Source organism: Podarcis cretensis (genome assembly GCF_951804945.1).
Source record: "Podarcis cretensis genome assembly, chromosome: 4".
Lineage (NCBI taxonomy): Eukaryota > Metazoa > Chordata > Lepidosauria > Squamata > Lacertidae > Podarcis > Podarcis cretensis.
The window spans coordinates 58,194,838-58,251,825 of record NC_137173.1 but is presented as its reverse complement, the minus strand read 5'-3'; the positions used below and the strand labels follow the sequence as shown (position 1 = coordinate 58,251,825).

The window sequence follows — 56,988 nt, the reverse complement described above, 5'->3', positions numbered from 1 at the left end:
CTCAACTTACCGGTAACCACAGCTTACCTTTCCAAATCAGATGGAAGCTGATTTGAGGAGAAACACTGGAAATGGGGAAATTTCTCAAGGAGCTACAAGAGACCTATGGATTGTGGTTAATGTAGTGTGTGTTCAGCTCAAACACCTGTGCTAGGGGCACACTGGAGCCACCATAAATGTTAATGTATACTACAGCTGTAGTGTCAGTTATTTGAATTAATAATTATATTCCAAAGCACAGTGCTGGGTTGAAAATGTGTATATCAAAACAGAGAGGTAATTCAAAAATGTATGTTTCTATAAAGGTTTCTGTTTACCAGAATTTTAATTTCCTGGAGGACCAAGCTGATCAACAACATCTTCATACCAGAATAATGTGTTCAGGGTTTTAATGTGCCACCACAGTGAGACACTGTGCAGATTTTTGTAGCATGGGGTGGGGCAGGGGGCAGAAATCTGACCAGCACTGTCTGTCTATGTTTGGAGCAATTTCAAAACTTTTCTAAAAATTATTTATAATAATAATAATAATAATAATAATAATAATAATAATAATAATTTATTATTTGTACCCCGCCCATCTGGCTGGGTTTCCCCAGCCACTCTGGGCGGCTTCCATAAAAACCAAAAATACACTAAAATATCACAGATTAAAAACCTCCCTGAACAGGGCTGCCTTAAGATGTCTTCTGAATGTCAGGTAGTTATTTATCGCTTTGACATCTGATGGGAGGGCATTCCACAGGGCAGGCGCCACTACCGAGAAGGCCCTCTGCCTGGTTCCCTGTAGCTTTGCTTCTTGCAATGAGGGAACCTCCAGAAGGCCCTCGGCGCTGGACCTCAGCGTCCGGGCAGAACGATGGGGGTGGAGACGCTCCTTCAGGTATACTGGGCCGAGGCCGTTTAGGGCTTTAAAGGTCAACACCAGCACTTTGAATTGTGCTCGGAAACGTACTGGGAGCCAATGTAGGTCTTTCAAGACCGGTGTTATGTGGTCTCGGCGGCCGCCCCCAGTCACCAGTCTAGCTGCCGCATTCTGGATTAGTTGTAGTTTCCGAGTCACCTTCAAAGGTAGCCCCACGTAGAGCGCATTACAGTAGTCCAAGCGGGAGATAACCAGAGCATGCACTCTTTGATATGTAATAGGGTGGATACACATGCACTCATGCAGTTTGTTAGTTTTTTTTAATTGTGAAATTTCCTTTGTGGGATAAAATTAAACTCAATTCTACTGAAATCTGCCTAGATTCTAGATTATAAATCTATTCTGTACATTCCAGGGCTCTGAGAAAAGGTTTCAGGGTTGGTGAGTCATTTTCACAGGTTTTTAAGTATTTTATTGAATGCTATCCCAGACAAAGGAAAGGCCTAGGGCAACTTTACCAGGAAATTGAAATATTAACAAGACTCTGGACTCTGACCAGGTATGTCTCAGGAGACCTACACAGTTCAAAAACTCATTCACAGATACCTTAGTCAAGTTAAAAGGAACTCAAGAGACATTATCCCACTCAAATCCAAATGCCAAAAATCTCTTCATGTTATCATTTAGTCATTCATATTGATATGTATAGAATTAGGGAATGCAACTGGAATGAAGACAATTATGGAATCTTGTTTTCCCCCGCCTCAGTGATACCCCTCCCATCCTTTTGTACAATTATCCAGCTGTAAACCTTTAAATACCAGAACAAGAGCACAGCTATGGAAGCAGTAAGGGGGAAGAGTCTCCACAATAACTATTATATTACTCTTTTTGTTGCTGTTCCACCATAAATATAGTTGTGGTGAGATCAGAACTGAGCCCCATTTGCTATCATAAGAAAATGTCTAAAAACTAAAATAACATTCTTCACCCTGTAATGGCCTGTTGGGAACAAATAAACATTGACACAAGCACTCTCTCTACTTCTGCCAATGTGGGAACAACTTACAAGAGCTAGGTAATTTGTTAACTCTGTATCTGTGTTTAGTGATGGATATGCAGTTCGAAAGCATGTCAAAGTGGAAGTAGATAAATAGGTACCGCTCTGGCGGGAAGGTAAACGGCGTTTCCGTGCGCTGCTCTGGTTTGCCAGAAGTGGCTTAGTCATGCTGGCCACATAACCCGGAAGCTGTACGCTGGCTCCCCCAGCCAATAAAGCGAGATGAGCGCTGCAACCCCAGAGTTGGTCACGACTGCACCTAATGGTCAGGGGTCCCTTTACCCTTTAACTTTATGGGTCAATAAATTGAAGCTGAATCCTTTTTTTATATAAGATGTTATTAAAGGTTTTTCATAATACAATAAGATAAAAGAAACTAATCTAAATAAAAGCAAAAACAGAGAGAGATAAAACAGTGTCCTTTCTCAAAGGTAGTTCTTAACCCTTGTATAACTAACACAGATTCAGCTTCAATCAATAAATTGAAGCTGAATCCTGATAAGACAGAGGTATTGTTTTTCTCAAGTTCTCCAATCTGGGGATAGTTTGTTGTGGTATCATGATTAAAATGAATTGTGTTTCTCTTGTATGTAAGCATAATAATAATAATAATAATAATAATTTTGACAATATGTAGCAAAAACCATTAAATAAACTGGCTTGTTTTGAGTACCTTCTTATCTGCAGTATTGGGTTACTTCTTAAAACAATTGAATATGATGAAACTTTTTTTGTTTATTTTAAGGGATCTAAGGTTCCTTATATATTTTTAGCAGGCCTTCTCACTCCAATGTTAATGGTTCTAATGCATTTAAAATTCAGGACTTCTTTACTTAAGATTCAATTTGGTTTCCCTCAAGGCTAGCCACTTGTTTATTAGGAAAGTCCCCATTTGATGTCTTTAGGGGTTAATTTTTTGGGGAAATCAAATCTGAGCAGCAGCTGCATAATCTGTGAACATGCCAAAAAGCCTGGCAGGGGTTGTTTTTGTTGCTTAGCCTGTTTATAAGTTAAAATGTGAAATTTAAACAACTGGTGAAAGCTGAGAACACTAAAGTAGGAATCTGCATTTCTTAAGGATCGCTCAGTTGGTTAGACTGTGGTGCTGATAATGCCAAGGTTACAGGTTTGATCCCTGTACGGGACAGCTGCATATTCAAGTTGGACTAGATGATCCTCAAGGTCCCTTCTAGGGACAACAGAATGCCTAAATCTATTTTGTCATATGCTGGGCCAATAGCAAAATAGCCACACACATCCTCTGAATTCCATAGCTATGTTTCTGTTTTAACAAGGGCAACAGAAAGAATACACTTTTGTGTATTCTATATATTATGCTCAGGGTGTTTTAGAATGGAGGTTTTGAGATTTAGCAAACACAGCACAGCTGTGATATTAAGGGTACCAAACACAGACACTTCCTTTCCAGTTTCCTGTGTTTGTGCTATGACTGAAGTTTGAAGAAGTTGCTTTCGGGAAGTACCCTGTATATTGTAATAATGCCATTAAAAATATACAATTATATAAAATATACATTGTACAAGTGACATGTCTAATGGTGTGGGTTGTTAGTCCATATCTTATCTTCTAGAACCTAAATTCTCTTATAGCCTTTTGCGGAGAAATCCTGCTTATTTGAACTGTACTGTATTTTAATGAGTACTGCAAATGTATCCTGTCAGTTTGATAGGGGAAGTCTTCTGTCTTGTCAGGTGAAACTTTGTTTAACTGTCACGGGGGAATCTTAGCTGACAGCTGAGAAGCGGTAGGAAACAGAACTCTCAGTTTACAAAAGAAAGACTGTCTAGCTGGTGGTTGCAGGTATAGAATTCCTAAGTTGATGAAATAGCTGAGTCTGGGCTAGAGAACCCTGAAGAAGTGAATATACAGTACAGTGGTACCTCAGGTTACATACACTTCAGGTTACATACGCTTCAGGTTACAGACTCCGCTGACCCAGAAATAGTACCTTGGGTTAAGAACTTTGCTTCAGGATGAGAACAGAAATCATGCTGCGGTGGTGCAGCAGCAGGAGGAGGCCCCATTAGCTAAAGTGGTGCTTCAGGTTAAGAGCAGTTTCAGGTTAAGTACGGACCTCCGGAACGAATTAAGTACTTAACCTGAGGTACCACTGTATATGGCTAGTCTGTTGTGAGACAGTAACTGTTGGTTGGAGAGAGTCTGTGCTGGTTGGTGCTTTGTTTTCATGGTGGACAGTGGGAAAAGGTTCAAAGAAGGAGGAAGAAGATCTGAGAGGAAGGCAGAGTGGCTTGCGAACCAAAGACTTTCTGGGGTTGCCAAATTACTTGGCTCAGGCTTAAGAGAGCCCAGAGAAGGAGTGGGAAGCAGTTTGGAATGCTAGGCAGAAAAGCCAGAGGAAGATTCCAGGACCAGCAGGACAGCAAAAACTGGCCTAACCTTCAGTAGGGATTGAAAAAGGCTTCAACAAGAGTCCTCAGTGAAATGTTGGCGAGGCTTAACTGGGGCGGAGTAAATACAACAGCAATCTAGAAAAATGCTTTTAATAAGGTTCCTCAAATCTGCCTTGATTTTGTAAGAAGTGTACTGTAACATAAGCTGTATTTAAGGGACAAGTTATAGTGTATATCCGTTTAAGGAGACAGTACTAAGCTATATTGCAATGGCTTTACACCACACCTACATCCCACAGTTTGCAGGGTTATTGTTAAGTTTAGGATGCGAAGCATGTCAGTGATATTAAATGGTGGCAGTGGTAAGGACTGAGGAAAGCTGAAGTTGGGGTTTGTTAATAAAACAAGTAAGGAAATAACATCACCCCTTTTCCTTCACACTTTTAAGGTCATATTCTTTTAAATACTACAAAGTACATGTTTTAAAAAGAAGAAGAAAGGAACATACAGAATTACTGACTGAATTATCCGAGAGTGGGGGGAGATTCTGTTAAAACAATACACACCTCAACACCAAGTAGCTCTCTAATGTGAATTCCCCTTGTGACTGCACCATTCATGGAGGAATAGTTGTTGGTTTGAAAGCTTATTTGGGAGCATGATTTTCACCTACAGAAAGTAACTCACAATGTTCTTACTTTATTATGAGCTTTCTTTGTACAAAATGATCATGTACACACCCAGAGACACACTCCCAAAAGGACCAATAAAGTTTCTGTATTTGTTTATATGTTAGGGGTGAGTTGACTGAATCATTACAATGAGAAATCCAGGGATCAGTAGGTTCTATGGCTTATAGTTTAAAAATGATTTACTGGACTGATTTGAAACTTGACAGTGTAAGAGAGGCACATTTGTAGATGGCCTATGCTGAATTTGGGGCAGGAAAAAAAAAACTTACATGAATAAAACATTCTGCGAGTGACAGGTAGTATCTATTTTTCTTTCATAGACCATGTCTGGATGATTTTTCTGGAAAGATTTATCTGATTGTACCATTTCTTTTGGGAAACAGGTTGTTGACATAGATCGAGGGAAATGTCTGGTGTGTGCTTGTGAAAAATGTTTGCAGTTTTGATTAAAAAGGCATTGTTGTGGCCAGTGTTAACCAATGGGAATTCATAAGGGTGTTGTGTACACATGCTCTATATGAACCTGCTGCAAGGGAAGGTTCAGTAGAGGTTTAACTGAACCCAGTGACTGAGTTGTAGTCTTTCAGTTGGATGGAATGCCAGCATCAGCAACTCCCTGCTCAGTGAGCAAAGGTGGCCAAGAGTTGGGGGAAGGCCAGAGAATGAAAATTAGAATCGGTATTTTTGGCAACCACCATCTTCCCCACTAAAGGCATTTTTGCTAGTTTTTCGATATATCTATGATGTGTACTCAGCATGGCGTTGAGTGTTGGACTATGTCCTGAGAGGTCAGGGTTCAAATCTCCACAGGACCAGCCACTGCCTGCTAGTCTCAACCTTTACCTCACAGCGTTCCATACCCTTCAACATTTCTCCGATGAAAATAGGGACGTCCTAAGGAAAAGCAGGACATTCCAGGATCAAATGTGAAACCAGGGCAGCTTCTATAAATCTGGGACTGTCCCTGGAAAATAGGGACACTTAGAGGCATTGTTGTGATGATGGGGAAAGGGTCATATACAGTGGAACCTTGGTTCTCGAACAGCTTAGTTGACAAACAAATTGGTTCCTGAACACCGAAAACCTGGAATCCCTTGAGCTCCTGGGAGGAAACGTGGGGTACAAATGTCATAATAAATAAAACAGTAATACTCTCCCTTTTGAACGCATTTTGTTTTCACCCAACGATGATTATTCGCATTTACTGAAAGGCTGGATACAAATCCCTCACAATGCAACCCTGCATGTAAAGTAAAAGGTAAGTCTACTGATAGCTGGGTCTGTAGAGAATGAGACTCTTTAATATCAGCTTGGTTGCGTTCAAGCCCCACGTTGGGCAAGAAGATTCCTCGTGCTTCCTTCGCACTCTTCAATTCTGCTGTCCCGGGTGTCCCACTGAATATACGGAACTGGCTCCTATCAGGCAGATGGGAGCGAAGGGACCGAGGCCTCAAGGCTGAGCCAATGGCGCGCCCACAGTAGTAGTATAGGAAGGCGCGGCGTCACGGCACGTCACGCGCCGCCTGAGCGCCTATTTCAAGCGGGCGAGAGGGACGGAGGCGCCTCCGCCTGGGTGCCAGGCCTCGGGAATCCCCGCTTTCTTCCCTTCCTTTCCCTCCGCGGGAGGGAGAAGCCTCGGCGAGCTGCGGCGCGAGCTTTGCGGCCGGGAGTTTCCTCAAGGAAGCGGCTGCTCCGGAGAGCCACTGTGCCGCGCCCCTCGGGAGGCGTAGGCGGCCAGCCGCAGCGCGCCACCACCACCGGCTCTCCATTTGCGGCTGCAAGGCGTCTCCGCGGGGGAATTTCGGGGTCCGGAGATGGCGGCGCGAGGGGCGCCCCGCCGGCGGGTTTAGTTGCCCTCGCGCACTTTGCAGCTGAGGCCGCCGCCGCCGCCGCCGCCGCCACGATGGTGCCGAAAAGGTGAGTGGAGTCTCTAAGCAAAGTCTCGCACTTTGCACGCTCCTTCTTGGAGCTTCTCTCTCAGCTAGTTGTTGCTTTGCTTGCAGGCCAGGTGGAATAAATTTGCTTGCATACGATATTTAAACGCCGAGGCGATTTCCTACACTTGGATGTTGCGCTATTTTGTATGCGGATCGCTGCTGCTGCTATTGTTATTATTAAAATGTTGCTTGCATTGATATGCTTTTTAACAGCAATCAGGCACCTTTGCTGAAACTTAAGTATTACTAAATTGGATGGAAACAACCCTAGTGCAAGCTGGGGTGATCCAGGCTTTATTGATTAAATTGTTTTCGTCTCGAAGGAGCCTAGGGTAGCAAACGCATCAAGAGTAATGCAACCAAAAGTAAAGGCATGTTAACATTACTTTCTGGATATTTGTATTGAATGGCTGCTAGTCAGGACAGGGAAATAAAGCTGATATGCTAGTAGACAGAACTGATTTTTGTAAGCCAGGCTTTTTTTTGAGAGACGGGTCCTGCTCAACTATCAGCTTAAACAACTGAAAAACATAACACAAATGGCTCATCTTTATTGATACTATGGCGTTTTTGTAATATAGTTACAGTTAGCTTGTTGGGATTCTTCTTTGTAAGTTTTGAAAGGTGACAAATAGAAACGTCACAATTGAATTTGTGACTCAAAACACTCTGGCGGTGTTAGCCCAGTGTTATGGAAGTGGTTAGTGAAACTAACCACAACACAAGCAAACCTGAGTACCAAGAGAATGAGACAGGAATAAATAGAACATGAATTGAGTAAACAAACACTTTGAAACAAATTCTGAAGGCTTTTATTTCTCAGTGGTTGGAAACCAGCTGTTCCTCACCATTGTTTGTGAAAGAGCAGGTATACTTCCTGATTCAGAACCATTGCTTCAAATAAATATAATGCAATCGTGTTAGAAACAATTGAATAATCTTGATTATCTTGGCAAAATAAGTGCTTAGGGTGGTGCTTTCTTGGCTAAATCTGCTTAACATATGCTTCTGGACACATTAATTTTGCAACAGCATTGTCCCAGCATCACAATGCTGAAACAAATGTTTAGGATCACACACTAACAATAATCTATACAGTGGTACCTCGGGTTGCATACGCTTCAGGTTACATATGCTTCAGGTTACAGACTCCGCTAACCCAGAAATAGTGCTTCAGGTTAAGAACTTTGCTTCAGGATGAGAACAGAAATTGTGGTCCAGCGGCGCAGCAGCAGCAGGAGGCCCCATTAGCTAAAGCGGTGCTTCAGGTTAAGAACAGTTTCAGGTTAAGTACAGACCTCCGGAACGAATTAAGTACTTAATCCGAGCTACCACTGTACTTCATTGTAGCTATGGCAGGGATGTTTTTGATACTGATTGACTTGAGTTGGTGTGAATTGGTTGACTGCAGCTCCCCACATGACTAATTGTCTGTCAGGGATTGAGGTGTGTAACCCCCAGGGAAAGGCACCCTGGATAGTTAGTTATTTTATTTTAAAAAAATAAATCTGTACAACTATTTCATAAAATATATCAAAGTGGTAATTTTTTTAAAAAAAGATGAACGTGAGACATCAATTAACCATTGTGGAAAGGTGTATTCTTAATTGCCTGCATAGAAAAGTTTCCATCAGGCATTTAAAAGTTGAAACAGAAGTCAATTACTGAATCTCTATTGGCAGAGTCTTCCACAATGCTGGGATATAAGGACTATTGCCTCATTTGTAATGAAAAAGATGGAGCTATTTTGATAGTAGGCTTATTTTGAATGAAGTTTAGCAGGCACATCTATTAATACTGAAGAATCTGTGCATGCACACAAAAGCTCATACCAGTAACAAACTTAGTTGGTCTCTAAGGTGCTACTGGGAGGAATTTTTTAAATTTTGTTTCAACTGCGGCAGACCAACACAGCTACCAACCTGTAGCTAGATCTATTAATACTGCTATGTATATAGGTCTGTGTCACATGTTAAAAAACGAGGTTCCAGCATTCATATATTAAAAGTGCCATGGGCAGCAAGGAATAGAGGTGATGCTGCTCCATACCAGTGAGTAAAATCACACAAAAAGCATTGGTTCTAAAATGGATTAATTTCTCCCCCCGAACCTTCAAGTCGTAGGCGGAGCTAGCTGCTCCAGCACCCAGAGCGGCATACATGTTGTGCACCCAGGGCGTCCAAGGCGGGGGGTGTGTGTGCCGCGGCGAGCATCCCAGGGGGTGAGCCGCCCATGGCGGGCTGCTTCCTGGGCGGGGGGGGGGGGGGAGCTGCACCGCTTTGCCAACAGCCTTCCTCCCTTCCCTCTTTCTTTGACAGCTCAAGGGAGGCTTCCCTCCCCCCAGGAAGCAGCCCGGGAGCGGGGGGGGGGGAACGGCTCACCATCTGCCCATGACTCCCAAGCCTCCCCCAAGCTGTCAAAAACAAAGGGGGGAAAGGGGAAGGCCGTCGGCAAGGCAGTGCAGCTCCGCCCCTTCCCCCGACGGCTTGGGGTAGGCTTGGGGGTTGCAGGCAGGTGGCATGCCGAATGTCACCCCCCCCCCCAATAATGACACCCGGGGTGGACCACCCCCTTCCTCTGCCCCTGCTTCAAGGACAGCAAATTAATAAATATAAATACAGTCACAAAAGCACAAGCACACATGAGAGTTGGTGTAATGATTCAAAACATAGTCTGGACTGAAGTGAAACCATGGTCTGAACTGAAGAGAGCCACAATCTCCTGGCTTCAGGCCTTTCCTATAAGCAACACAGAGATAAAAATATTGATCTGCCTTATTAGATTCATACAGTTGGAAGGGAAGTCAAAATGTTGTCTAGTTCATCCCCCAGGCACTAGCAAATGTGCCAAAAGAAAAAAAGTACAAAGGAGTCTTTCACCATCTAAGCAGCCTGTTCCACTGTCCCAACAGCTCATACCAACAGAGAATCCTTGCTGATGTTCAGTTAGCATTCCTTTTCTTGTAACTTGAACCTTTTGGTTCTGGTCCTATCCTTTAGAGTAACATAAAACAAATTTCCATCACAGTTATTGGGTTGTTGTGTACAAAAAGAAGAAATTCTGAAATAATATGGGAATACCTGTGAGGACTGCAGAGAAAAATTCTAAAGTTGCTATTATACAGTCTTTGTATCAATATTTGTTGTTTAGTTGTGTCTTACAAATTCTGAAAATGTATTTAGTACAGTCATACCTCGGGTTGAATATGCTTCGAGTTGAGCGCATTCGAGTTGCGCTCCGCGGCAACCCAGAAGTAACAGAGTGTGTTACTTCTGGGGTTCGCCACTTGCGCATGCGCAGACGCTCAAAATGACGTCATGCACAGAAGCGACGAAAAGCGACGCGCACAGACGTGCCATCACTAGTTACGTTTGCTTCCAGATGCGAACGGGGCTCCGGAACAGATCCCATTCATATCTAGAGGTACCACTGTAGTTTATAAAATTCTTGCCTCATAATCTGTTTTTATTTTGTTTCAGCTTTGGATTTATGATGTTCCTTTGGGTTCAGACAGCTGGTAAGTTATGAATGCATTGTTTGCTATGCTCAAATATAAAGCAAACCTTTAAATATGCTGATAATGCGGATGATCTGTCCTGTCTTTCCCTAAAGTTCAGGGTGGACTGCAGAAATGCAAAGCCACTTTAAAATATACAGATAACTAAATTAACATTTCAGGTAATAATCATAGTCTTAATACAATTCTCATAACGCTTTCTCTTACCCAGGAGAGCTGCCATGCTAGAATCTCCTGTTGATGTTTCCCCCTCAGAGAGGTTCTGTGTCTTTAGTATGTGCACTGCTGGAAGATAATCAACATACGCATTGCCATATTTGCATGTTAGGAAGAGCTGTATCTGTTCAATGCCTTGTGGCATGGAAGATGTGGCCATGGACTCTTGGAGAAGAGTCTGAGAAGACCCTGAGATTCAGTTAAGTTTCACTTGGACTCAGTTGCTATGACATAGGTAGAAGGTAATCAACAAGAAATCAGTAATAATAAAGAGAAGTAGATGCCATGAGGGCGTTCCCCATTAGGCCATGGTCACCTTTCCATTAGAGTGTATAACATCAAGTGAACTCAAACTAGTGAATTAAGTTATTCTCTCCAGTGGGAATGAAAAGAAATGTGGCCCCAGTAAAACTGGATTTTAAGGAGACATTCGTAAAAAGCATGTGTTTAATTTCCCATTTTGTCTTTATAGCTAACATATCTGTCACTGGCATAATAGGAAGTACTGTTGAACTGAGATGCGATGAGTTAAATGGCACGTTCATCTTAAATAACTTTCGAGTAACATGGCGAAAAGAAGGGGAAATAACGTGCTTTGTAGAAACCTATGATTCTGATGAAGATCTGACTTCATACCGCGAGAAAAACCAGTGTGCAGACTTCAGAGATAGGACTCGGTTTAAGGAGGAACTGAAGGAGGGCAAATTTACTCTGCAACTGTTAAGGATCAGTCCTAAAGATGAGTTCACATATACCTGTGTGGTATTGAAGAAGAATGAAGAACGAAAATTTGAAGTACATAGAGAAGTAAAAACAAACCTCAAAGTGGCAGGTAAAGCAAATGTTTATAAACCATCAGTGATAAATTCCTGTTCTTTTGCCAAACTTTGTGTACGTCAGAGAGTGCCATAGAAGAAAGGCGTGTTCAAGTGTGTTTCTGAGTTAACACGGGGAACGGAGGAGCAATGGTGTTTTAAACAAGAAAATGTGCTTGGCACACCAGGGGCAATCCAGTCCATTGCCATGTCCTTTTTCTCCCACTCTGCATGGCTCCCTGAGCAAGGGTCATAGGAAACTGCCTTGGTCCATCTAGCTCAGTGCTGCCTACACTGGCTGGCAGCAGCTCTCCAGGGTTTCAAATAGGAATCTGTCACAACCCTACCTTGGAGATGCCTAGGACCTTCTGCATGCTGCAAAGCAGATGCTCTACCATGGAAGTAGGGCCTTTCCCCTGGCACTGCTGTGTCAGCACCCCTCCTGTTCATGGAGAGCTTTTCGCAGAGAAGAGCTGAAGGTGTGTAGACTGAAACCTCATTCACCCCAACAACCCATGAGGTCACAGTCTATACTACAACGCTACTTCCAATATTTCTGGTTCAACAGGCATCAACCTGGCAGTACAAGTTACTTGTGTGTGCAAACAGGACCCTACTCCCACTGCATGTGTTAGTGTAATCCGAGGACTGAAAATCCTTCTCTCAGCCTTTTATAGTGACAACAGCTCCAGACTGTGTTAAAATATGTCACCCTTACTTTCCCCCCCCAGCAAATTACAGTGCACCAGTTCTAACCCACATGCTATCTGGAGAAGAAACGACATTTAATTGCACTTCTAGCCACGGGTACCCACAACCAAAAGTTTACTGGGTAAATCATACTGACACCAGCCTCTTGAACTCAACTCAACAGTATACTAGAGCGCCTGACGGGACGATCAGTGTTTTCAGTACGTTAACAGTTAAAGCAGCTACTGCTATCAAGTTAGAGTGTACAATTGAGAATGAGCAGCTGCACCAAAATCTAACTGCCAGCAGTAAGTTGATGTTCTTCATTTTATCTCCTCTCAAATATTTTTCATGCATGGTGAAATATTTATAGTGAAGAACAAATTTGTCAAGTAAGCTAAAAAAACAACAACTACAGTGTAATTCATGTCCAGAACCCAAAAAAACTTGACTTTCTGATCATTTGTCAGCTAGAACAAAAGCCTTTGGCCTCTTAAATAGAGACGAAAGCTTCAAATTTAAATTCAGATGCAATAAGAAACCATATAGGTTCCAGGGCAGGCTACTTAAAGCCTTCGAATAAATTATTGGCAGGTTAGCTCATATCAGAAGGTGACATTTGGCCCACCTACTCCTGCTGCATCTTTGCTATTAAACAGACCTACCTTAAATCATAACAACTTTTGTTTCAATTCTGCTAGCTGGAATGCCGTTTTTAAAACTCAGCAGTTGTGAAGTCTGTTATCTGGCTGACCTTGAGGGAAATGGGAGCTGGGAGTGTATGTAACCTATTGACTTAGATATGCTTAAGGAAAGTCTCTGGGTTATGACCAAAGTTTTCCATCCTTTTACATGCAGTGTGCAAATTATTAGGATAAAAGTTCCTTTTGCTAAAAGGTGATTCTTAAGTTTCATTGTATTTTAATAAAATTCAGTTTTTGTGCATGTGTTGTAAAGCATAAAAACACTTAAGATGTGCAGTTTATGTTGTTTGCAGACCTGTTCTGTCTGAGCCTTTTTAAAAAACCTCTCCTTCTCCCCTTGGTGTTGTTTCTATTTAGTTGACACGAGCAGTCCTGAAAATAGCCCCTCGGTTGATAACAGCCCAAGTAAGACAAAAGGTGTGGTTCTGGCTTCTGTTGCAGCTGTCTCAATAGTCATTCTACTTATTTTGTACATCGGGTGGAAGAAAAGGAGGACTTCTGTTCTAATGACTTACACTGGTAAGTGAACAGTACACCCAGTTTAACAAGGGACGCAGGTGGCGCTGTGGGTTAAAGCCTCAGCGCCTAGGACTTGCCGATCGAAAGGTCGGCGGTTCGAATCCCTGCGGCGGGGTGCGCTCCCGCTGCTCGGTCCCAGCGCCTGCCAACCTAGCAGTTCGAAAGCACCTCCGGGTGCAAGTAGATAAATAGGGACCGCTTACCAGCGGGAAGGTAAACGGCGTTTCCGTGTGCGGCTCTGGCTCGCCAGAGCAGCGATGTCACGCTGGCCACGTGACCCGGAAGTGTCTCCGGACAGCGCTGGCCCCTTAAGTGAGATGGGCGCACAACCCCAGAGTCTGTCAAGACTGGCCCGTACGGGCAGGGGTACCTTTACCTTTACCTTTAAGGAGTAGGAGTAGAGAAGCAGTGGTTCATCCCCCCGCCCCAAGACTTCTAGAATGGTTAAACGAGCATTTCTGAGGCAGCAATACAGTTGATACTTTGTGTAGACAACCAGAGTAGGTTGTCATGTAGAGTATACATCTTCACCCAAGGGTGCTGCCTGGGGAATCTCTTCCCATGATTACCAGTAAGGTTTGCCACAGTCCACATTTCAAGCACACACCAGGTTTAGCAAGGCTGAGTTGAGATCACTGGAAGGGTATGTAGCATTATCTCCTTGAGTGGAGGAAGACCGCTAGTTGATGGTGTTAGACTTTCTAATGAAGCAGGATCTATTTTAAGGTCTGTTAGCAGGCACCCTAGGCCTCAAACCACTTTCCACTTTCACTCCCACCTACTCTCCATTTGCATGCCTGCTTGTGAAAACTGAATTGCTGTAGTGGCCCATCCTACAGCCACAAACTTAGGAAAACAGGCATGTGGAAGGGGAAACTGGAGAGATTAAAAGAAAGACATGTTGTGCTGCACTTATTGTAGTCCATTCTCAAAATATGGGGTTACTTCAGAGCGGCCTTCTCAAAGGAAGCCTTCAACATCTTATTTATTGTCTCGGTTCATCCTGGCTTCCTCTGGTTGCTAGAACATGTAGGTTTCCTTTTTACAAATAGCCCTTGCTACAGTAGGAGCTGAAGAACAAAGTTCTAACTTTGGACAACCTGTGGACAACGTATGGCAAATCTCCCAAGAAGAGGGCCAGTTGTGTAATATGCACTTATCATGAAAAGCTACTGGCTAGAAATGCCTTTAGGCTTCCTTCTGTAAACTTTGTTGCTGGTGTAGAGCAGAGGTTGGGGAAACTAATGTCTTCCAGATGGTGATGGACTCCCATCAGCTCGAGCCAACGTGACCAGTGGTTAAGGATGTTGTAGTCCAACAACCACTGGGGGGCTCATGGCCCTCATCCCTGGTGTAGTCACTCTGCTTCTAACTCAGGATTCTACTAATGTATAATTCAGGGTTCCCATTGGGTCAAAGACAATATTCTCCCCTCCTAAAAAGACTCTAGCCACACTTCTACTAAAGAGAACTAATAATGTCAATAAACAGCCAATAATGTCACCATGGCCAAGTATTCTTGGCTCCCATGCCATTCTTATTGATGTTTATGGCTCAGCTGTATTTATTTGTTTCACTGGAAGAATGGCTTCTGCCTCCAAAACATCATCTGGGTCTACCATATGCTAATTGTTACTTAAAACAATGTTGTCATATCAAAGCAATCAGAACAACATTGGCCACAGCAACTTACTCAAATAAGAAAACCACAAAATAAGCGAAGCATAGAATCAGTCCCACATCTGCAGAGCATCTGATTAATCATAGATGCCTTCCAGGTCATATCCATCCGTAAATTCCTAAGCTTGCCTGCCAACAAATGTTGGCAAGGGTAATGAGACACTCAGTGTTTGTAGACAGTAAACCTTCTATTCATCATGTTCGGGTTTTTCGTCTTGTGCACTTTCATGTAATCCTGGCTCAACAGACAGTTCCTTCTCTTGGTGTCAACTCAGATTAGACTAACTGTCTCTCTGTAATTCCTATTTAAAATATGCCATTGAACTTCCTTCCCTTTGTGATGTCTTGAGTCTTTGTGTGCCATCTTGAAAGCAGTTTCAGTGGTCCTCATTCTATTTAGAATACACAACCACGTTTAATACACCTCAGTCCAAAAGTTCTACAAATCCTTTTTTCCTATCAATTGGTGTTCATAAAAATGAAGAATCAAATAACACAGTAGTCAGTAGAAAATGGTTCACTTGGCCCAGTAGTGTTTTCCTGAAAAATGCATACATATTTCAGACCCCTAAACTGAAATTTTGTACTGATAAGAACATACATTTTAGCTTGATGCAGAGCTCTGAGCATCTTGTAGCTCCCTTTACAATATTTTTGACATAACAACTTGCATACTTTTCTGGGTTTGCTCATTTATTTCTCTTGCAAATAAATGTTGGTCAGTGCTGTCACTGGGCTGTATGTAGCTAATGATTCCTCTTATAAGGATATTGTGGTCCCTTGGCTTCCCACATTTTGGGAGCGCCATTGCGCTGAACATTCAGAGTGCTTGGATGCTGTCATGTCCCAAAGGAAAGAAATTTAGGGTGGGTCCTAACCAGGGCTATTTTCAGCCAGAACTCAGTTCCGGCACCTCTCAGGTGGACGCCCTTGCCATTATAAGAGAACAAGGGTGTTCATGGTGCGTTCCAGCACCTTCTTTTCTTTTAAAAAATAAAATAGCACTGGTCCTAACAAACCAGACACCATTACCTTGATTTGTTAGCCCTTGTTGCTGTGACAGCTGTAGATGGGCAAGACAAGAGGCCTTGGGGGGGGGGGCGGAAATGGAAATTCTCTGGCAGCACCAGGGTTTGATGTTTTAATCCTGTCCTACTACATAACATTTCTGTAATCTGACTCATATAACATTTGTATATTCTGTTGTGTGTGTTTTTTTAAAGCTCCTGCTGAAATAGGAAACAGAAATTTTGGACTACCAGAATAATGTTGCCTGGAAATATTCCCACAGAGACTGATGGTTGTGAGTTATCTGTCTGCAGCAGAGCATGGACTGGAGCAGAACACTTATGTACTGCCAGCAGCTTGCCGTGTTTACCCTTCTACTGGTGAAAGGCAGAATGCTACCTGGCCCACATCTGATAGATAAAGGCTATGCTATAAAGTTAGTCCACCAAATGAAACCCAGAAGGGGCACACTTCTTGGGCACAGCTCAGAACTGATTCTGTGGGGGGAGTCAACATACACCTTTGAGCTTTCAAAGGACTGCTTCACATGTTAATGACATTTTGGTACTGAAGAAATTCACGGAGGAGCATTTTGTCAATGGCTTAATGGAGCATCTTTGTTCTACAGCAACATATGCCACTGACTAGTACTTTCATGCCTTGTTTTTCGGCCTCCTCAAAGCCAATGATTGGCCTCTTTTGGAAGTAGACTGCCGGACTAGATGGACCTGATCCAGCAAAGGTGGTCATCTTCTGAAGTGTGGCGGCACTTCTGAGCCCAGTCTTCCAGTGGTGGTGTAGAACGGAAGATTGACATAGAATCAGTCCCCCAACATTAGACCCAGAGGTCTGGTTGTATAGGACAGACACATGAGGACAGCTGTCTTTTTTTTGGGGGGGGGTATATGCCATGGACACCACCTCCAGGTAGGTGGGCAGGTCTGTTAAATCTGTTGGGAATATGATCCTCTACACCAGACATCACTTTGGGACCAAGTTAGGCCAGAGTTCTTATCTCAGTTTAATGGCTTCATCACAATCTGAACATATATGTCTTACGTACGTGGGAACCATATTAATTGCAAGCTCTGCCACTGTTGAAGGCGAAGCAATCTTGGGCAAAAAATGAAAAGGCCTTGGGCTAATTATGATTGCTTTTCCCTATTAGATACTTCAGCCAGTTAACAGTCAGCCCAGTTGTGTAACAATAGCAAATGGAATGTTTCAAATGCTGGCATGTGAATGTATTACCATTTGCCAGAGCTGCTTCAAGAGCAGCTTTAGTGGACAGACATCTCATTTCAGTACAGCTGCAAAATCTAAACAAACCGAAGACATGCAAGATTGCAAAGACAGGAACTTGTAAATCCTAGTTGTAATATTTCATCCAAAGTATTCTATGCATCTGCAGGGGAAGTGTCATGTGCATTTACAGGTTGAACATTGAAGGAGTACAGACAGCTCTGCTCTGTTCATGCTTCCTCGTGAACAGTGTATGCAGCAGAAGGAATGCAGGGCTCTGGATTTGTGCAAGTGTTCGTATGATTTACTGAGTTGTTGGCTTCATGTTGCCAGTGTGCTAAGTCCGAACTGGAAGATATGATGGCAAGGTAGGCATGTGGAGATAGCAGCACACAGCGAATGGTGATACATGCATTAATATGGGGTTTTGGCGTGCTAAATCAAAATCTGTTTAGTTCCGTGACATCTGTGTTGATTGGCATGATAAAGTAGACAAATCTTGGGGCACATACTTTAAACAACATACTTTAACAATTCAATCATCATAGACACCAGAAAAGCAATGTAAATTACAGCCTTGATCAAACCAGAAGACTTGAATTGTTTATTAGAGAGCCAGTGGAATTCTTTTGATGGTCTTGTTACAACTCAGTCCTAAATACTTGGGAAAGTATTCAATTATTTCCTAAGTAAGCATTGTTGAAAAACCTGCCTTAAAAGCACCATTCTGCATTTTTACTCTGCAAATATTGTACAATAAAGGTAAAGGTAAAGGTACCCCTGCCCGTACGGGCCAGTCTTGACAGACTCTGGGGTTGTGCGCCCATCTCACTTAAGAGGCCAGGGGCCAGCGCTGTCCGGAGACACTTCCGGGTCACGTGGCCAGCGTGACATCGCTGCTCTGGCGAGCCAGAGCCGCACACGGAAACGCCGTTTACCTTCCCGCTGGTAAGCGGTCCCTATTTATCTACTTGCACCCGGAGGTGCTTTCGAACTGCTAGGTTGGCAGGCGCTGGGACCGAGCAGCGGGAGCGCACCCCGCCGCAGGGATTCGAACCGCCGACCTTTCGATCGGCAAGTCCTAGGCGCTGAGGCTTTAACCCACAGCGCCACCTGCGTTCCATTGTACAATAGATGAGCTGAAAATTCTTATGAAGCTAATACTTCACTTAGTTAATCTCACAGGGATATCATCTATTTGACTTTACAAAAATATATATTTTTATTTCTTTGTTTATAAATTCTGCAATGTGAATGTGAAACTTTGGTCTGTTTCTTCCCAAACAAATCATGTCCTGGTTGTTTTGCTCTAGTGCACTGTGATAAAATGGGTTTTCACACTGTTCAACACATTGGTGGAAACCAAGTTTTACTTATCTCAATGCAGATAACTCATTTTTCTCTCATCCCACTCTTCACCTCCTATTCCCTCACTGACAAAAGTCAGATACTTCCACTGCTACCAGTAAAGGAAAAACAAATTGGAATTTTCTAGTTATAAACACTTGTGCCCTGCATGAAGCATTATCTTTCATTTCTTTAGAAGTTTACTGAAGACTGATCTTTTAGTGCAGGATCTACCTGATGTATATGATTGGACCTTGTACACAGTATTTTTGCATGGCATTTTAATTGTTTTATCACATTGTTTCAGTGTTTGTATGTTTTTTACTGTTGTACACTGCTTGGAGATCAAGCATGCACCTTCAATGTACTCTTTTTGGCGCCTACTAAAAACATTCTTGTTTAGACAACCCTACTCAGTTCCTTAGAAAGTTGAGGTAACTTTAATCTGTTTTAGTATTTAAACTTTTGTATGTTTTGAAGTATGGCTGTGAATTTTTCTTGAACTTAATTGCTTTATCTTTTTGCAAGCTGCTTTGAGGCTTTTTACAATCGTGGTGTGTAAATTTTATTAAATAAATGAATACATATTTTTTGAAAATGTTTTTAAACCAATGTAAGCTCAGTTTTCCTTTGAACAAAGAGCCAGTTCCTAGATGATGATTAAATTTTATTATCCATCCTCCTACAGATGGTCTCAGGGTGGATTGCAACATTATACAGTGGTACCTCGGGTTAAGTACTTAAATTCGTTCCGGAGGTCCGTTCTTAACATGAAACTGTTCTTAACCTAAAGCACCACTTTAGCTAATGGGGCCTCCTCCTGCTGCTGCGCTGCCAGAGCACGATTTCTGTTCTCATCCTGAAGCAAAGTTCTTAACCCGAGGTACTATTTCTGGGTTAGCGGAGTCTGTAACCTGAAGCGTATGTAACCCAAGGTACCACTGTATAGCAATATAAAATGCAGCATTAAAAGCAGACAAAACACTACAATCACAACTAGCACAAGTTATACAGGGTTTTGGATTTGCAGTTCCTCTGTATTCAATGCCCCTACCCCCAGTTCATTAAAAACCCATCAAATGTTTAAATGAATTACACCTGGCAACCACCTCCATCCAGTTGCAGCCTGTGCCATGGGTTACAACAGTGAAAACACAATCTTTAAAAAGCAGTTTAGAACAACTTAAAATTGCAGAAATAGGGTGGGTCCTAAAAAACAATAACTATAAAATGTCAAACTATAGAAGTCCTCCTTTTGCCCCCCAGGCAAACCAAGTGGCTATATCAGGAGTGGGGAATTATTTTCCGCCTGAGGGCTGTGCTAGAGGCCGGAGTAGATGGAGCAAATGGGTGTGTCTTATTGCTCCATACAGCCAGCAGGCAGGAGGTTTCTACACACATATACCCTGACTCTCTCCATATTTTTTCATTCAGCAAATGAAGGGGCCTGACCACAGTTCAAAGACACATTCCAAGAGAGCATGAGCAAGCCAGATAGAGGTTGTGGCCATGGAAGAGAGTCCCCAGAGCTTGTCAGAGAGGACTAGAGGGTTCACGGACAGAAAGTTTGATATTCCTGAGTTACTTGCATACCATGGTAAGTTGCATTTTAACCAACGATCATCTGTATTCCCTTGATTTTATATTCTAATTCAGTCAACCACTTCTTTTACTGTGTTCCACCCTCGGTGGTCAGAGATTCACTGGACTTCAGGTTTAGGAGGAGATTTTATAGCCACTTGCTCAGTTTATTTCCTAGTTAAATGACAAAGAACTATTCACATTTTGGATCTTTAAGTCAATGATCTCAGAATATCCTCCCTCACCCCCAACATCCCCTCAAATTCTAGGTTTATGGGCTTCCCATAGACATTTGGATGTCCCCTTTGGGAACAGAATGAACCTTGGGCCTGATGTTGTGATCTTACCAGTACAGTTAAGGAAAGGAAAGGTTTCTCAAAAGTGTTTATTTTAATATTCTGTATCTCAAACGCTTTAAACACATTTCAGCTCCATTACTCTTAGGTGTCTGATGAATGCTAAACCTGGTACCAAGCCATTAGGTTTATAAACATTGGGGAACAAAGCAATATTAAGAAAGAGGAGGCTCTGTCCATATTTCCTTAACACATATATGGTACATTTGCATATGCTGTTGACTGGGCTGAAAAATTGTACTTAAAACTTTTTAGGCAGATCAGAAAGGGGCTGGTTTTATTTTCAAACACTAGTCTCTTTTACAATCACCACTTGTCCTGTTTTCTTCATAGTTCATGTAAAGTTTAATGTTGAATTCAACTAAATTTGAAGGCAAGTTCACGCAATCCACTGAAGTTGCCACACTTGAGGTTTTCTAAATGTCAATTCTTTCATCATGTGCTAATGGGTCTGCTCTCATTATTGCACATTTGTTTCACTCATGTCCAAGCCCACTTCTTCTTTTGTAGGTAACATGCTGACACAAGCAAAATAAGTACATTACATGATGGTTTCACACACAAATGCCAAACTGTTGGTCCATTGCTTATCAGGTTTGCCCATTGATTCAGGCTATCACTTGCCTGAAACTCAATCTAGTACACGCAGCAGATTCTTGAATCTAAAGTACACATCAATAACATGAGCAATGTGGATGTTGATTATAACAGAGTGCAATTATGAGAGTCACTGTAGTCTTTGATAAACACCCTTGGAATGTTTTGTGAATAGTTGCCTCCCATTTTTCTTTCTTGATACTTCATGAAGCCTTAGCCAGTGTGACCTTGCATATTATGCTTCACTTTGGAAATGTTTAGAGAAGAGAAGCTATAGTGAGGAATGAATGCTAGAAGTACTAGGTGGATTTTGCACTGGCAGTGCAATTGCCTGTCCTCATGCAGTGGATAAGGGGCATAGGTAAGCTTGCTGTTAATGAAGGACAGGCTGTTAATGTTCTACCCCCTCTCTTTTAAAAACCGATCAGGATTGCACCTATGTACAAGAGGCAGGGATCACATAGCTCTGTTCCACTAGTCCTAGTTCTCATTTTCATAATATATTTTTAAAGGTAGTGTGTTCTTGAATACATGCCTGTAACCACTGGATGAGGATGAATCAACCTGACTCAGTCCAGATAAGACAGAGGTTAGAGGGGCCTGCTGAAAATTGGCAAACTCTTACAATGTGTTGCGGTGTGAGACAGGCACTCATAGTTTGGCCTTGCTTGGCTTGCACTGCATGTGAGTTCATAATTTCTTCAGATAGCAGTCTAAGAGGAGATGGTTTGCCTCAATCTGGAAACTGTGTGAAACAAAGGTTCATACTTAAGAGCTAAAAAATTATCACATGGAGTGCAGTACTGAAAGATGTTAATCAAGTTTCCATTTACCCTCCTAGGAAAGTCCCACCATGTTTCCCTACTCCCACTCTTTTGGCCCTGGTCTAAGAAGATATGAAACTATATTGTGCTATGACTGATCCTCTGTTTTAAAACTGACAGTATGTTGAGAAAATTTGAAGCAGTTGCAAACTTTGGTTTCTGGAGCGTTAGCCATGTTAGTTTGTTATACTGAAAGCAACAGAGTCTCTTGGCACCTTAAAGACTAACAAATCTACTGTGGCCCAACCTTTCATGTGAAACCTAATCAAATACAGTGGTACCTCAGGTTACAGACGCTTCAGGTTACAGACTCCACTAACCCAGAAATAGTACCTCGGGTTAAGAACTTTGCTTCAGGATGAGAACAGAAATCGTGCGGCGGTGGCAGGAGGCCCCATTAGCTAAAGTGGTGCTTCAGGTTAAGAACAGTATCAGTTTAAGAACAGACCTCCAGAATCAATTAAGTTCTTAACCCGAGGTACCACTGTACACAAAAAAAGGTTAAATTAAATTCTGTCTTCTGCAGAATAATTTGCTATCAAATTTCTTAAATGCTAAAGTTAATAAATCAATGAGACATTTCTTCCCTGTTCTTTTAAAGAAAGATACCATACCATTTGAGGTAGATGGTCTTATTTTTATGCAAAAGGGGAATCTTTGCAATAGTGAGAAGGAAACTCCGAGGGGGAAGCAAAGGGAATTTGGAGTGGGGTGCCAAGAGAGGAACTGGTTTTACTCCCACCAGTGTAAATGACATTAAGGAAACAGAATTTGATTTCCCTTTGTAAAAGGGAACTATCATATTCCTCAGCAGAGAGGAAATCTGTGTTTAAAAAATTAGGTCATGAGATACCAGGAGTAACCTATTATTAGCACATACGTTTAACAAAAATGTTCTGAAAATTCCACTTGCAAGTTGCAACTTGGGGAGTTCTGGTGGCGCACCAGATGATATCCTTCATAGTTTAGAGTACCAGAAGCGTTTTCAATATAAAGACATTTTACAGCCCCCTCACCATCTTTTTTGCACAGACCCTAAATGGTTGATGGGTTGTAAAGTGTACAATCAAGCGTGCAGCTTCAGTTATTTGCAGGTACTAGTGGGCATCATTTTACCTGTCATATTTCTTGGGCGCCATAACTTTCCCACAGGTCCTAATGAGGAAACATCTTTAGTATTAGTATTTAACAGTACAACGTGCCCTTACAGCTATGCTCCCATGCACTGACTTTACAATATTTTAGCTGTTATGGGGAGATATTTGTGTTTAGTAGTGTAGTGTTCTGTGCACTTAACCTGAGAAAAAACATAACAGACTGAACATAGTGGGACTAATTTCCAAATAAGCATGCAGAGGAGTACACAATTATTACCACAATACAAGGATGGGGAGAACCTACTGTCTTTCAGATATTGTTAGACTCCCATCAGCCCCATCCCCAATGATGGGAGTCCAACTTCATCTGGAAGGTCTTGACTCAGCCAACCCTGCGGTAACAGGGTTACATATTTAGCAAAGATCTTTAAAGTTAGATCTAAAGTTGCCCAATTTATTCAATGGTGACTAGCTAGTCTTTTATGTATTGTATGTGTATGGATTATTAATGTATTTGGATGACTTTCTTTGATTTTGTTTAAGCTTTTGCCAACAAAGGCTAATAACAATAACAACATAAAACTCTTGATTCGTAAGCTCTATAGTATTTTTGGCTTTTTGCCAATTCTAATCTATAATGTTATTAAGTAGGAGTAGACTCTATTGTCGTGTGGTTTGAGCTAATCAGTATGTGCTATCAAAAATGAAGCAATTGTTGTTGAAAATGAATTACAGTAAGAAAATGGCTTTGGCTTCACCCACCACCACCATGTAGAACCTCAGTGACATTACTTACTTGACTATGTCCAGATAATATGGAATAAGATACATTTGACTACTTACTTGTGGTGACAGGTTGTCAAGACCCTTAAACAACATCTTCGGAGAGAGGCTACTTGACAGTGCATCCCAACAGGGCAGAGTAACCCAATTTCTGAGTAAGTAAGCACCAACCTTTGGTTTTGACTTTGTAGCTAAAGATACTGTGAGTTTGGGGCAGTGGTGATTGCAGAAGAATTCTGAGTACATTTTGCTGCGGATGGTTTGGTTCATGAGAGGTTCAATCACTGGTCTGCACACAGCCTTTAGCCTTCAGACTCTCCAGGTACTTTCCCAATACCAAACTTTAATAATTTCAGGGCACTTACCGCACACCCAATCATGTTATGTTACACTGAATGAGACCATGCCTATATCTGATTTCTCAAGAGTTATACAGTGGAACCTTGGTTCCCAAACTTAATCCATTCCGAGAGTCTGTTCGATTCCTGAAACAGTTCGGGAACCAAGGCATGGCTTCTGATTGGCTGCAGCAGCTTCCTGCAGGCAACCAGAAGCCATGGAAGCAGTGCCAGGCGTTCGGCTTCCAAAGAACATTAAAAAACCGGAACAACTGCTTCTGGTTTTTGTTCGTCTGGGAGCCAGAGCATTCAGCTCCCAAGGCGTTTGGTTGCTGAGGTTCCACTGTAACTGGTTTGAGGAAAGAGAAATTGACCCCAGCAAGTTATGTTTTTTTAAAAAAGCTGTGTAAGCTGCTCAGCATCAGTGAGAATCATATATAACCAGAGCTGATTGCATTCATGTTCTTAAGATTCATAGAACAAAAGGAAGCTGTTTATCCATCTAGCCCAGTATTGCCTGTTCCGACTGGCAACAGTTGCTCTAGGGTCTCAGGTTTTCCCCACCACCTGCTACCTGAGCCTTTTAAGTGGAGATGCCATGGGTGGAACTTTTCTGCCTAAGTAGCATGTATGTAATGGTGTACATGTATGTAATGGTAACTGAAAAGCCCGTTCTAACTAGGTCATGATGTAGCTGCTGCAGCCACCAACTATTTTCTAAGGTGCATCACATACGTGTATGTAAAAGGAGTTTAAACATGATATTCTACTTTGGAGATACTGGTCTCCCTGATTTGGACTCTGTCCATGTGTATATACAGTGGCAAAATGTGCAAGGTCTACCTGTTCGCCAGCCAGTATCTGACTTTAAAGCTTGGAAATCCCCAGAAAATTCCCTTAAGCCAGTTTGCCAAAAGTTCCTCCATGCAATACACATGGGCAAGTCCCATTCTGTAAAAAATTCCTTTCCAGACAAATTATAATATCCTATATGGGAACAGTGCCAAGTTGTGGCATAAGCAGCTGAACTAGTGAAGAGTTTATCCACATAAAACCAATAAATTGCTGTGTCTTGAGTGCTTTCACTTGATTGTGGATATTTCAGAAGTATAGGATCAGGTGCCTCAGTGCAGTAAATTCCTCTATGCCACAGTGGGACTCTAGAAATCCATCCCTAGTCTAGTAAGTATCATTTTCTTAGAATGGAGCCATTTGACCATCTTGTGGATATAATTATTGAGGGCAACTTCGCATTTTATGCAAAACTGTTTGCATACCAGTGTTATCCACAACAAACCTGTCAAGTGTGGACTTGTTCATGTCTACCATATGCACAAGACACACAACCTGAGTGGGCAACGCTCCCTAGATACATGAAGAAACGGAGATGTTGCCCACACATACGTTTAATACAGGAGTGGGGTAATACAGTATACAAACTTAGAGCACATTTATGCAACAATGTGTGGAACTGCTTTGACAAGTGCTTGAACTGGATATTAACAAAGGAAAGTGAGCTCACTATTTCCTGTGACATGTTTAACTATTACCTAGTTAACACACAGCAACAAATGTCGCTTACTTCTTCTGTAGAGGAAAGATGCCAATTTGTTGAAAACACATAAAACTTGGGAGTCCTTTCCCAGCAGAGCTGCTGCTATCTTGAAATGATAGCTGGAACCTCTCCCAAATAGGAGGCTGGGACTTAACTTACTCATGAGTAAGGATAATGACCTGCCACAGAAAACAACGGTGGAATGCTTATTTAATTGTGATCAGGGCATCATGTTTGGAATGGGAATATTAATTGTTAATGGAACTTTATGATCAGCAAACTGATGGCTCCCAGTGGTTGCTGAACTTGTGAGTGGAAATACAAGAAAGCTAAACAAATCAGAGAAATTTAAAACCATGATGTGACTGAAATCAGCTGGAAAAAAATGTTTCCTTCAAGGAGGAAAAAAAAAATTAAGGCAGTAGTACCACACCAGATTCGATTGAACGAGATGTTGGTTATGGCAGGGTAAAAACAAAATGTACAATAGGAGACATCTTCTGTTTCCACAATAATCAGTCCAATTAATCATTAGACAAGATATTTGGCTGTCACATTATAATTTACAGGTAACATACTTGTTAACTTCATCTAGCTGTGATAAAATAAACCATGGATTCATTCCAACAAAACTGTGAGGACATTTCCTTTATTTATTTATTTATTTTATATTATATAACTTAAACAAATCCTTTTTATTTTGTGGTTTCTTTAGTAGTTTCTCCCCCAGTTTCAGAACTCAATGTTCAGGTATACATTTTCAGAAGGTAGGAATTTATTTGGAAACATATTTTATGCAATTAGAATAGTCTCTGAAAAGGCTTGATAAGCGATTGGAAAGATTTGGAGAGATTATGATGTAATTGTTTTTATTATTCCATTATCAATTCAGATTTGTTAAGCAGTGACCATCTCCAGAGTAAGTTGTCAAATATACTGTAGGACAATGTGAAGACTGCTGCTGAAATACGGAGGGGATTCATGATTCAACCGGCCTGAGCTTCTTCAGTGCTGAAAATTACACACGCCATTCCAATACAATCGTAAGCATTCTTAGAGGCAACTCCTGTGCTAGGTCGGCGTTATAAGGACCATACTTCCTAAAGTTATTGTCAATGCTATTATGGGTATCCACTTCATTTGCCTGTAAGCTTCAACACACTTTTTACCATGGCTCCAATGCCATCATAAATGTGATGCAATTCTGTTTCACACATAAAGGCTGGGGTAGTTACAACCTTGTGGTTTGCGTCCACATGGGCCTCGTAGAAGACAGTTAAGGAAAACACAGGGACTAAGCCAAGTGACAGAATAAACAGGAATATGCCTTTCTGCCTCACAAACCTTTATATAATTATACGTAATGAGAGCCACCTAAATGTTAGGTGCCTGTCAAGAAACTAACTACACTGTTAGCAAACACCTAAAGTCAAGGAAGCAATCTCTCAACCTTGTGTGTCACTCTGATCCCACTTAATAACCTGGCAGCTAAGATGGGAGTCCTGCATGCCATTTGGGAATCCCTGAGCTTATGATCAATTTCTGCATGAAATTCAACTACAAAGTGGCACTTTCTTAACACTTTTATGTGACTACTCATTTTGTTATTCATGTCTTGAAAAACATAGATGCAGCCATGCAAAATGTGATGACTGAAAAATAATGTTGCATTTATCATAGTTAAAATTCATATTTACTTCGATAGTATTGCATAACTTTAGGATGAATGACAGAATGATTAAAGGGACAGCAAGGGGGGAAACTTTACTGTAAACTTGGTGGCTTCATTCAGGTATTACATGAACAAACCTGGGTGAGCCATGTAGTACAGTCACAAGGAGATCAGAAACTGCTAATCACATTATGTCTGACTAGTGTTAATATTAACTAACCCAGTCCCTAAAGTCACATGGCTCTTCCTGCCTCCTTCACATTAGGTCATAACTTTCCAAGTGGGATGCCTGCTCCATGCATGGATAGCATAGTTATTTAGAACCCCGAGAGCTTCCAAAATGTTCCTTGTAGCTGTGCCAGGGAACAGTGTGTGAGCCTGAGGCTCACTTATTTAACATTAAACCATAATTTAGTATTGCATTGGAATGAGGCCAGTTACATTGCTAGAAAGCTTCCTGGGTTTACAAATTTGTTTCAGGAATTAAAAAAAAATAAAAAATCAAAAGGCTAACACTGAGAATGTGATCAAACATTTGTTCAGGAACTGTATAGAACAGTGGTGGGCAACTTGTGGATCTCAAGATACTGTTGGGACTCCAAACAGCACCAGCTGGCACAGCCAGTAGTCTGGGATGGTGGGAAGTGTAGACCAGGACATCTGGTATTCACATTTAAAAACAGTCTCTTATGTTAGAATTTAGATAAAAAGTTTAATGGTTTTCCTAAAGCAAATGTTATCCTACTTCCAAATTGAACATACTAAGGCTGAAATCCTAACCCTACTTTCCTGGGATTAAGACCCACTAAATTCATTAAGGCTTACTTCTGAGCAGACATGGTTAGTATTGTGCTATATCATAACTAATTATCAGGGTTTTAGAAACCCAAGGAAGATGGTCATGCAGTTTATCAGCTAATCCAAATATATCACAGAATGCTTTCCCGAAAGCTCTTCAATTCTGTACAAAAATGTACATCTCTGATGTCTTATCACACTTAACCTCCTAAACCCATATACACTTAAGGAGAAAGAAAACCCTGTTATTGATTTCAGTGCAACTTGCTTCCAAACATGTGGCTCTTTGGGACTAGCAGGGGGTGTGGGGAGGGGAGAGGAAAAGACACTTAAATTCAGCCTTCATCCAGCAAAAAAGGATATTGTTACTTCTTTAATATGGTGTTTTCCACCCAGTGCTTTAATGGCTGCAGCAGTTCCAGCGTAAGGCCACTTACCGCCTTGTTCTTCTTCATGTCCCACAGTGACTTCAGTACCAGGAAGAACCTTTGCAGCCAAAACGGGTGAAATGCAGCACAGACTGAAAAAAGGTGGACAGAAAACCTTCACTTAGGTTCCTCCATTGAGGATTTATTGTATTTACACCTCCCTGTTCCTTTGCTTATAAATATTTGGCACACCCTCAAAAATAAAAAAGATAACTAAACTGAGTAAAATCCTTATTAATCATTACACAGCAATGGTAATTTCAGTCCAACAGAACCAGGAAAAGAAGGCAAGGGTGGAAAATAATGTCAACAAAATCCTAAAAGGAATAAGGTAACTTTAGACTTCTAAAACGCAGCTTAAAAAAAAGGTAACAGCTCTTGGGAGAGGCAAAATAGTCCAGGGACAGGATTGCTGAACCTTTTCACCTCTCAAAATTATGCCTTCTCCAGCTGTTTCCTCACACACAGCTGAGAACAGGGGGAGGACACTCTTGAGTGGAAAAACACCCAGAGGAGAAAGTGTCAGGCAGTTCCATCCCATGCCTCTTTTCTGTTCCTTGTGGCAGCTGCCCAGAATGCTTCTCCATAAGAAAAGGAAAGGGAAAAAACACAGAGAGAGAAATCATTAGAAATTCTATGCTGGCTGTTCCTGTTCTGTAAGAGAGGTGGAAGATAAAATCTGGTTGCTGGGAGAGCTCATAGGGCCTTAAACTGGAAAAGTTGTAGGCTGTTAGCAGGACAGAAAAACAGAAGCAGAAGTGACAAGGAGCGTGAAAGATAAGAAACTCGAGTTTGAAGAAGGCCTGGAGGCAGAAGGAAGGAGGACAGGGAGGCAGGAAGGAGGTGAGAACAGGGACCTCAAACAAAAGTGTGTTGCCACAATGTCTGAAGGAAAGAAGAGGTAGAGAGACACTGGACTGGGGAGCACTGGTGTGCTGTACAGGTACAGAAACTAGCACACCTTTTCAGCCGTGTCCTGCATGTGGGATTTCCAAAAGCTGCCACTGTGGGAAATGGGATGCCTGGCCCATCAGGGCTCCTCTTTCGGCTGATCAGCTGAATAGGCCCTGCCCAACTTGTGATCCATTAGGCCGAAAGCAGCTAACCATCACCTACTGTGTGGTCTGCCAATACTTGACAACCTTGTCGTGCCAGGCAGTCAGCCAGCCAAAACATTTGTGGCTGGTGGGCTGAAGGCAGGTCGGTAGTGTTCCATACAATATGAACAAATACTCCCATCTTATAACTTACACACCCAATGGGTTTCCCAGCTTTGTTGAAATCCTTTAGCACACGTTCAACTTCTCCATTCACTTTACAGTCTTTTCCATCCACTGCAAACGTAGACCTTAACACAAGAATGAAAGACCCATAAATTGTAATTTTACATTCCCAGAGGTACACCACACCTAAAACAAGTAAAGGCCCTTCCCTGTCTCTTGAAATGCAATTTAAACTACTCAAAGAAAGAGAGCAATCCCCATTTCCTTTCAACTTCTGCCCTAGCTCACTGGTAGAACATCATATTCACATGCAGAAAGCCGCAGGTGCAATCCCCAGCATCTCTAGATAAGGATAGGAACCTCTCCATTCTTAAATTCTGGAGGTCTGCTAAGAGTCAGTGTGGACAATGCTCTGACTCAATATAAGGCAGCCTCCAAGATTCCTCCCTTCAACCCCACTGAAAAAATAGGGCTGTGAGGTAGGAATTATTTATTCATAAAAGCAATTTATATCCTCTGCCTTATTGCCATACAGAAGCCAAGACACTCCTCTGCTTTAGTACTGAGGAAAGAGGGCAATAAATATGGCCACTCCCTCCTCAGGAACACTAAATACAAGCTATATTTTTGGTATCTGATTTAGTGTTGGTGTAAACCAGAGGTGGCTAACCTATGGCCCCTGGAATGCTATTCAACTCCAGCTCCTATCAGCCCCAGCCAGCATGGTCAATAGTGAGGTATGATGGGAGCTGTAGTCCAACAATATTCCGGGGGGGGGGGGGGGAGACGGCGATGACGACGACAAAGGTTTGCCACATTGGTATACATGTACAGCCATCATATGAAGGTTGTTTAAATCACCTGTCCTGCCGATCCATTTGTGTGCAGTGATTCACAGAGCTGACTGGGCAATTAAGTAAACACAAACTTCTTTCTATGAGTGTACATAATGGCCCACCACAGAGCAGTTTGAAATTTGGTTCTCATATTTGTGCTGCTCAATTTCTTTGGCAGATGTACAGCTGGATAACAGCCAAGGGAAGGAAGCACTCCTTCCTTCAGACTTTAAGTAGTTGGCAAGCATTTTCCAGAAATGCTACATATAGAACCTATTGATCATTGTCTGAAATTTCCCCATTACACAGTCCCTCCCTGGTTGCTCCTCTGAGTCTTTTATGATCATTTTGCTTCAAGGTTCCAATCAATTAGTCACAGAGCAAGTGGCAAAGTTTTTGAATACAGCTATCCTTATTAGACCTCTTTAAGACTGCCTGATAGTTTAGTATTTTAAGTCTGCATTTTTCATCTGTATCAACATGTATTTTTATTAATTTTATCAAGTGTAATTTTCAATTGTTATAAACTATTTTAATAGTCTATTGACTGCTAGTAAAGAAAGTCAAGTTTAAACTCAGTGGGTGAGTTTAAATACGTGGGGGGGGAGAGTTGGATCGCTTAAATGCAAAACAAATGCAAAGATGAAGCACTAAAAAAAATTCCCAAGGCAAAAGTTATACAAGGCATCAGTGCTGTTTCTGTAATACATGAGAACTATTCTAGCACTGATGCTGCCAAGCCAGCTTGAAAACATATTCCTCTCAAGCAGCAATAATGCAATAAAGCTTCCTTGTTTATTTTCTTATTCCATTAGTGATCCACAGACTCAGCCTTATAAGACCTCTTTAAAATATTTTGACTCCCCCCAAGGGAAAACAGGCATGCAAATAAGTAACAGATTGTTTCAGTCTTCAACGACTGCCTACAGCTGCAATCCATCATGCAGTTCCACTGATTTCAGTGGCCCTTAAACATAAATTGCAGCATGCCAAGAAAACACCACCAGGAAGAATAATTATTACTTTTTAATAATTATTGTACTTATACCATACTGTATACATAGTATGTTTAACATAGTTATCTGAGTGGCTCACAAATATAAACTGGCACATTAAAATAGTTTATAATATTTTAAATGTATTTTATCTTTAATAGTTTCAGCATCAAGATTTTCCATACAATGTGGCATAAAACTTAAGGCATTTTTAAAAAGAAAACTTTTGATTCTGTTTTTCAACATTAGACTGGGGCTTGATTTGGCTGTAAAAATGGTATGTGTATTTTTCTGGGGCATCAACAAACACACAACAATGAAAATATTTGTCCTTATGAAACAAGAAGCCTGAACGAACACATCTGGAAAAATGGTATTTCTTAATGAACTATAACTTTCCTACAGCATCTCTTAAGAGAGGCTAATTATCTGGAATTTAACAATTGCAATAGCGTATAAATTCAGAACTCACAGATTTTTGGCCGCGCCGAAGCCTCCAGGAAATATCACAGCATCATGATCCTTTACAGTAAGTTTAGCCAAATCTGCAATTTTACCACGAGCGATCCTTGCCGATTCTGCTAAGACATTTCTTAAAGAAAAGAGGTATAAAGTGAAGAGCAAAAGTTGACTACATAGACATATAAGGAGCACTGCTATTAAAGGACCCCAGGAAAGAACAGCCTGAGATTGATAATTTAAAGTTACTGAACTTACTGGTAAAGTATTTAACAAAGTATAGAACTTCCGGGTTGGCGCCATCACTGAATGGCGGACTCCCTCCGAGCTCCGGAGGGAGCCTGCTCGGCAGGGGCTGGGTTCTACCGCGCTGGCGACGCGGGGACCCTTAAAAACCATGGGCGCTGAAACCCATGGGCATGGTGACTCGGCGGGCACCATTTGCGCCCCCCCGACCCGCGAAGGAGCCTTTTTAAAGGCTGCGGAGCGGGTGACGGGGGGGGGGGTGCTGTGAGTCCTCCGCTTCCCCTGCCGAGCGAAGCCGCATGCCATTCGACGGAGAGCGCTGACTTCTTCCATTGAAAATTTGGACTTTAAAAGAATAACCCGTGAGTAATTGGAACTTGGATTAAAAAAGGGGGAAAATTCTTTTTAAATTCGGAGCGAGCGGGGGAGGTGCAAAAAGGAAGTCAGCCTCCCCCCTGTTGTAGAGGAGCTAAAACAAAGGATTTGACAACTAAGATCGAGCGCAACCTTTTTTTTTGATAAAGTTATTAACTTCGCGATGGAAAATTATAAGACTGGGCTGGAGGAGAAAAGTGGAATGTGAACTAAAATGCAACCCCCCCCCCCAGAAACCCCGGGAGCGATCTGTAAGAGCGCCGGGAGAGGAGAAATAGAGGTTTTGACAGCTGTCAAAGGAGCTGTCAAAGCGGAAGAACAAAAAGAGAACTTTGCTGGTCACATTTGTTACAAATTGGATATAAATTGTTTAAAACAAGGAATAATAAGTTACTTTGACTGTTGGGTCTGATCGGGAAGGAAACTGAGTTATTATAATCCCTCTAGAGGAGCTGTGGGACACTACAAGTATTGTTGGCATTGAATTTGAATAGGACTTTTTATCGCCTGGGAAACTGCAGAAATGGAACACTATTTTGTCTACAGAGGTCTACACACTAAAGGAGACAATAGATTTATCTATTGAAGAATGGAAGGGACTTGACGCAATGTTTTGTTCCTGAATAACAAAGCCTCTGCAGAGGAATTAGAAACTTTTTGGAATTAGAACATTTCTGCAGGAGAGCAGGGAGGAAAAAAAAAAGAGGAGGAGAGAGAACAATAAGAACAACAAGAATAACAAGAACTGGATAAAGTTGGAAGATAGACTCCTTCCAAGATCGGACATGTGAAATCAAAGATGACCAAAAGACGGCAAAGACTAATAAAAAGACGGCAAAGCGGATTGGTGAAGGACTGTGGTTTAGATGTGGGAGCTCCAGGATGACAGTAGACAGTGACGGACATTGGGAACGCAACCGGGAAGGGGGGGGAGGGAAATTTGGAATCCAAAGGGTGTTAAATTACATTTTATTCTTTTTTCTATTTTTCTGTTTATCTTAATTTGTATTGCATATTAAAGAGGGGAACTCGCGGAAGGGAACAGGTCGATTTTAGGGGATGGGAAAATATTTTTTAAATTGGGCCAATGATAATAATTTTAAAATTTGGGGTAAGAATTTGTTGAATCTATTTGAAAGAACTGGAATACAAGAGGGGGAGGGGAGGGGAAGTCCTGGAAAGAAGCCAATGAAAATAAGGTTTTAAATTTGGATGTTTTTCTTTTTTTGTTATATTTGAAAATCTTTAATAAAAATTATTTAAAAAATATATATATATTTAACAAAGTATAGTCATACTCAAATGGTTTGAGGGCAATATACAGAACTGTGATCCGAATACTGCGAACACTATTTACATATAACTGGGTGGGAGAGACAATCTAGAAAACTGAGGTTTAGATGAAACCAATTCAAATAGTGAGGGTAGCCAGCTTCCCACAGAGTATCAATAGATGTATGTGTATATGTGTGCACTGGATAAATATAAATGTAGATATACCGTATTTTTCGCTCTATAGGACGCACTTTTTCCCCTCCAAAAATGAAGGGGAAATGTGTGTGCGTCCTATGGAGCGAATGCAGGCTCCTTGGCTTCGCCCGGACGCGCCTGTCCCGGAAGCGGAGGAGGAACAGAAGGGTCTCCTGTTCCTCCTCCCGCTTCCGAGCAACGCGCCTGTCCAGCGAAGCCGGAGGAGGAACAGAAGGGTCTCCTGTTCCTTCTCCAGCTTCGCTGAAGGGCACTGCCCCTTCTACCTCTCTGCACAGCGCCTCTCCTATGAAGGAGAGGCGCAGCGCAGAGAGAGAGAAGGTGCAGCGCCCCTTGAGCAACGCGCTATCAAGCGAAGCCCGAGGAAAAGAAGGGTCTCCTTCTGTTCCTTCTCCAGCTTCGCTGAAGGGCGCTGCCCCTTCTACCTCTCTGCGCAGCGCCTCTCCTGTGAAGGAGAGGCGCAGCGCAGAGAGAGAGAGAAGGTGCAGCGCCCCTTGAGCAACGCGCCTATCAAGCGAAGCCCAAGGAGGAACAGAAGGGTCTCCTTCTGTTCCTTCTCCAGCTTCGCTGAAGGGCGCTACCCCTTCTCCCTCTCTGCGCAGCACCTCTCCTGTGAAGGAGGGGCGCTGCGCTGAGAGAGAGAGAAGGCGCAGCGCCCCGTGAGCAACGCGTCTGTCCTGGCTTCTGCTTTAGCCCTGCGCAGCCTCTTTGGGCAGGGGGAGCCTTCATCCCGCTGCCCTGAAGAGGCTTGGCGCGGTTACCCCAGAAGCCAGAACAGCCACACGGTATCCCGGAAGCCAGATCCCTCTTGCTGCTCTGGCTTCTGGGGTTCAGAATAATTTTTTCTTGTTTTCCGTCTCCCCAAACTATGTGCGCCCTATGGTCCGGTGCGCCCTATCGTGCGAAAAATACGGTATTCATGTAGCTTGTCTTAAAATTTGTTCTTACCTTGATTCACCCTCAGCTGGCTGTCCTTTGCTATGATCGATAACATGCATCTGAGAAATATCTGGGGCATACATCTGAACACTGGCTCCTTCACGGCTCAAATGGACCAATATCCTACAAAATACATAGATATAGGAGATGAAGTAGCAAAATAAGCAAAACATTAAACTGAAATTTACTTCATATCTTTGTAGAAACTATGGGGGGGGGGATAGGGTATGACTCTCCAAAATACTCAAGAAGCTATCTAACAAAGAAATACTGCCTGCGTAATTGGACTGTTTATCAATCGATTCAACTGTTGATCATTTGGAGACCCAATGATTACACAAATACACTTACGCTGAGGCTTCATGGATTTCAGTACCATCATAAACACCACATCCTGATAAGACCTGCAAAAAGAAAATCAGCCTAGTGATTTCAACATCACATTTCTCTTCCCAGTTCACATACACAGAGGGAACAGTAGTTTCTTGTCCAACCCGGTTCATTATTTCCAGAGTGACTCTGTTCATATGCTTTCCTCACTGCAGCATAAGCTTTCATGGATGAAGTGTTACTCCTGAAGGTCCCACATAAGAACTCTTTGTTTCTATAGATTATCTAAACTCCAAGGGAACAATAGTAAATTGTATTAAGATTTCCTTCCCGAAAACCTCCCCCCCCCCTCAAAATCAGTCACTGACTAAGGCAGAGAAGTTTTGTTAATGCTCAACTGTCTGCAACGTTCTCCGAATTCCCCCATATGTGCCAAATGCTTCACTCGACCCTTACATGAAATCATAACAGAAGTCTGAACTGTTACTCTCCACTCCACTTTTCACTGCAGCTCTAGTGAGCCTGGATATTGTTATATATTTCAGCATGAACACGGAATGGAAGGGGGCGTGCGCTATAAAATATAACTATAAACAAAGAAAGCCATTACTGTACTTATCTGAGGCCGCAATTCTCGACACTGCTGAACACAGCGAAACTTGCTTATGAGCTGTAATAATTTTACGTGTAGGGAATTGAGCAGAATTACGATAAGGGCCAAAGAAAGGAAGCGAAACCAAACGAGGTATCTGTTTGGGGCAATGCCAGCATTCCTGAAGTGTGCGGGTGAAGGGCTGCAGTTCTTGGAGCTGCAGCTAGACCCCGACCAACTGCCTCCCTTCCAAGGACGCCAACTTTCCACTCCGCCATCTCTTTTCCCTTGGCGGCGCCCCCGTGCCTTAACAGCAAGTTAGGAGGAGGCAGTGCAGCACGTGCAGCTTTGCCCAGGGCTGCAGCTGCCGCTCAACCTGTTGCATTTCTGCCTGTGGGCCGCACAGCCGCCGAGGGGCGGCAGGGAAAGGTGGCAGTAATTTTCCACGAAGCTCTCTCGCCTGTGGAGGAGCAGGAGCAGGAGAAGCAGCAGCCGCCGCCCCTTAGGGCGCAACGGGAAAGAAGGAGCTCATCCGCTCACGCTCGGCTGGCAGCCGGACTCACCACAGCGACTCTGGCCCCGCGGAGACGCTGCGCCGAGCAATGAAACCCCGCGGCCGGGAGCCCCCTCAGCACCCGGAGCGACGAGAGGGACGGCCTACAACCCGCTAACCTGGCGGCCAACATCCCCGCACCACTTCGCTTCGAAGGGAACGATCCGCGGAACCAATGGGGAGGGAGTTATATACACGGCGACACCGGAGCGCTTAGCCCGTTGCACCGGCGTCAGTGCGAGCGCGGCATGGGCCCAGGAGGAGCGCAGCAGCGCCACCCTCCGGCAAGGAGGCCTGTTGTGCCGCTGACGTCAGAGGGCTGAGCTCGCAAGGAGTAGGTCACTGGGCGAACTGGCTCGGGCTGGCAGGAGCAGCCGGCGCTCTCAGTCGGCCAACCAGGCGCAGCCAACGGAGGGGGCGGCAGTTTTATACAGATTAGTTTCCATTATCTCTTATAAATTCCTCATCGTATTTTGCTTTTATATTTTGAACGCATTTCCCCAAAGCTCAAACTTATAAAAAGAACTTGCACACACTCAAACAACGTTGCAAAAGAGTGGGTGGCTTGACAACTCTATCAACTGGACATGCCCAAGCACCAACACTTGGTCTGAAGGAATCTGGGCGACAAAATTTGCAAAGGAACCATGTTTGCGTATTGTTTAGCAAAACTATTTTACAACAATGTAGTAAAATCAACCACTACAATGCTGGGTTTTGATTCAGGCACGGAAAACATTTCCCTTTAAACCAAATTGCACCCTTCAGTTAAGGGAGGAGGAGTGGGGAAAGATCTGCCCCCCCCCCAAAAAAAAGGGGGAAAGGTGGGTATCACATAGTAATCTAAGAAAAATACATTTCAGCAGTGTCTTTCTTGGGAGCAAACAGCCTCAATGGGTACAGGAAACTCAACACATAATAACTCGTTTGTTCTTTCATTCAACTGAAGTCCAATTCATATGACCCTTTTAAATGTTGAGATGTGAACAACCGCTCACTAAATCTACACGCACTCAGTTGGCATTGTTCCTGCATCCTATAGTCAAGGTTAAATATGTGATATAAGACATGTCATAGTGGAATATCTGCACCATCACTTCTCCCAGTTCACCAATCTCACCTGTTTCCAAGCACAATTCCAAGTGCTGGTGCTGACATTTAACGTGCTATGTGGCTTACGATCCAACTAGCTAAAGAAACAACTCTGCCTACAATAATCTGCCCAGGAGCAAGGTTTGAAAAACCTACTGAAGTTAAAATATGCAGCTATTTCTATCTGCTGTTTGGTATGACTGTTCTTACTGTATTTTTTCTTTGAAAAACAATGGAATTGTTTCGTGAATGATGGTATAGAGATCAATAAAAATAAATATTCCACACTCCCTACACCTAGCTAAAATCCTAGCAATCAACTAATAATACCAAAATACCATTTGGAAATAACATTGTTCACTTTATCCTGTGATACACAATTCACATTCAGGCTACAACAGCTGAGCATTTGCTGTTGTTTAACGTAGACCACATTATTACATACAACACTTTTCCACATTCGAGTCAGGGTAATTTTCTAGTACTTCATAAAAATAACTGCATGCCTTAATGCACTCCAGACAACCTGTGAAGCTATGAACATGCCTTTATTACTCGACCATATTCTCATGTTGATATCTGTGAATACATCATGGATTATGAATAGCTGGAATCACTTGTGCATGGCTGGTTTCTAGAAATTGTCAACCAGAGTTATTTGGGACATACAATGAGCTGCTTCGTAAGAAATATTTGCCTAGATATTCATTCACACCAGTCCTAGTATTTGTCTTTCCCCCATAAACAACTAATAGTTGAATTTTATATCAGTGAAATTATGCTAAAGGTCAATGGACCATTTGCAGTATGACTGCAGCACTTTTACACGTTTACCCTAAAGCCAGGAAAAAAGCCATGGCTAGGATCCATCCCCACTCACATTCCAATACTTCCATGCATGCCAGAAGTCTATGTTTTCTTCCGGTGGCACCCCATGTATTCTTGCAGGATGCCACTCTGAATGACTTCCCAATCCAGAAAGGGCTGTCAATGGAAGGAGGGAGCTTAAAAGTTCCTGTGCAGAAACAGAAGTCAGCTGGTGGCAGATGGACCCTGCCCCTCCTCCCAGGCATTTAAAATATTTGATGACATTGTCTTGCTTAAAATTTAGCAGTATCAAGAATTTACATGCTAGTTTAGAAACAGAGGACAAAAAGGAATAGCCTGCTTACTTCCAATCATGTTGCTGCATCACCTGTACAAAATATGCCTCTATGAGGGCTGCTCAGTTCTCAGTGAATACCACTGTTTAAATTACTTATGTATGAAAAAGCATTCTCAAAAGTTCATGGAAGTGCAGGCAATTCTTCCATGACACAGTCATTATTGGAGTCTTCCAAATCTTCATTTTCAGACACTTCTGCTGTACGTTTCACACCCCTCTGTTGTGAAATGGCCATAATATATTTCATGTTATAACAGTTCCAGTCACAACTGTAGAGACAAAGACCATGGGGGGGGGATTAGGTAGATTCAAAGCAGTGCATGTAAGAGCTTTCCTATCTTTATAAAAAGTAGCCAATAATCAGACCACTATCAGCAACATACTACTTGCATTGGTTCACACATGCCACACTCTTAGCTTAATTTCTCAAGACAAACCTGAAAATGGCTCCAATGAAAAGTATTATGTTTGAGGCAATATGAAAGTTATGTCTGTGGATTTTAACTGATGTTGCTTCATTGGCACACACAACTAATTAACCACGATCTTTCTTACTAGCTGCTTCTGCAAGTGAACTCCATGTTGCAAGTTGCTCTAATGCTGAAATAACAAACCATCAGATCTAACATACATGGTGACTCTCTGGCCTGCCAGACTTTCCCCAAGCCCTTTTGCCATCCTAGCTTCACTTTCTCCATGCTCTTCTGCTGATCAGTGCAGACCAGTGAGGAAGGCGCGTTTTTCATCCCCCACAAAGGCACACCAGAAGGGTGGAATTAAGACAATGGGAAAGAAGACCTCTTTCTGAACTAATTGGAACAGTTACAGATAGGTAGCCGTGTTGGTCTGCCATAGTCAAAACAAAAAAAATTCCTTCCAGTAGCACCTTAAAGACCAACTAAGTTAGTTCTTGGTATGAGCTTTCGTGTGCATGCACACTTCTTCAGTAGCTGTTTTACTACAAAGGAATTTCAGAAATAGACTGGAAAGAGAAGCTGCTGAATTGCAACTTATCACCAAACTTAAAAGACCTTGGATTCTTATCTCATTATACATGACAAAGCCATTTTTCACCTTCTCACCCCTTGCTTTTTCCTGTAAGACCTATTGCAGTCGTTAAGAGTCGTCAACAGGCTCATCACAGCTATCTGCCAATCACCCATTCCCACCACCCTTCTGAGTAATACCCCTCCCCACCTTCTCACTATATAGAAGGGTCTGGAAACTTCTGTTTCAGTGTATCTGAAGAAGTGTGCATGCACACGAAAGCTCATACCAAGAACTAACTTAGTTGGTCTTTAAGGTGCTACTGGAAGGAATTTTAATTGGAGCAGGTTAGCTATTGGGGGCTGTTTGTTAAGGGTATGAGATTATGAGTCTGGTATGTACTGTGTGTTTGTGCGTGTGTGAATGGGGAATGCATGTGTGCGTTCAAGGATGGAATACAGGACTGTCCCTAATAACCAGTAGTATGCAGCCCCCAACTAACTACCCCACCCCTGAAGGAATTCAGTGCTGGGAATGGGAGGGGTCCTTAACGCAACAGGAAGAGGTCAGTGAATGGCAAGGAACTTGACAGAACAAAATCACACAAAGCATTAAGATCCCAGGTAAAATTATCCCCAATACAATGTGGGATATTAGGTGGAAGGAAGGGGAAAGGGAATTTTCATTAAGAAATGCTCAATATTCTAGTCAGAGTCATCTCTTTCTACTAGAAAGAGAAATTATTTGAAAGAGAATGCAATTGAACAAAATACGTACAGTTTGGAAACATCTTCAAAGTGACGCTGAATGCTCTTCTGAAGGAATTGAATGGTGGGCAGCAGTTTCTCTGACCTGCAAAAGCACACAAAAAACTTAACTCTTGGTTTGTAAAAATCATTCTGTACATTTTAAGAATAAAAAGGGCTAAATTCAAAACTTCAAAGTGTCAAAGAACTGAGACAGCTGTGAATGGTGACTTGCAATGAAACTACTACTACTTGCAGAAGTGGTAAATTATGTCTCTCTCACACACATACACAATATTGCTACAATTTAAGGTTCTGTACACCGTGGCAGCTACCTGGCAATTAGGAATGTAATTTTCAATCCAATCACCTTAAAGGGGTAAAATTGGTACAAATACCAATTTTGCTAATTCAAATTCACAGTCTAAAGAATGATATTTCATTTTCTAAAGCTAAGCAGATCTGGGCCCAACCAGTTCTGATGGGAAACCAAATGTCTTATTCTCTCTCTTCCCACACCCTTATCCTGAAGATCACTAACCTTGTTTTTAACTTGCATCCATGTAACATAAGCAACTTCTGAGTCCAGATTAGATAGAATTCCAAATGACGAGATGTCTCAAAGGAAGAGGCTAAAAATTCTAGCATTTTTTCTATATACACTTCTGGGAGCATTGAGGAGATTACTTCAACTGTGGTTTTAAAAATAATACGTTATTAGTTTAAATCACATGTGCAAAATCTTAAGCTAAAAAAACCAGTATATTCTATATGATTCATCACTAAGCTTTCCAGTTCCAAGTTGTTGTTTTTAAATTAAAAAAAGATATCTCCAGGCAAAGGAAATCCAAATCAATAAGTTGCCATACTGCACGATGCTATTCTTTCCCTATTTCCCCCTCTTTCTAGATTCAGGTAGGTAGCCGTGTTGGTCTGACGCAATCGAAATATATATAAAAATAATAAAATTGTCCAGTAGCACCTTAAGAGACTAACTAAGAACAAACTTAGTTGGTCTCTAAGGTGCTATTGCACTATCTATCTATCTATCTATCTATCTATCTATCTATCTATCTATCTATCTATCTTCCCCCTCTTTCTGTTCCTCTAATGGTCACTACTTGCATTCTTGCACACATGTCAAGCACCTGAGATCATTTGGGACTTCGTATACTTTCCCTTCTCCCTAGTATATAGGCAAACTAAGTATTGGAGACGTCTTAGAACTTCAGGTAGCTTTCTGCAACCACCACATTAGACTGGCAACAGAATTCCAGCTTACTTTCATTGTATGGAACAGTTTCTAGGACCTCCTGAATCAGCTTCTTCTCATTCAGTCGAAAAGACATGACAATCGCCTTGGTGTACTCCTTCTGAACCAGTACTTTACGAATACTGCTAGGGGTGATGTCAATTTCTAGGTCATATGGATCAAAGACCAGACTAGAGTCCAAAGAATAGATAAGAAGACCTTCTGTGGTTGTTGCTGCCCAGCTTCGTCCTACAAGAGAAATATTGCTTGTGCTAGTTAAAACTGTTCGTGTCTGGAAGGAGGAATATTGGAAGATTATATTAAAGACAGCTTTTATAAACCATGATCTTGAAGAATAAATCTACATGTACAAACAACTTTATTCTTAAACTGTACTGGCTGGCATAAAACATGTACTTTCCACCAGAGACATAAAATTCAACTAGTCAAATCAAAGTACAAATAAGTGACAAATATCTAGTAATTATGATTAGTTATGCTGTTCTGGGGTGAACTAAGACAGCCATCTCATTCCAAAGCAAGTCATGGTGGGAACTGTAGTTTAATTCAATTCCCAGTTCCTTTAACAAACTACAGCTTCCATGGCACTTTGGGGGAAGCCCTGTGCTTTAAATGTGTGGTGGGACTCTACCCTGCCCCTGTCACTGCAGATCCTTGTTTCTTGAAGTTTCCTTCACTACTCCTTCCTGCTGCAAATGAAAGGCAGAGGTCTGATTGGTTGCCTCTCAATGCTGATGGAAAGAGATGGAGGCGCAAAACAGCATGTGAGGAGTGTTAGGGAAACTCAAGGCAGAGGCATAGCATGGGGAGGGCCAGGGGCGCATGATTTTGAGGGAGCACGAGCATACAGGGATCCCCACATGTTTCATATGGTCATCAATTTTGTGTGGATACCTATTTGGACATTTGGAAGGCTTATTAACGTATGTTTACTTTAAGATTTACTTACTAATGGTGGTCTACCTTTAGTATTATTTGTATATGCCAGTTATCATTATCCCTCTTTCTCTTCTTTTATTTCCTCTTTTTCCTTGTTCTTCTCATTAAATTTGCAAACAAAAAAATGTATTAATAGCAATTTTTAAAAAAGACAGCCACTTCATTTATTTTAAACCACCACAACCTGATCCTAAAAGCAGCAGCACACTATTGCCAGCTCCATTCTAAAAGCACCCACCGGTAGGAGAGAAGCGGAGGCAGGTCACTCTTATTTCTGGTTTAAAGGATCGAGAACTCATGTCACCTGAAACAAAGTAAAAGACAAATTCAATGAACTTCTTGAGTTAAATATTAACTTTGCATGTATCAACCATGAGAATCCATGTTAATTCCATTTAGTTAGCCATCAGTACAGTATTTCTAAAAAGGTTTAAAACTGTTTGCCAGAGTAAAATGTTTAAACAGCATAGTAAAAACTACATTTTTGGCTCTATCCAACACTGAAAGCTTCACACAACATATCTCCCTGCATGCAATGGAACTTCCTCTCACGTACCCCACCAGTCCCGCCGACACACTCAAAATAAGTTTTTGGAGGGCTGGGGAACCCCTGGAGCAGCTTTTGCTGATGTACCAGAAAAAAGAGAGGCAATGAAAGTCCTGTTGCACAAGTGGAACTCTGCTTGCGCAGTGTTGGATACAACCCATTTCCTTCCCTATCATCACTGTCACTGAACAGTACAGATTGTTGCAGTAATATCTAGGAATCTGCCTATCCTTCTGATTGCAACGTCGGATGGGGCTGATGGGAACGAAAACAGATTAAGACAGGTAAACTGCAAGAGAACACAGGAAAGAGGCAACAGGGACAACTTCACAAAACAGGGATGGATGTGAAAATGCTGGTGGCGACCACAGTGCTGGAGGCACTGAATCACTGCCCTAGAACCATCATGGAATGTGAAACTGATGGCTGCATCAACCTCAGCATTTTGAAATCTTAAATTCCAAGCGCCCATTCTCACACAATGGGTTTCATTCTTCAGGAGATGTCAAAAGTGCTATTAGCTGGACTCCCAGCTTAAAAAAAAGGTTTGATCACCGCTTTAGGAAGTAAAAGTGAGAAAGCATAAACAAAAGGCTTGCTTTGCATGCTCTCACCCTTTCCATTCCTCCCTGACTCAGCAAGGGAGCTTCCTAGCTCACAGAGTACCTGGCACACATGAAACAGCAGATAAGCTGAAAATTGTGAAATGGAAACAGATACCTCTTTTAACTCCCGGAAGAGGGATTGCAACATTATCATCGTCCCCAGTTCCTTCATCTATTAATGCCATGCTACCAAATTCAGTCATTTTCCTGCGATCCAAGTACTCCTGTAAAGTTGAAAAACAACAACAACATTGCAAAGCTTATATTCTTCAGGTAGAAGGCACATGAAATCAGGTAAACTATTTGGAATTTCTATAATGTCTCAGAATATTTAAAGGGCTACAGCATTTGCTCAATCTCTATCCCTCCAAATCTAAGATGTGTGCATGCTTTCTGGATAAAAGTCAAGCACTAGAAAGACAACATTGGTTCATACCAGAAATAGGTTGGAATGTCATAACAAAATACTTTGGAGCAAAGATTTGCATCACTTGGTCCAAAGACTGAATTCACTGACGGATTACAAATCAGGTTGCCACAGGGAAGCAGAAGCACAAACATACTTCTGTTTAATAGTGTCATATAGATCATACCCAAACATACACAACAAATAAGGGGGGGGGGGGGAATCAATCACTAACCTCCATTGCGTCCAAAGACAAGTTGCAAGATATTTCAAATTTCTTAATGAGCATCTGTTCCTTGACATGATAAATGCAAACAAACTTTGACTGCCCTCCAGCTAGAATACACTGCCCATCAGCTGAGTAACATAGAGTAGTAAAAGATCTGGGGAAGAAAACAAAGACATGTTAGATCTATGTTATAAGTCAGTCCCTTCCACCAAGAGAGATATTCTGGTTATGCTGCAGATAGATGTCTGTTGTGCTAAGAAATTAGGTCCTCGTTTCTCTACCCAACCATTCCAACCATAGCCATCTTAAAATCATTTTTTCATGAACTAAAGAGACTCAACACATAATAGAAAAAGGTCAGAATTGAAATAAACTATGTTGTGACAGCCTGAATACCATGGGGTTATTAATTATAGTAGAGCCTTCTATTTTATTAGTGGGAGATTAAAAAAAGAGAAAATACTTATATCACCTGACATGTTCATCACTGTTTAAAAACCTACCTGCAATAAGTTCTTCCTTTGCAAAAATTATCTGAATAAGTTATCTGAATACAGTCCTTCAAAATATATGCCTGCCATTCTCTTACTGCCTTTGACTGCTAACATGGTAAGAGGGGTGCTGAATGAGCTCTAACAAATTGCAGGATTACCTTTCGCACAGCAACAAGTCAAACCTAAGACTCTGACTACAAGTCTGACTACAAGCTCATAGTTGATGGGAGCATTAAGTCAGATGACCACATCTTAAGAAGTTATCAAAACCAGATACTAATACAATCACATATGCACACTTTTATTGGCCGTGAGGAGACACATTTAATTTACAAAAAGTCAATAGGATGCACAAGAGAGCTTTCAAAGGCAGCAAGCAATGCGCAAGCTTCCTACTTCTCTATTAAAACTAGTCTAATAAAACTCAAGTTCACCAGATACACAGGCAGTTAATTCCAACAACCATATTAAGTATCCCTAATTCAAAGGAAAAGAGCTGATCCTTCCTAGAATAGGGTCACAAATGGGTTAGATGACACTGGAGATCCCTCCCAACCCTGTGATCAAATAGCCAACCTACTTATGTAACAAGCAAATAAAAAGAGAACCTATCCAGTTGACGCTGACACAAAACTCCACACATACATGATAAAAAAGAATGTAAGTTTCACCACCACCCCTCCTCTCCATCCCTGACCTTATACTGGACTCAACACTAATGTCTCATAACAAATGTAACTGATCTGTAGAAAACAGTTTACAACCTGAAAAAAGAGACAAGGCATGTACTTCTGTAAACCAAGGGAATTATTTTTTTTTTAAGTCTACCTACTTCCCCTTAGCAGATTGTTTGGCGGTTATTTTGTCCAGCTCTTTTCTGCCCATCTGAAGGTCATGTCGCCCCACAATTGATCCAGTCTGCACAGCATTTTCATGGTCCCAGAAAGTGATCTGTCCATCCAAGGAAGCAACTGCAAGTTCATTGCCATCCGGACGAAAAGCAACAGCGAGCACTGGAAAAGGTAAGGGAGCAAAACCAAAGTCACGCCTTCCTGTACGTACATTTTGGTTACATTGCCCTCAGTTGTTAAAAAACACACAGATAAACTCAATGAAACCAGATTCAGAATTTCCAGAAATCACACATGAACACACACACGCTCAACACATAACATATCCATCGTCACAAAGACTATATATAATGCTGTGCTGTATAAAGTTGCACTGAAACATAACCATTTATCCTGGCATTTTTTTCATTTCTGAACCTTTTGCATTTTACATTTTAAAGCAGGTACTGCTGACACCTGCTGTACTGGGTGGGTTGGTTTTTAATGCAAATGTATTTGTATTGCCAAGCTTTTATGCAATGGAGATTCAATGACTTCAATGACTCATTTTATTATGAATCTTGTAATGCTTGCTCATTGACTGTTTCTCATCTGATCCTTCAGCTTTTTATTATAGTATTTGCTGCAGTTTATGGTGCACTACATGGTTTGCAACCTGCCCTGGGACTGGGCAACAAAGAAGGGAGAGACAGAAATGCTTCAAGTAAATACAAGTAAACACAGATGTACTACCTGACAAATTAAGTTCCAGTTGTGAGGGGAAAGCTGCATTACATGCAAGCTTTCTTCCCAGAACCTAGGACCAACTAAAGCTTTAACCAACCACCCAACATCACACGGAGAACATAGCTGCCTGCATTCGCACCAGAGATTTCCAAGGGACTCACCATCCGAGTTCAGTGCCAGTGTTTCCTTGGTCCTCCAGCTATCCAGCATATCCCACAACCTGACTGTCTTATCCCAAGAGGCACTTGCTAGGACACACTTGACGGGATTAAAACACAGGCTACTGATGGGGCCTTCATGACCAGCTAAGACCTAATGGAGAAAAGCCAATTTGATTTCTTTTATACATGTTGGTTTACACAGGATCTTATACAGGGAAAACAATAATCCACAGATGGAACTATATGCATACAAAATGCAAAAGTTGCACATTAGAGATTTCATTATCGGGTTGCAATTCCCAACATTTAAAGTTACTATAGTATATGACTTTTGGGCCACATTTAAAATCGGCAGAGCACATGACCAGATCCTTCTAATGCACCACCAAATCAGAGCAAGGATCCAGGATCACAAGCACTAGGACTTTCAATACAGCAACACTAGAACAATCACTGTATCACCATCACAGCTGTGGATCAGCATTGCGAGACATGACTATTAGGCAGCAGATATCATTGCCAGATTCAGCATGGCAGCACACACAGAACAGCTAACATACATGGGATACGGTACATCGTTATAATGAATGATCATAATGGGAGTGAAAATGATAGGCAGACCTCTCCACTTGCTCTACAAAGGATTCTGTTGAAGCTATGAACACACAGGTCACCAAGTGGGCAAAGCTGTGCCGATCAATAGGGTTAGATGTTAGAAGCTGAATTTATATGCAAAAACTGAACATTAGCTAGTAAGATAAATTAAAGATCTGCCTATTTTTAATCATGCTCAACTCACTCAAGTTCAATTATTCTTTTAAATCCTGCAAATATATATGGTCTCTGCTCTAAGGATGGAGTCAGCTTCAATTAAAAGCAGTTTCAAAAGGGGTTGAGACAACCAAAACAAAATGCCTCTTACATCTAAGAGTCGCCCACTCTGCACTGACCACACAAATACTTCAAAGGAGTCCTGAGAACCAGCTGAAACAATCTCACCACTGGAGTCCACAGCCAAGCAAGAGAATTGTGTTGGTCGTGGGGAAGTGAAGGTGCGGAAATTCCGGTATCTGTTTAAAACATGCAGAAACGTGATTTAAGGAAAAACTTTGGTGCCTGTATACTATTCTAGTTCAAAGTCCCTCAGTGATATCACAAAAAGTGATGAAATATCCCAAGTGAACAACTGATTAGCTTAAAAAAATTATATTTATACAACCAAAGCCTAGGCTTCTCAATGGAGAAGGCTAGGCTTTGGTTGTTTCTGAAACCAGGCACAATTTTTGTATTGGATACTTTCAAATTATGAAATGCTCACATGACACAATGGCACAAGAGGAGTGTACCGCGTCTAACCAAACAACATTCTAGATATTAATTAGAAATATTCCCTCTAAATTCTCTGGTTTTCCACTCCAAGCTCAGGGATTTACCTGTGCAGATCAAAAGCCCGAACTGTCCCATCTAGGGAAGCACTCAGAATGACATATCCTGAAGTGGTAAATGTTACAGCAGATATACTGCTTGTATGTTCTGTAAAAGTTACAAAACAGAAACCACTGCTGGTGTTCCACACCTTCACCTGAAAATAAAACAGAAAATGCTCCAGTAAGCTTCAGAAATATTCCTTTTCTGGGACTGACATAGTATTGAGATTCAAGTCACTGAAAGCACATTTTAGTACACCACACTTAGCAGAGCTAAACCTCCAGGGAAGTTAAGCAAGCCATTCAAAATCACACTTGAAGAAGCCCAAGGACATGATTTTATCATTTTGCCGTCAGTTGGAAACCTCACTGACAACATGATCTGGCCAGACATTACGAGTCGCTACAGCCAACCAAGAACGTGGTCAACTTCCATGTTACACAGCTTTGCTTCTGCTCCAAATATACACTAATGTCTTTTTTCTAAAAAAAATAATGCAAGCATCACCCATAGCAAACAGGAATGACAACATATCCAAAATAAATTAAGGTTCCTAGCTCCTAGGAACTTTAAGAGCTCCTTTCTTAGTATCTTTATAGCATATGCCCAGAAATTGCAGGTTTTAGAGAACTACGAACTCCATGTTCAATAACATGCGGCAGACTTACTTTCCCATCATCTCCACCAGTGACTAAGTACTGCCCATCTGGAGAATATGCAAGAGAAACCATGCTGTTGAAATGGCCTTGCTGCTTTAGCACATAGGACTCGCTCTGCCATTCCCAAACCAGAAGCTGCCCCAGACCTGTAAATATAATGACAAGCAGTTCAGACTCAAATACAATTATTCAATCTATACATTTTCCTGCAGCACCAATACATAGAATACACCAACACACACAAAGCTATGTCTGTAAATTGCAGTTAATGAGTTCAGAAATATGGTGGGTGTAAGAACTGCACCAATCAAGACTGACCAAACTGGATTCGCATTTCACCGCTCTCAGGGTTCTACTGGATTCTTACTTTTTACACAAGCTTGTGCTTGCCCATATTCACAAGGACAATGTGATGCATGAACTGGCAATGCAACACACATTGCCATGACCAAGCCTTATGAGGAATGGTTGAGGGAACTGGGTATGTTTAGCCTGGAAAAGAGGAGATATGATAGCCACCTTCAAATATCTAAAAGGCTGCCACATGGAAGATGGAGGAAGCTTGTTTTCTCCTGCTCCAGAGGCTAGGGCCCAAACCAATGGATTAAAGTAACAAGAAAGGAGATTCTGACTAAGCCTGCTCTTGTTCGTGATTTCATAACCTAGCTTGATAAAGAAATGGGTCCAACCTCCCTAATTTTGGAAAGTGATAACTTTCCAAAGTCTCTAAAGGAGCAATCATATGCACAAGAAGCTGACGCAAAGCAAGCTGGTAAAAGTTAAGACAGCATGAAGTGAAACCTGATCCAAACACTGTCGAACAGTGGGGCTGCTGCTCTGCCTGAGCACAGCAAGCCTTTCAAGGTGTATTCTATGGCAGGGCATGCAACCAAACTGAATGGGCTCAGGATCCAGCCTTAGTCGGAGAGAGGGCTCTGGTCCTGCCCCTGCCATGACCTTTTTTTGGGAACTTATACCAGCTTGCTTACCAGCTTCACCTCACCTGGCTGAACCTCGACTGAGCAAGGATAAGCAAGTTATGCTACGGTGTCTTCAACAGAGTCAGCATTGGGAACTTAATACCAGCAGAACTGAAGATTTAAGCTTCTCATCCCGGCAGCCCCCAATTTATATCTAAAGGAATTTCCACAGATGAAGTGTGTTAAAGGGTTCTCTAAACATAACTGATTGTATAAACAGGCCCTCATTCAACTGCATGTCTTACAGTTACGCACCTGCACACCCAAAAGCAATCCAGTCACCAGTGCTGTTGATAGAAATAGATGCGATCCTTTGGTCCGAAATGCTAAGTAGCAAAAAGAAAGAAAGAAACTGCTTAAAGCGAAGCATTTGGGTGACCATGCTAAAATTTCAGACACATATAAAATAATGCATTATTAAGTCATAAGAACCTGTAGATGAAGAAAGGACACTAATACCAGTATCACTCTGTCCAACTTTATAAAGCAGAAATTGCTTTTAAAGAAAAAAAAGATTTGTTCTTTCTCTAGAACTACATTTCTCTATAATAAGCAATATCCATACTTACCTTAAAGAATGGATGAGATTGAATTCTGGAAGTTCATGGAGGTGAAAAATTCCAGATGCGAAGCCAGTGACTAGTAGGTGAATTTTCTTGTGGTAAGCTGCAGCTGTCAAGGTGTTAAAATCACCTTCTTTGTTGAAAAAGTATCTGAGAAAACAATTGAAATATGCTACTGACATGCGTTTAATGCAGGGCATATTTACCACTCAATTAATTTCATAATACACCAGCAAAAGACCAATGGTACTCTGACATTTTGGACATGAAGTAAAAACAAGTAAAGAAAGGTAGCCATCTATTAAAAATCCAAGCAACATCCAACCCCCCACTTTTAAAAAACAAAACAAAAAAATGCTATAAAAAAAGTCAAAGGAAGAAACAATGTTGTGGTTAACACTGGATACCACCAGCAGTAGCTTCCACCTGCCCACGAACTGTCAGGCACAGTGGGGACTCGGCAGCAGAGCAATGCTCGTCCCCCACTGGTTAACCAGTGAATCAGGGGATAGAATTGCTCAGTATGGCATTTTTCTGTTCCACCTCTAACATGTTCACTTCAGATCCTGCCACATTGACAGGGGAAGTCTGAGCCTGTTTCTTATTAACTGGATGCTTGTTAAGGCAGTGTTGTCCACCGCAAGGGAAAGTCTAAGTGCTTTCAGTTGAACATGCTTGGAGATTGTGGTGTGGGAGATCTTCACACTTTAGAAGGTTAGAATGCCATAATCCTAATCAAGAGTCATGCCTGCAGCACATTCATAGTGTGACAATGAGACAGTCTAATGGAACTGTTTTGTTTTCATATACACTGGCTTTGACTACATGACCAAGCTCCTGGTTGCAACATATTCCTCCTTTTCTCTCTGGAAGATCACTTACTTGGCAGCACATGAGTATTTTACTCTCTTTCCCTTCTCTTTTTTCTTATGTGTGCTGGCTTTCCCATGGACCTCTTTGCCCTTCTGTTCTTCCATCAACTCTTCATCTAGGCCTTCTGCCAATTCTGCCTTATCTTCAGTTTGATCTTTTGGGGGTCGAGCTTTCAAACCATCTAGCTCTGTATCACACTGCCAGACACACAAAGCCCCATCTCTGCTGACAGTGTACAACTGGAACACCAAAACATAATGGTTAACATCATTGCACAACTGAAATGAGCCTTAAGCAGATGGGCTAAACAAACATTTGATGTCACTATGCTCAACTGAGAGTCGAAAGGATACTTAGCTCAAAAGACTGCAATTCTAAGAATAAAATGTTCTCTCATGAAACTGTAAAACAGAATCTTGTAAGCTACTTGACTTACAAGGGAAAAAATGAGCACAGTTCAGCGAAAAAGCATCTCCCTTGCAACATAGTCATGCAGATCCTCAATTCAATCCCTCATGTCTCCAGATAGAGCTATGAAAAGCTCCTGCCTAAAAGCCTGGAAACTCACTACCAGTCAGTATAGACAAGACTGAGCCCAATAGATAGATAGTTAGATTCAGTATGAGCCAGCTTCCTGTGTACCTAATTACAAAGACATTATCTTTCAATCTGAACTTATTTGAGAGAAAGCAATCTTGGATGTGAGATGTCTAATAAACTGAATTTTTAGACCAAATATAAAGCCTTGTTGGGATCCTACTTTATTGTTATCTTACGTTTATTTTACACTTTTGAGCTCTGCTGTATACATACATTCTAAATATATACATTCATTAACTGCCAATGTCCAAAATCCATAACAGGCCCTTCTGGACTTAGAAATATGGGAACATAATATATCTGAGGTGCTGATTGCTGGCTTATTTCTGGGCACCCAGGACATCAGTTCTGGGCACATTTTTAAAGAACTGCCACTGCCCCTCAGATAAGCAATCTGCAGAAGACCCCTACAGTATATAAACACCTTGAGGAAAGTAGACTATACACAGCCTTTCATTGACTTGTGCCATATAATTATCCAAAAGCAAAGTACACTAATCATAAAAACCAATGCAATATATATATATAAGAGGTACATACATCTAGACTGTTTCCTTCAAAAAAACAGGCAACAATTGCATCCTTATGACCTCCCAATGCATAATAAATCAGATTGGCCCATCGCTCTGCTCCAAACACCCACGTTGACATATCTTTGCTTCCTACTGCAAAACATCTAGAATAAAAGAATTGTGGTTAGAACATCTCAAAAACTACATCATAGTCGATATGTCAACAAGCAGTTTATACTGCTCAACTCTCTATTGAGAGTGAGAGGCCTTTGCAAAAATAGCAAGGAAACGAAGAGACAAATTTGGATCCAAAGGTTCACTGCCACTGGAAGGAAATCATGGGATTCCAAACCACAGTTCCCACCATCTAAGTGGATAGTCTCTCCAGTTTAAACTGGGAAAAGGCATTCGGTCGATCCCTTACTGCTATTGGCCAAAGTGTGTACATGTGGATATACAAAACAGAGGCAATTGAAATAGATCAGTGGACACTTAATGATATTAAAAAATGATTTAAGTAAACTTTTATAGACAGTGAATACAGAGAAATACATTATATTTATTTGAAAGATGAGAAAATTAAAGAGTCATTTTTTAAACATTTCAACAACCCTTTTTAAAAGAATGGAATAATTGTATGGAACGATGGAAATGATTGCATTACAAATCTCAAGTTGGATTCAGAGATCCATGAGAGGATTTCTGTTCAATAAATGGGATGTTTCCAGGTCTAATTCACAGAAGAGTGGGGAAGGCGATTTTCATTGGTCCTTCTCTTCTACAATACTCTGCACATGTATACCCCATCTACTCTGGAGGGTTGGGGAACCTCTGGAACAGTGTCAGAAGTGGCAGCAGAGAGCTGTAGGAGGAACAGATTAAAAAAAGTGTGTCCCTCTTTCTATTCAGGGAAACTTGGGCTTGACTGCAGTACCTTCTTTGTAGAGAATCTTTCCATTTGCAGACAGGTTCTGCTGGACCCAACCTTCTAAGTTTACTTTAATAAAAATTGTGTATTCACTCAGGAGGTAACAAAATCTCTATTAACGAATGAAAAATGTGGACAATAGAGAATCCTGAAACAATAACCTGAACTTTTAGCATTACTGTTAAGGGAATTTATGAGGTGAGGCACTGCCTAAATACACTCTCCTAAAAAGAGCAATGCAAGATTTTCTCTCTTTTTTTCTTTTCTTTTTTTTGCAATGCAAGATTTTCAAATGTATCAGCAGATACAATCAACCCAAGTCGCATTGGCTTTCAATGTATTTGCTCATTTTCTATGTTGCCTTGGTAAACTGCATATATTAAAACTTACTTAGAATCATCTGTCCAATCAATGCATGTTGTTTCGTCATATGCACCATAGTAAGTTGTGTCAAGGACAAACGCATTAAATTCTCGCTTTTTTCCTGGGGCATGGTACATCAGAGCTACGTTCTCCTTTGTGACCACAAATTTCCTGTTTAGCATAATATGAAAAATGAACTTAACATACATAATTATTCAGCAGAGAAATAAAAATGAAAAAGATGACACCAAGCGCATGTATTCAGATAATGCAGTAGAACTGTGCAGGTTTCCAAGGTTTATACATCTACACACATACATAAACATAAGCGAAAGTCTGCATTTACAGCTAGATACTTATTTGTAATTATTTTGTCACCAGAGACTTTTGTACAAGAAGCATATTGATTTGGGGTGTATAAAGGTGATCCAGTAAAAAAAGGTCACGTTCCCAACTCCTATGATAAGCAAAATTCAATTCAACAACAACTGGTACTACTATCACTTATACATACAAAAAAAAGAAATAAACACAAAACCAGGAAGTTTCTCTTACTTTCCATTTGGGGAAAAACAGACACTGTGCACAGGTTTCTGAAAATGGAACTGATGAATCACAGATTTACTGATCAAGCTGACAAGTAAGGCAGCTCCCTCTGTTGGAAAAAGAACAAATAGATTGAGCATCATTTATATTCAGCCCAATTTCAAACTCAAATTTCTAAATGAAATAAGAGAGTCATGTTATTCAAGGGACTATAGTAAAAGCAAACAACATTTTTTGCCTTGATTGTAGAACATTATAAAAGATAGTTATACTTAAAATGAATCTAACCGTAACTTATATTTCTGTTAAAAATTTGTGATACTGACTGAATTCTTTTCCATTATATTAAAAATCTAAAATACCTTCATCAACTAATATAGCAAGATTTCCATCTGGAGAGAGTCCCACACATGCGACATTGTACTGGGTTGCCAGTGGTAATGTTTCAGACTTGTTACTGGAAGAGAAGAGGGTGAAAGAATCAATAAAACGTCCAAACAGTGACAGAACTGTATGCAAAATGCTAATCTGTTATACACCTCTGCCCAATCCAGGAAGTGTGAACTGCACATAGAAATACATTTCTGCACACAATACCATGTTTCTCAGGCCAGATTTCCTATATGTCATCCCACATACATGAAGGGGAGTGGGAAATAGCTACATCCTTCCCAGTGTGAATGCAGTGTACTATTCTTTAGCCCATTTTATAACTTTGATAATGGAGCACATTCTTTCACTATAGTGGAACAACAGAAGAGACCCAGAAACAGACCCAAGTAGCCCTTTTAACAGTCTGTGTTGTATGCAGAGGCTCAGTACCTCTAGTGATCATCTACTCTTTGAGAAAGCTCATTTATAAAGACAATGAAAGAAGATGCATACTTTTTCAAGTCAAAGACGGTAATTCTGTTTCCCACAGGACTAATCAGAGAGTTCCCATCTGGAGTGAAATTCAGGTTTCCATGTCGGTAGACTGTACCCAGCAAGTTGGAGAACTGAAAAGAGAGAGAAGGGAAGTGAATGCAGACTTCACCAGCAGTTGGTCTCTAAGGTGCTACTGGACAATTTTTTTATATAAATACCTATGAAGTTTCAAATAGTACAAACCAGTGAGGGGATAAATTAAGAGGATATAGTGCAGAAGCAGCCAATGTGGGGCCCTCCAGATGTTGTTGGACTCCCATCAGCCCTTGACAACATGGTCAACGGTCAAGGATCACGAAAGTTGCAGTCCAACATCATCTGGAAATCACAACATTGTCTACCTGAATAACGGATGGGATGAAAGAAGAGTAATTGACTTGTAGCCAACTCATTCTCCCAACCACAGGGAGGATGTGCACAAATGCGTCTATCTGTCAAGTAGGAGGAAAAGACGGGAGTTTTGCAAGGAAAAAAGGCAGCTAGGGGATAGAAAAGATGGTGCAAATGGAAGTCAACATTAATGTTCAATTTCAACTATTTGTGGCATGCCAAGTACCAGAGTCAGCTAGTTAAGCAACACATAAAGATAGCAAATTTTGTGTGCATTTGCCGGATTATGAGCAAATGCGGATAGTCGGCAGTGGCGGAGGTCGGCAGGAGAGTTCCTGGTTTCCAAGAGGATTAAAGCTTGTGTGGAAGGGCTGGACTCGAGCAATTTGGCAAGATAACGATTAAAAGGAGCAACAGGAAGGGAAAAGGAGGACAGGGATCACATACCCTCCAACATTTCTCCAGTGAAAACAGGGACATCCTAAGGGAAAGTGGGCCATCCCGAGGTCAAATCAGAAACCTTATCTAAATCAGGGACGCCCCTGGGAAACAGGGACGCTTGGAAGGTCTGGGATCAAGCGGCCGCCCAGAGGCTGGGCCCTCAAGAAACGGGCAGCGACGGGCTCCTCTTGCCAGACCTAGGGCTGCCCATGCTCCGAGACCCCCGGCCAGGAAGGACGAAGCCCCCCGCCCTGTAAGCGAACCTTGTAAGCGAACTTCATCCCCGCGCAGATTCCGGCACTCGGTCGGCAAACACATGGGCAGCACGAGTCGGCCGGAAGAGCCGCTTCGTTTTGCTTCCGGGTTCAGAACATTTCCAGGCCGACCTATCTGCTCTCTTTCTCTCGCTCTCTCTGCCGGCTCCTGTTGCGTCACTCAGACAGGGAACCGAAAGCTCCCGGAGACTCGCACTCCGCGTTCCGAGCAACATTCCTCCCCTCCGCTGCCGCCCCAACCCGCGTATAATTTGGGCCGGTGGGGAGCAGCGAGGTGCAGCTCATTTAAAGGCTGCTTTCTTGAGCACTCTTTCTCGAGAGCATGCCTGGAGTCATTATTTATTATGGTTATTTTTATTTTAAAAAATACGTTCTTTTTTCCATACAAGTAGGAGGGTGCTTGTTTCCTTACGCTTTTATAGCGGCAGGGCAGTGGAAGCAAAACCTGCGTTATGGCTGCAAGCTGTAAAAAGTAAAGTGAGCTTAAAATGCAAAAGCGCCCACGTGGCCAGGTTTACTGTTTTCCATCAGGATTGGCACGCGGTCTTTTGCTTTTATTTCAACGTATCAGGAATGTAGCAGCTGTGCTAAGGATGAGGTAGAGATTGGGAGG

General features: G+C 41.8%; 3 protein-coding genes across 5 annotated transcripts; 1 reads left to right on the top strand and 2 right to left on the bottom strand.

Annotated features, from left to right (window-relative positions):
• The first annotated feature begins 6,436 nt into the window (after positions 1-6,436).
• Positions 6,437-26,233, top strand: ICOSLG (inducible T cell costimulator ligand). Its single transcript, XM_079974534.1, has 8 exons — positions 6,437-6,906; positions 10,406-10,443; positions 11,132-11,491; positions 12,206-12,472; positions 13,226-13,387; positions 16,291-17,685; positions 20,099-20,261; positions 23,975-26,233. Exons 1-6 carry the CDS (start codon positions 6,893-6,895, stop codon positions 16,332-16,334), a joined length of 885 nt encoding a protein of 294 aa, XP_079830660.1. The 5' UTR covers positions 6,437-6,892; the 3' UTR covers positions 16,335-17,685; positions 20,099-20,261; positions 23,975-26,233.
• GATD3 (glutamine amidotransferase class 1 domain containing 3) lies at positions 25,631-36,948 on the bottom strand. Of its 3 annotated transcripts, none has more exons than XM_079974535.1 (7): positions 36,740-36,931; positions 35,606-35,658; positions 35,264-35,377; positions 32,220-32,339; positions 29,949-30,041; positions 28,629-28,785; positions 25,631-27,060 (listed from the first exon to the last, which is right to left on the bottom strand). In XM_079974535.1, exons 1-7 carry the CDS (start codon positions 36,860-36,862, stop codon positions 26,932-26,934), a joined length of 789 nt encoding a protein of 262 aa, XP_079830661.1. In that variant the 5' UTR covers positions 36,863-36,931; the 3' UTR covers positions 25,631-26,931. The 3 variants fall into 3 exon arrangements, with proteins under 3 accessions (XP_079830661.1, XP_079830663.1, XP_079830662.1); XM_079974537.1 differs by having other exon boundaries at positions 36,849-36,919; XM_079974536.1 differs by lacking the exons at positions 25,631-27,060; positions 28,629-28,785 and adding an exon at positions 28,800-29,271 and having other exon boundaries at positions 36,740-36,948.
• A 1,402-nt stretch (positions 36,949-38,350) lies between these two features.
• PWP2 (PWP2 small subunit processome component) lies at positions 38,351-56,522 on the bottom strand. Its single transcript, XM_079974503.1, has 21 exons — positions 56,364-56,522; positions 55,288-55,400; positions 54,765-54,859; positions 54,412-54,511; positions 53,884-54,027; positions 52,594-52,729; positions 51,463-51,692; positions 50,587-50,730; positions 50,273-50,343; positions 49,047-49,183; positions 48,384-48,532; positions 47,873-48,020; positions 46,951-47,101; positions 46,045-46,225; positions 44,725-44,872; positions 44,199-44,307; positions 43,170-43,235; positions 42,002-42,220; positions 41,261-41,411; positions 40,751-40,825; positions 38,351-39,255 (listed from the first exon to the last, which is right to left on the bottom strand). Exons 1-21 carry the CDS (start codon positions 56,379-56,381, stop codon positions 39,108-39,110), a joined length of 2,733 nt encoding a protein of 910 aa, XP_079830629.1. The 5' UTR covers positions 56,382-56,522; the 3' UTR covers positions 38,351-39,107.
• Between the last annotated feature and the right edge of the window lie 466 nt (positions 56,523-56,988).

What these genes read in the sequence shown, in the direction of transcription:
- ICOSLG (XM_079974534.1), top strand. An exon ending in CCTTTGGGTTCAGACAGCTG is followed by an intron (nt 10,444 to 11,131) that starts GTAAGTTATGAA and finishes TTGTCTTTATAG; the next exon opens with CTAACATATCTGTCACTGGC. An exon ending in AACAAACCTCAAAGTGGCAG is followed by an intron (nt 11,492 to 12,205) that starts GTAAAGCAAATG and finishes TTCCCCCCCCAG; the next exon opens with CAAATTACAGTGCACCAGTT.
- GATD3 (XM_079974535.1), bottom strand. Translation starts at nt 36,862, where the DNA reads ATGTTGGCCGCCAGGTTAGCGGGTTGTAGGCCGTCCCTCTCGTCGCTC. An exon ending in CCAGCTGAGGGTGAATCAAG is followed by an intron (nt 32,340 to 35,263) that starts GTAAGAACAAAT and finishes CTTTTCTTTAAG; the next exon opens with AAATGTCTTAGCAGAATCGG. An exon ending in AAAGCTGGGAAACCCATTGG is followed by an intron (nt 28,786 to 29,948) that starts GTGTGTAAGTTA and finishes ACCTTTTTTCAG; the next exon opens with TCTGTGCTGCATTTCACCCG.
- PWP2 (XM_079974503.1), bottom strand. An exon ending in ACTGGCACTGAACTCGGATG is followed by an intron (nt 46,226 to 46,950) that starts GTGAGTCCCTTG and finishes TACCTTTTCCAG; the next exon opens with TGCTCGCTGTTGCTTTTCGT. An exon ending in AAACAATCTGCTAAGGGGAA is followed by an intron (nt 44,873 to 46,044) that starts GTAGGTAGACTT and finishes TTTCTTCCCCAG; the next exon opens with ATCTTTTACTACTCTATGTT.